The sequence below is a fragment of the Homalodisca vitripennis genome, chromosome X (assembly GCF_021130785.1).
Source record: "Homalodisca vitripennis isolate AUS2020 chromosome X, UT_GWSS_2.1, whole genome shotgun sequence".
NCBI classification, from domain to species: Eukaryota; Metazoa; Arthropoda; class Insecta; order Hemiptera; family Cicadellidae; genus Homalodisca; species Homalodisca vitripennis.
Genome location: NC_060215.1, coordinates 111,957,384 through 112,029,472, shown reverse-complemented (window position 1 = coordinate 112,029,472; position 72,089 = coordinate 111,957,384). Strand labels below are relative to the sequence as shown.

Genomic DNA, 72,089 nt, shown 5'->3' with positions numbered 1-72,089 from the left:
ATAAGGATTTGTTGGTTTACGCACTAAAACTTCACTGAAATAAGAGAGCACTTTATGGTGAGAGTTAATTTTCCTTTTCATCTGAATCTTTGAAATATGTAGCACCCAAGTAATAGAATCTTGTCCCTATTTCTACAATGGGAGTTTGGAAATAAACTACAAAGAGCGCTATACTGAATGCTACCCGAAAATAGTTGTACATTACACATTCCACATCCACAAAAATACTTGTAATTTTTGTATAGCTTATTACTAAAAGAACTCTTCAAAAACTGACAGGTAGATGAATTTAAATTACAGCAATGATTATAAGCAAATAAAACATTTATTCATAGTGCATGACTGTGTTTCAACATTCACAACAAATTTCATTTATATGAATACTCTTCATGCAGTGCAAAACATGCATGAAGAAGACTTATTACATAATAACACTTCAAACATTTTGAGATTTGAAACAGTCCTCACTCATACGCCTCTTCTGTGAGTGTGGGGAACAAGATAGTATGGAGGATTATTGCAGTAATCTATCCATAACCTATATCCACGGATCCTCTCCCCGTGACATAAATATAAGATAAAGTCTGCAGTAGTTTTGCTTTCACAAAATATATATGCAGACTGAGTTCTGTGGTGGTCTATGTAAAGGTCTGTGGTGAGGATGGCATGAGGTCCAACAAACGTAACTAGAAACTTTTGTAGTTCTATGTACGTCAAATCTTCTGGCAAGTTTGAGACTTGAAGAATGAATTCCATTGTTTTGTTTTTATGCTGGAACAAAAATATATCTGTAAAATATTTGTATTCAGAACTTATTGTTACTTACCTCCTGTATTTATATATTTTTCTTATTTCAAATTTAACTATAATAGACATTGCCTATTCATGAGATAGATATATTAGAATCATATCTAGCCTGAAACTACAGGATAGTACTGGTTTATAATGAACAACTGCCAAATGCCATGACAAATGGCATTTTATAGTTTAAGGATTTGGGATAAGTAAACAAAATCATGAAGATTGCTCTGGAAATCGCTTTATTCATGTTAGTTGCAATATCTATGAAACTTGAAAAGACTAGTTTTCAAACAGTATGCAAAAGAGGGAGTCGTGATTTGAAATTAAGTAATAATAATAATATTTATTCAATTAGTATAAATCTAATCAAACATATTTAGTTTTTTATGTACTAATAATAAATAGACTAGGAACCAAGAACAACACTTTGATAATTAGGGTTACTAGGGTAACTAGAGCAGAAGAATGACTAGAAACTGACTGAGATTTGGCTGTGGTGATGTGTTAGGAGTAAATATTAGCAAATATATAATTTTTAACATGATGAAAACATTATTCAATTCTCAATACACACAAGAAATATACCGATAATGAAACCTGTGGTACTCCTTTCTTTAGAATATTTTGAAATGATTGAAATGTTGGGAAAATGTAATAAATGTAACATACATTTTTTTAAATTGCAGGTGCATGAGTGGAACAATGTGAAAACTGAGGAAGTTTTTCTTGTATTCCATTTTTATGTTCATTCCAAACAATGAACAATTCTGTGGATATAATTCAATACAATTAGTAAATATTTAAGATGTATACCATTGATTTGAAAGAATTCTAATTTTTTCGTAGTAAAATAGTTTAGATGACTTTCTGTTCTGGCGTTGATTTTTTCACTAGATTTTTAGGTAAAAAGGGAGACACCGTTCCTGATTTAGCCTTACTCTGCCTGTTTTCAATTGACTAAATATGTATAAGGAACTCAATTCACTGAGTAAAGGGGAAGTACAAAACATATTTAACATTAGAATAAGTTGAATGTTCTTCAATCAAAGTAGAATTAGAAAATAATCTTATCCAAACTCCAAGTATGAGTGGTTAAATCTGACCGAATTTTACCTGGCTTTTTCATTACAGAAGTGAAGGAAATATTCCAGAAGAGAGTATGAATGAGATTATGAACACATCTCTTAATACTCTCACGAATGTTATTAACCTCATGCAATGTGAGCACGGATTAGTGGTACTTGTGTATCAAGTGTTCATCTCATAGGTATCTCATATAAAAGTGCAAATTTTGTCTCATTATCAAATCATGCATCAATCAAATGAGTAGACACAATACTATTAGTAGGAGGTCCTCTGCATGACAGAGAAATTAATGAAGGTATACTTCAACATAACATGTACATTTTGAATTTTATTTTGTAAAACTAAATTATGTTTACGGTTATTTCCAATTGTATTATATCTTTATTTCTTATGTCTTACCTAATACAATTAAATTCAATTTTAGCAATTTGAAAAAATTATTTAATTGAGAAATTGCCTTTGTTATTTAACTTGTTCATCTTTTGGAATTTGTAATGAATATTACAGTTTTTTATAGCTCTTTTATACTTAACTAAATATTACAAAATAGGCTCTACCTTAAAAGAATTAGTTATCAAATATTATAAAAGGTGTTTTAAATGACAAATAAAACAGTGGAAAGTCTGAGCCCAACACACTACTTCATTCTTAAATTTTGTATCCAAACCTTGTTTGTACATTAACCCGTAACCTGGATTATAGTCTTCTTAAGAGGTTCTATAATAGAGACAAAATGGGCCTGGGAGACCTCTTTGTACTTTACTTGCAATTTTGATTCTATACTGGGATAAAGATAGTTAGAATTTAATATATGAAGCATGTTATAGTAAAATTATATTGTTTAATATACTATAACTGTAATCCCTTGGGTGAAAGAAAAAATTCAATATAAATTAAAAATTATAACATGTTATTTATTTACAGAAACATGTACATTCTTAGATTAAACTTAACAGAAACTAATATTGAAGAAATAAAAATTAATAAATACAGACTGAAAAGAATATCAGAGAATTTATAAATAATTTGTATAACAAATTCTTAATAATGGAATATCATATTTGTATAGTTTATTATTTACTCCATATAAATGAAACTACAAAAATATAGAATTACAGTGGAGTCCCGCTAATCCGAACACGTGTAATCCGAACGTCGGTTAATCCGAACAGGTCCAGGAGGAATTATTTATAACGATAATGAACAGTTATAGGAACTAATTACTTAAAAAATGAAAATGGGTGCATTATTTCGTACATAAACAAAGAAAACTTTAATTAAATAGACATACAGTATTTTATTAAGACACATTGTGTACGGTACAGTACATAAATAACGAAGTTAAATACAGTACCAAATTGAAACTTATAGGTTAAGTATGAGTTAAATGACTGTATTAAGAAGTGAAATCAAACAAAAACTGGACGTACAGTACTGATATTATTATTGAGTACAATATTAATTGTTAAAAGACATAAGTTCAGTTATTGTCTTCTGTCGCATTGAAGAGAGTTTATTGGATGACTCACATTGCTTAACAATAGAACTCTCACATTAAATACGGTAAATGTGCTTAGTATTCGCAAACACGTTTATTTGTCAAGAAATACAATGCAACAGTCAGAAAACATATTTTAATAAACAATGTTGATAATTCTATAACAAAATAGACCCATTCTCAAGTTTAAAACCGTATTTTTCTGTAATTCTGGCTAATCCGAACAATCACATAATCCAAATAGGGCTCGGTCCCAATTAGGTCGGATTAACGGGACTTTACTGTAATTACTATTTTATGATAGATAAACTTTCCTTTTAAAATAAATAGTTGAAAAATCCTTTAACATAGAACTATTTGGGCATAACAAATTTATGCAAATAAAGAAATAATAAATAGGAAATTTTTACAGTTCATGAGAGGGTGAAATACAAAACAATTTATCCTAATAATATTATAAATGTGATAGTGAGTTTATTGTTTTTTTACACTTTCAAGCATAAACTATTCAACTAACTGAACTGAAATTTAAAAAAAATCAATGTTCTTTGTATGAATATAGGCCTAATCTTATTTCGAAGATTTATCCGGGCTACGCTTCAACATTATTATATTATAGTGCAACCATATGTTCAATGAATTTTTCCAATACTTTTAATTTGTTTACATTTATATTCTTTAAAGCAAAGAGAAAGATTTTGTAATACAACACTACTTATTTCAACCTTGTCTGCAAACATTTCACTTTTGAGGGCAGTTAGAAATATCCAGATAAGACAATTAAAAGTGTCAACTTAAAGTAAAGTTAACTGTAAAGTTTAAAGTGAGAGTAGTGCCTGTGATGCTGTTGGAGGAACAGTTAAGAGATTGGCTGCCAGAGGCTTTATGAAAATTATACAACAAATCATTTCAACTGTACGAGTGGTCAGAGCAAAATATTTTTGTGGCAAATTTTGTTTGTAACACAACAAGAGTACATTGATACAGGGAAACACTTGAAAATCGGTTGAAAGACAATAGAAGATACAAAGAAACTTCACTCCCGTTCCATCTACCAATGGTGAAATTAAAGTAAAAACCATTTCAGAATCCGCTGAGTTTCAAGTAGAAAATTTTGCAATGATTCAGGACCATTAAGTTTAGCAGAAGTCAGTTGTTATATAATCATTGTATATTACAAACCCTGGTGGCTGGCCTGTGCTTGAAAAAGAAGAAACCAATGATGAAGTTAAAGGTCCAGCACCTAGCTTTTCTTTCCTTAGAAGACAATAAATTCTTTGGATTCCTGTGACACATGTTCTATGTAAAGTAAAACCAGTAACTCCAACCGGACGAACTTATAAATTATCAAACTAAGAACAACAAAAAACTATACAAGCTTTCAGAGACTTTAGTCAAACCTTCTGAAGAGCCTCTAAAAAAGACTACTAGTTAAAAATTATGTAACTTAAGTGTATTATTTCTTTGATGGAAGACATGTATAAAATATGAATTTGAAATTTTGCTTGTTATTAATCTTAACAGCGTTTCCAGATGTGTATTATTCAAATAAGGAAGTGTTTAAACTGTAGCCCACTTATAACACATTACACTTTTTATCATAACTCATGTGTAAACTATTTTACAATTTCACCTACCTAAAATGATTAATACAAGGGTCCTTTTCTGATTAATGATATACCTGAAACTTAAACAAAGTAAATTAGGCTTACACAAATAGTTGTAAAAGTTAAGATATCTTAGATCAAGTTATAGAGATATCTCTATTGTTAGTCCATTGTATAAATTTTACCTAACCTTCCTTTCATTTTAAGATTAATGTAAATCCATCTGAACCAATGAGTCATAGAGGAAATTCTCATGTAACTGCATTTTTAATTAAAGGCATTTTTCTGTAAGAACCAATTATGGTCCCACTATAAAACTTATACTATCAATTACAAACATATAAGAACTGTTTCAGAATTTTTCGAAATTTTGAAAGGAAAGCATTTTCAAAATTAAATTTTTATACTTTGAAATTGTTTAACGTAATGTTATCAAAACCAAAGTAGTGCTATACATTTTTGGATAGGGCTTGGAAAATGCTCTGGAATGATAACCCTCCCACCTTTCTACTGTGATTTTAAGAGACGCTATGACAGTTTATAGTTTCATATATGGGTCTATAAAAATGCTGGTGAGAAAAGAAACATGGACTTGAAGATTTATTTAGTTAGGCTCATTATTATTATTATTTTGGAATGCATTTTAATAAATAAACAATTATAGGCATAAACAGAATTTTAGCACGATTAAAATTAAAATTTGAGAAAACGACCTGTGACCAAGTAAATTGGAGATAGCCTATTAGGTGAGTAAATTATAGTCGAATAGATACACTTCCGTATTGGAAGGGTGTGGAGGGGCAGCGAGCAGTGGGAAGACTGTTGCCGCGGTGTTGCCGCGTTGGAGCGGGCACTGCCGTGAGCGGTCACTTTCTCACCGAACACTGAGAAGAGAACATCAGACGGTGCGCGCCAGCGTACTTACCAACAAACAACGCGTCAGTGTGTGTTGTCTTTTGATTGCTTACACTAGTAATCAGAAACGAGATTTCTCTAATTTAACACAAATATGTGCGATATTAATATGTTACCATTATACTGTATAATAATCTACAACTACTAAATAGTTCGGATATCGTGAAGGACAAATAACGGTAGTAACTTTTTGAAGTCCTTCTTCGGTTAACCTCCTAACTTCAGTCATGTTAAATGTTTTATTGTTCCGGGCAACGTGTCCCTTAACTTGTGCCCAAACCATCTATATTGCATTGAAATGGCAATGGTAAGGTGGGAGTCTGACAATTTTATGTCCTTGGGCTTTAGCCATCTCATCTATAATATACTTGGGGACCGGTTCATTCATTTCACGTATTTTTAACAACTCGGCTTTTGTAAAATCTTCTGCAAATTGTATGTTATGCTCGCGAAGCCATGCCTGAATTTCCGCTTTTTTGTTACCTTGCGTTGGGGTCTTATCTAAAATCTTGGAGTTGTATGGGGCGTTGTCCATAACAATAACCGATGGAGCCGAAGTGATTCTCTGAACCATTTTGAAAAAGTGTCATGGTTAATTTCTTCATAGAAGTCTGTGGTTTGTTTTGAAGCAAATAGCAAGCAACAATTAGGAACAAACCCTCCAGATGTACTAGCGTGCAGTAAAATCAGTCTACCACCTTTGCCAATAGGAGCGGCTAATGTTCCTTCAGTCGTGACATCAGTTCATTCTCGAGAGACAGTGTGGCCGGTATTTACCCATTGTTTCGTCTAACCACACTATGTTATCAAAATTTAAGTCTTTCACTTCCCGCAGAAATCGGCAACGCCAAGCAACAATGTCAGTTCATGGTGATGGTCTCACAGTGGGCGGCCTCTTTTATTAGCACTGGTTCCAAAACACACACACACTCACACCCTGATATTCGCAACGAACAGCAAAAACACCGAACACAGGCAACAAATTTAGCAGTAAACTCGAAGTAGTCACTCTAGTAGCACTTGACTGCGCAGAGAAACGGTCGCCGCGGTGCGATGTGGCAACAGTGCCTGTTGCTATGGCAACCGCGTCAGACGCTCCTCACTCCTATTGGTCAGGTAGCCAACCAGGCAGTTCTCCCTCTCACTCCAACGTCAGAACGCCCCAGCACGCCGATACGGAAGTTGTATCTATTCGACTATATATACCAGGTTTTTCAGTTTTCACACAGTGCTAAGTAAACACAAAGGACAAATTATTTAAATTTGGAGCTACTTACGACCTACAAGGCAATTAAAGATTATACAAAAAAGCAAGCCTTTAATATATTATTTGTGTTCATAAATCGATACACAATTTAAAATTTCATTATTTATGTATAAATTTCATTGTAGTTAATCAACTGAAATAGAATTATATTTATTGTCTTGTAATTGGTTCTTGTGGTATAGAGATAGACAAAGTCATAATCAGAATTATTCATTAATTCCTTTCCTACCATAACTATTTTATTTCTCAAAAGCTGCATCACCTTCATTTACTATTCTTACAAAATATTATGAGTGCAGATAGATAAGATTATAATTTTGAACATACCGTGATAAGCCTTGTTTAGTAAACATTTAATGTTACCTCATAAATGTGGAAACGAGTCAATGACATATCAATAGGCCTAGTTTAATAATAATAGAGTAATGTTATAAATTTATATATAAATTCACACATGCACACATTATAACAGTTAATCTACTGGTAACTGCAAACAAATTCAGTATTTTTAATTTAGTCAATTGTCATCTCCAATGGTATTCTGTATCATCCAAAGAACTAATAGTTAAAATGTGCTTGTCAAGCCATTTTGGAACTAGTGAACAAGTGATTCACTTATTGCAATTATAATAAGCCTACGTATAAGTAAATTTTTTAAACAATTATTTAAACATTCACCAAATCCATTCTGATAATTTAAAACGTGTTTTCATTACTACTTACCTAACTACTACTACTTATTAATTTCAATTTAACTTAAACAATGGAGTAGAATAGACCACAAGCAAAGCGGAAGTAAACAAATCTTGAAACAATCAAGTGTTTTGAGTCCAATCAACGGCCTCATAAATAACGTGATATTATTATTCGAAATGAATTAAAGAATATATATACAAAAGTTAAAGTTATATGCAGACTACATTTGTGATAGTGAACTAAAAAATTTACTGGGCTATATATTATATTATATTTTTATTGTTTAATTTACATTTTATGAAAGAAGTATCAAGAGTAATGCATTATAAAATCTTAAATGTGTATTTGGGAGCGAAAAATCATTTCTTTTTGTTTCAAAATGCACAAAAACCCTGAACATTAATATAAATTTACCCAAATTTTAAATACAAGTTGTTAAAAATAATAATAATGATTGAATTGGTGTAAACAAAAAGCTTCAAGCCAGTTATATTACAGTTTTGAGTTAGAGTCAATGACGAATGTTTTAGTTTACAGTGCTGGCAGCTCAACCTGCTGTTACAGTAAACAGCGTTTGTTGTATTCTTGAGGCTATTGCTGCACTTTTCTTACTTTTCTGAATGTTAGTATTGAAGAAAATAATTACTCTGGAAGAAAGACTAAAAATGAAGAAATGTGGAAGAGGAATGTTACGAAGACTTCAAGTGTGAAAGGAGAAAACCGTGAATTATAAGGGGAGAGAAATACCTGCTGTTGCAAATGTATTTGCCTATGGGTAAGTAAAATTACTAGTACTTAACTTTTGAAACCACCTTTAGTCTTGTAGTTCTGTAATAGTTAATATTTTTCAGTTTTAACTTTCGTTTACAAAGTTAAATAGGGGTTTGTTTTATGATTTCTTAGTTATCATGCAAATTAATCAACATAGCCTACAAAACCTAGCCTCGTATTTTTAGGAGATTAGGTTAGGTTATAGAAATATGTGATAGTAAAGCTATGTTGATATAATTACCTATCATACGTATGTCTCATCGTCAACCAAAAACACATAAAACCTACTTCCCTTAACCCTATATTATGTTCCTCGTTTAGATTACCACGAGGTATCTATCACTCTAATAAAAATGTATCTTTTCAGGTGGAAAGAAAGGTTTACGGAGCGACTTTCGCAAGATTCCGATGAGATCTTTGTCAGGTTTCGAAGCATTAACCCTAGAAGTGTGTCCATGTTACCAAAGATAAAACGTCAGTCCATTTTTGACGTGTTGCAAGGGTTTTTTTAAAAAATTCGTAAAAAATACTTAATATCAAGAAAACATATATTGTTATATATCGTTTTTCTTCTCAGAAGTTTTACTATTTGAAATAGGAATAAATCTTTTGATATTCTTTGGTTTAGTATATATTTTCATGAAAATAATGAGAAATTGCAAAAAGTTTTATATGAAAATTTCAAGTTTGGACCTCCGTAAGGTATTGAAATATTACAGTAAGGTCAAAATGTTAAATGTATAAAATGTAGAGAATTCTATGCCAAATTAGAAAATATATTAAAAATTTCTATTAAACAAAAATTGTAATTTTGCCATTTGTTTTTTACATAAGCGAAAATGTACAAAAATGTACAAGGGTTTGGGCTTTTCATTTTTGTTACCTCCAAATGTGACTATATATTTATATGAAACACAGTTTTCTATTGTAAATTATACATGCTATTTGAAAACACTAAAAGTAAACAACAACAAAATAAACTATTATTTTATTATAAGCTTATAAGCTTACAAAAAAAAATCTTGAAAAATGAAAATATTTTGTAACAAAATTCAGAAACAAGCTAAAAATGTTCACTTATACTTTATGTTTATGTAATTTTTGAATATACCCTTAGTACGTATGTTTGTTTAGCTAAAATAAAATATAAGATATGTTCAAATACTTTGAGAAGGAACTGAGTTATGACATTTTTTGTTAACAGTCGCACGTTGAAGAATTTACTCATAAAAAATAATCTGGTTTGCAATGTAAAAAAAATATGAAAACCTTTTTTAAATTTTTTTACTTGTTATATTATGTTAGCACATAATGTTTGAAAGAAATATACTCAATAATTTTTGAAATTGAGTAAAAAATAATTGTTGTGTGTCAAATATTGTAAAACCTTGCATTGTAAAATTTTTGACAATATATAAACAATAGATATTATAGTTCAAAATAACATTGTTTTATAATGTTTTTGTCATTTCATATGCATTTATGCAGTTGAGTATTTCAACCTGAAAAAATAGAGACCTAAATTATGAAAATCGGTAAAAAAATAAGCTCGTGGTGAAATAAAATGGTCAACAATGGCCGACAGGGATGGGTTGGGTTGGTCTTGATGCGACGCCGTGATTCGTGATTCATCTTTTTCGTTACGCACTGCCGGAAACCTACTGAACTAAATTTACCGTTGAAAGATTGTACCGGTAGATCGTTTCTTTCACTTTACTCTGTTTTTTTTTATTTTCTTTATTGACAATAAATAACTGTGTGAATGTTATTATACTAACCAGCATAAAATATGTTGGTTTACAACTTTAGAATTGTCCCTTTTTAGAATATTCATAGTAAATCAACTATTCGTTCTAATGACTTTCTGTTTGTACTGGAAGAAAGAATATTTCATTCCGCGTCTATTGACATATGGCAGCACTGTTTGCAGGCATTACGTAACTTGCTGTGATTGGTTTAAAATGACGTATTTCTTTGACCCGGCCACCCGTGAAATTCAACTCAAATGATGACTTCTTCAGAAAACATTTCACCACGACCGTAATATTGAAGTTAGAAAATAAAAGTTTATATGAAAATTGTAGAGTGGAATCTCACAATTTCAATGATACCAAAAACATGGTGATTGTTTGAAGATAAATAATTATTTTTAATGAAAAACTGAACCGACATACAATATGCTGGTTCCGCACAACACACATAAATTACAACCGACATAAAATATGCTGGTTCCACACTTCTAGGGTTAAAACAAGATATGTGCAGGATATATTTCTAAAGTCTCTGATTACCAGTGCTATGGTAAAAACTCATCGTCCTCATCAACACCAAATGGGTTGACCGACACTTCCAGGGTTAAGGTATAGAAATTGGCTACAAACTAATTTTACAATATTGGGTAAATATTAAGATCAGCGACTACCCAATATTAAAATTATTATTTTCTAGGCCTAGATCAAACTACTGATGTAAGTAAAAGGTTACAGTAAAAACTTTACAGTAAGTAAAGGTTGTTTGAGTCAAAACTGAATTAAAATGTATTGTAAACACTGTACCGCCGAAAACGGGTTTTTATATGTTAGCGACAATCGGGACTATTTTTTTCGGTGAAATTACGTTAACCAGTGTTAGTATGCAAAAAATTACGGCGATCGGAGCGGTAGTCGCTGATCTTAATATTTACCAGTCAACCTTGATGTGTGACAAAATTAAACTCAGTATGTGTGAATAATTATTGTTAATAATTTGGGTAATCTAATTATATACTATTAACCCTGGAAGTGTCTATCAGAATTTCAGAAATGTCGGCACTTTTCATGCAATTTGTAGGCTCTCACGGTAAAATTCATAAAAAATGTTTTTTTTATTTAAGTATAAAGTGTTATACATCAATGTTTTAGTTATAAAACAGAGAATAAAACTAAATAAGTTTTAATAGGAAATTAAAAAAAAATTAAAACATTATGCCATGTATCTGACTATAATTTTATGTGTGAAAAAATTATGTTACATAAAACTATCCTCATATTACAAAAGTTTAAGATGAATAGAACATGTAGGATAGCCAAATTGCAGAAAATGTAGTTATAAACACAAAAATACATAGTTTTATTGATTAAAAAATAAAAAAATGATAACAATTATGTTTATACAGAAAAGTGCAAATTTGCCATTTTTCAGTTGCTGGACAACACAATGAAATAAGTACTATCAAATAAATATTCAATGTGTTTCTTGCCTTTTTTATGTTTGATGATATAGAGCAATATATAAAACAGTTTTAAACATTTTAGAATTGAAGAAAAAAAAAATATTTTTTTACTAGGTTTTTGGTTTTCTCACTATGAGTCACTTGCTTCTTCTAGCAGTACATCAGATTCCATGAGAATATTATAAATATCACTAGATCCACATGGATCAGCCATTACTAGTTTTAAAACGAACTAATTATATTAAAACTGGACACAAATCACGTATACGCACTCCCGAACAAGAAATGATTTGTTTACAACTGGCAATCTCCGCTACACAGATACGATCGAGCCCAATGACAGCTGATAAAGTTAAGATGGTTGCCACCTAGATACAGCACAAAAGATAATCAAAGACCACTAAACATTAAAAGCAACTCATAAGCAATAGATTGATATATAATTTAAAGGTCTGTGACCGGTAATATTCATTTTATCAGTATATTACGAATCAACCCCGTTCGTGTCGATTGCACTTTAGAAGTGACCTCATCAACACCAAATGGGTTGACCGACACTTCCAGGGTTAAGGTATAGAAATTGGCTACAAACTAATTTTACAATATTGGGTAAATATTAAGATCAGCGACTACCCAATATTAAAATTATTATTTTCTAGGCCTAGATCAAACTACTGAGGTAAGTAAAAGGTTACAATAAAAACTTTACAGTAAGTAAAGGTTGTTTGCGTCAAAAATGAATTAAAATGTATTGTAAACATTGGGTATTTATTTACAATATCGTGACCATGGAAAATGGACTTTTTTCATGGGTTGGGCATTTATAGCCTAGTATTATTATAACAGGTGCATATAAACTGGGGGGAAAGAATATTATTGTATTATATTGATGTCTTTCGGGCACTATTGCGTTAAGGAGCAGGGGCATCACGTGATCTGGGATTCGACTTTTGCAAGCTCGAGTTAATTTTTTTTTTCTTAAAGAGCAAGCAGTGCGCAGCACTGCGCAGCGGGCAGGCATCGTTGACAGGATTAACGTACTAGTCACTATCATTTCAGTAACTTATCACTTACTTTAATGTTCAGGTGGGTACAGTTTTGCAGCCGCAACCCAGAAATTGTGGATCCGCTCATTGAGGTTTGGGTATTTCGCCTTAAAAAAGTATTCACCTAAATACCCCACAAAATGAGTTTTTATCCTGCCGTAACGCGGAATTTTATCTTTAACACTTCTCCACGTCCGCTCGATGGTATTTGTGTGGGCGTGAGTGCGTGGGTCCACAAACTCCTTTGAGTGGTTGACTGTCTCATGCTGTCAAATAAGGAGGTTAAGAATAGACACGGAGGAACAAAATAGTTCAAAATGGCATCCATTCTTTATTTGAGAGAGCCGCGGAGTAATACCAAACTGTCAAATATGGATAGTGTTGCCAGAGATACTGTCAAAAACAGAGTTTTCAGAGAATTTCAAAAAATCGTAACTCCTTTAATTTTCGTTGCCGACGAATTTTTTTTCACTATTGTTTTCAGGAAAAATTGTAGTTTTCAGGAAGAAAATGAACATACCTTTCCATGGTCACGATATTGTAAATTGATACCAAACATTGTACTGCCGAAAACGGGTTTTTATATGTTAGCGACAATCGGGACTATTTTTTTCGGTGAAATTACGTTAACCTCTGTTAGTATGCAAAAGATTACGGTGATCGGAGTGGTAGTCGCTGATCCTAATATTTACCTTGTTATCTTATGAATTTTTGGAATTGAGACTACTAGAAGATATGCAGATTAGCAGATAGAAGACAACACAATTCTTATGATGTAAATATTTATTATTTTTAATTCAGTTTTGACGCAAATAACCTTTACTTACTGTAAAGTTTTTACTGTAACCTTTTACTTACCTCAATAGTTTGACCTAGGCCTAGAAAATAATAATTTCAATATCGTAAAATTAGTTTGTAGCCAATTTCTATACCTTAATAGTATATAATTAGATTACCCAAATTATTAACAATAATTATTCACATATATTTAGTTAAATTTTGCCACAAAACAAGGTTGGCTACTAATTCTATGAGACTTACCTCTAATGGGTTCACGTTCAACTGGATATAGAACTGAAATCAGGCCGAGATCTTTGTCAAAACATGGTGGCTTACGTAACGGGGTTCACAAACCGGAAATGGAGGGAGACCGGCAGCTTTTTAGCCTCCAACCCTTAACAGATACGTTTGACTTAAATGACAAACACTCTTCTTTTATTTGTTTTCTGTTTCCGCTTACCGAAACGTTCAAATTTAAATTTAGCCAATATTGATCTGTTATACAACCCCCAAATATAGATTGATCACATAATTTGTTATCAACTTATATTTCTTCTCCAAATCAATTAATTTCACATTTTGAATTTTGATGTTCACAAAATAAAAATTAGAATTTTATAGTGAAGAAAATGAATTTGGGATGCCACAACATACAATAAACATATAGAAATAAAATTACAACATATTTTAACACAATATAATATAAAAATAGAAATTCAAAAATACATTTTAAAACACTACACTCAAGTAATTATAAGATAACTAATGATATTATGACTCACACAAGAAATATTGTCTGCTGTTTTATTTATAATTTGCGTATTTACTTGCTTGCTTTGAACTTCTTTAATAAATGTTTATTAATAACAATTGAATACAATAATTACAGTGAAAATTACAACATTCACTGACAAAGTACAAAAATAAAGTTGTCAGTCAAATTAATGGTAACTCAAAGCGCAAGTATAACAATAGACTCATTTCAAATGAAATACAAATAAATTTGCTCATTTAACATAAATTTCATACACGAGGGCTTTTTATGGAATTCATTCCACAAATAATCACAATCAATAAATCATATAAATCTACTATATCCAGCAGGTTACGTTACTGTATATTTTCATATTTAGTGTGAAACAAATTTACATATTAAACGTAGCAACAAATATTCAATTAAATATACGAATACGATCACATGTTTTAATTCCAAAAAGCTAACAAATACAAACGAATAACTTGACCATTTATAAAGTATCACATATTCAATAAGGAGTCTCATATTTTGCATTTAATTGTTTGAGCAAACAATTAGCAAACAATTGCATTCCTCTACAGCAATTAATTGTTTTACTAAATGGTATGATTCTGTCAGATTCCTTATGAATATAGTTTCAATTTTTATAATCGATCCATCCAGGGTTGAAGCTCTCGAATGAGACGGAAGGTCCAGCGACCGTCCGATCCTTCTGTCCACCTCCGCTGCCAAACCTTGATTTTCACCTGTTGTCAGTGCCAATAATTCTATGAATTAAGCTTGCTTCAGGTCTGGTGGTTATTGATATTGTTTATTCGCTCTCACTACTCTCTCATTGAAGACAGGTATGAAAAAAAATTGAAACATCAGCAACATTTATAAATATCACACAGTATTGAAGAAAAGCCTTCTATATAAATTCTACAAAATGCTTCCATGCCCTTTCCTTCTATTGCCCTTGGATTCTATGAAAAGCAATAGATTAATTAAAGTTCGGTTGGGTTACAAGGAAAGCAATTTCAGACATTTAAATGAGTCTTTCTCATGGCTCGGTATCGGCTCCTCTACTGCTCAACGTAAATACTGCAGCCATTTTTGATGCTGTATCCAGAAAATGTATTTATGCAAATAATATTGCTTTAGTTTTTAAAAAAGAAGATTGATTGGTGGAAATATCACTTACGGGTGGTTTAAATGTCTTTAAAGACTATTTCATAACTTGGAAGTTGAGTCCAAACCCTGTGAAGAGATACGTGACATTTTTTTTGTAACAGAGGGCCAGGTTTCCTAGGCCTGGTAGTTGCCTCTCAGCCATCCGGCTTATTATGCACTCTCTCCCGAGTTCAAGCTGTATCAAATCCCAGGCCTTTACAAAACCATGAGAATTTTTGAACAATGCTTTCCTGTTCCAACCCCTCTTCCGTATGCATAAGAACACCTAGAGATCTTGAGCGTTTGCTCTGTAATGCCGGACATTCAAATATGACGTGCTTGGCCGTTTCGTCAGCCTCGCCACATTTCCTGCACAGTGTTTCCTGAGCTGGAATACCTATTCTGTTCAGGTGGCTTCGGAATATCCAGTGACCTGTAATAAAACCAGTCACCATTCGGATCTCCGTTCTACTCATTCTAAGGGCATCTGCTGCAATGTTCCTTGATGGTCCCTTGAGCATCCGCTTTGCTTGTAAATTCCCCTCAATATTTCTCCAATGTTGTAGGTGTTTGTTAACCATCTACTTGGTAACTGATCTACGTGCTAAGTTATATGAGACCCCACAAGTTAGTTCAGGACCGGTAAGAGGACAGTTGGCTCCCAAGTTAGCGCAACTGTTTGCCCCTTCATTACCTGTGATTCCTTTATGTCCAGGCACCCAAGTTAGAACAACTTTATTGGTTTTCGCCAGCAATTTCATTACCTTATGGCATTCCCAGACTGTCTTCGAATTACAGTCATGGTTGGCCAAGGCCTGCAGAGCAGCCCTGCTGTCCGAGTTAATGTAGATGGTTTTGCCTTTGTAGCCCCTTTCCACATTAACTCTTGCACATTCTGCAAGGGCTGTAACTTCAGCCTGAAAGACAGTTGCCAGTTTACCTAGGCTAAAGCTTAAGTTAACCCTAGGTCTGGCTCCCCAGACCCCTGCCCCAGTACCCTTCAGAGTCTTTGACCCGTCCGTGTACCAGGTTAGAGCCTTCTTCATGTAGTCAGGCTCACCTTTTGACCATTCCTTCCTTTCAACAATGTTGACTTGAAATGGTTTTTCCCAGTCCGTAACCTTTGCCATTCTGTCAGACATCATTTCTAGAATATCCAGTTTGAGAATGTCAACGATCTTGGAGTGCTTACTAGCATGGTGATGATGCCAGTTCCCATTGCACTTCAGTCTGTAGGCAGCCATCCTAGCCTCTCCTTTGACGAATATGTCTAGGGGTGGGAGGTTTAGCACTACTTCCATAGCAGCGGTTGGTGTTCCTCTCATGGCGCCCATTGTCCCCAAGCATGCCAACCGCTGTACCTTAGACAGGTTTTTTGCGGCAGTCACCTGTTGGACTTTTGGCCACCATACCACTGAGCCATACACCATCATTGGTCTGATGACTCTGGTGTACAGCCAATGTGACATGTCGGGTCTAAGCCCCCATGTGCATCCTACCGCACGTCTCAACATCATCAATGTAGTCTGAGATCGGCTGATTATGTATTCCAGATGACTATTCCAAGTGAGTTTATCATCTAGTTTGACTCCTAGATATTTGAACTCCCTGCTTATCTGTATCTGGCTCCCACATAGGACTGGCTGTGTGATTTCCAGATTCCTCCTACTTGTAAATGGTATCATGACGGTCTTCGAAGGATTCACTGCAAGTCCTTCTTCGTCACACCATCGCTCCACAATGGCCAGTGCTCTCTGCATCATTTCCAGACACTTAACCATATGCTTGCTTCTTATAAGTATGACAACATCATCTGCATAGCGTTGAGCATACATACCCTGTTCATTCAGAGTCCAGAGTAAGTCATCCACAACTATGTTCCACAGGCTTGGTGATAATACACCTCCTTGTGGACATCCTCGCTTCGTTTTGACCTCTCCTGTGACTCCGCACAGAGATGCCTGTGCTATTCTGCTCTTAAGCATGTTATTTATCCATCTAACAACAGTTTTCTCCGCACCCCTGGATGTAAGCTTAGACACTATAGAGTGAGTACTCGTATTATCAAAAGCTCCTTCTATATCCAGGAATACTGCTAAAGCTATTTGCTTTTGTTCAATAGCTTGCTCAATCTTGCCAACCAGACAGTGTAGGGCTGTTTCACAAGATTCGCCTTTCTGATAGGCATGTTGATTTGGATGTAAGGGACGGTTGATGAGGACTGTGTCCCTTAAATGCCTATCCAGAACCTTCTCCATGGTCTTGACGAAGAAGGATGTTAGGCTTATTGGTCTATAAGCCTTTGCAACCTCATAGGAGGGTTTACCTGGCTTCGGGATAAATATAACCCTAGAGGTCCTCCAGGATGAAGGTATGACTCCTGTCGCTAGACTAGTTCTAAACAGTCGTAGAAGCAGAGGTATCAAGTCCCCACTTTCCTGCAGTAAAGCAGGAAAAATGCCATCGGTACCTGGTGATTTTAACGGCTTAAAAGACTCCAGGGCCCTTTTTATCCCTAAGTAGTTGATAACAGTCTTTTCACAGTTCCAGTCCTCCTTAGACGAGCTATCTCTAGGTTCTCACCGCCATTCACTGATAACTGTTTCACTGGTTCGAAAAGATCCTGGGAAGTGTGTATTCAGTAAACACTGAAGAGTCTCCTCAGGATCCTTGGTGTGAGTCCCATCTTCCCTAAGTATAGTACCCACCACATTTATGGGGCTTTGAGTTAGGACTTTTTGGAGTTTTGCACAGTCAGGTACCTTATCAATACTCTGACAGAATTCTCTCCACGAGTTTCTCTTAGCTCTTCTAACCTCTTTATTGTACTCTGTTAGGGCAGCAGAGTACCTATCCCAGTTCCCTGCACGTTTGCATGTATTATATGCTCTGCGTAGGTTTTTCCTCAAGGTTTCCAGCCCCTGGTTCCACCAACATGCTTTTTTCCTTGAGTTTTTTCTATCACGGGGCAGGCTTTGTCGTATGATTCTTTCATGGCGTTTTGCAAAGAGTTCGCCATGTCCTCGACCCTTTGCCTCTGATACCCATTTTCCCTTACTAGATTGCTTTTTAGCTCTGCATTGAAAGCTACCCAATCTGTTTTCTTTGGGTTTCTATAGGTCTCATTTATTTTGTACGACCTAATGTCAAAGGAGATATACCTATGATCTGAAGCAGATGGTTCATCTAGCACACTCCAGTTTAAAACTTTAGTTGCAATATAGTTGCTAGTCAGAGTTATATCTAAGACCTCTTCTCTTACCCCTGTACTTCTTCTTTGTACAAAAGTTGGTTTACGGCCTTGATTCATAATAACTAAGTTAGATTCTACTATAAAATTCAAGAGGCACTCACCCCGATTGTTGATGTTGCTACTCCCCCAAGCGGTGTGGTGGGCATTCGCATCACAACCGACAATCAGGTGCCTCCGCGTAAGGGTTCCGAATTCCACAATCCGCCTCATCTCCGCAGTTGGCGGTGGTTCTGGAGAATAGTATGGGAGGTAAACCGCTGCAAACAGGATTGTGATGTTGCCATCACCTGTCTGCAAGTGAACCTCTGTCACGGCTGTGTCTCTAGAACACATTTGTGCCATTTTTAGTGATTTAATTTTGTTACTGACATATATACATGCCCTAGGGTTGTTACTGCCAGAATCGTATATCAAATTACCTTTAGCGGTGCTTATCCCCATCACACGACTGCCAACGGTCCATGGTTCTTGGATCAGGACCACGCCTATGTCGTCAGCCAGGATCTTCTGGCAGAGTGTTGCCGTAGCTGCTCTGCCGTGGTGTAGGTTTATCTGGAGCACCGCTGTCATCCTCTATTGGTTGTTACCTTCCTGCAGCTTGAAGGTGATTCCGTCGCTGCCCAAAAATGGGCGCATCGTCAGAGTCTTCAGCTTCTTCAGGGAGTCTTCGTCCACATGAAGGACCAGGAATTCGCCGTTGATGCTAGACTTCCCTCCAACAGCAGTCCATTGGTCCTTGTCTGGTCATTTTGGTTTTTGAGCGCTTCGAACTGCTCTTGCTTGCTGTCCAGCTCGATGTCCTTAGGGATGAAAGTTGAAACTTTAAAAATCTTTACCAGGCTTTTAGCTGGGCCCATTTTCAGCTGAACTCCTTTCTGGACCTGCTTCTCCAGCCACTCCGTAGTTTCTGTGTTTACACAGCTGACCACTATCGCTCCACCCTCATGACAGCTGGACATCCTAACATTTTTGACCTTAAAGGCGCGTTTGCCCAGCACTTTCTTCAGGTTGTTGGCTTCTTCCATCAATAGTTTTACTTCTGGGTGTTCGAGCCGGACGATAGCCAGCTTCTCCACAGAGATCTTTTCGGCATATGTTTCGGGTGTCTTCTTAGTGACACCTCCATCATGCCCCTTCCTTCTTTTCTCCCCTCCCTTTGCTTGTTCTTCAGGTGTCAGCTGCGATCGCAGCCTCTTCACACCTGCATAGCTTGGGGTTTGTTGTTTTTGGGCTGATGCAGAATGAGTTTTCCCTTGCTCTGGGGCCCCGACAACAACCAAGTTCCCTTTTGAGGAACCGGCTTCGTTGTGTGGTTTTATCAGAGCTCGGTTTTTCTCTTCCCACCTCTTCTGCCTTTCTTTCCGGGGGATTATCGACTCACCTCTAGCGACAGCCTCTTCAATCCTCCGCTTTTGTAGTTCGCCTCTCGAGAGCCGCTTCTTTTTTGGCTCTTCCGGCCGAACTTCGCCTTCTGACAAGAGAAGTCTGTCTTCCTCCATTGGGGTCATCTCAGACACTCTTAATTGCTCAATCGGTAGCTCTTCTGGTTGAGTTTCGCTTACCTCTTGAGTTTAAGTTTTGTTTTTATTTACTTTTTCCTTCTCCATTCTGTTCCCACGAGAACCGGGTGTTTGCAGTCCATCTTCCCAGTGACCCGATTAGGAAGATAAGGGTAATTACGACTGGGTGTCCCCTGGTTCCCAGAAGGCTCCGTTGAAGACACTGAATATACCCCCAGTGCCACGAGACTCTCAGCACGGGTCGCATAACACCTTAGTCTGGGGTTGTTGGTAAAGTAGGGGTAGGAACATCAGGAAAGGAAGGGATAGGTAACTACTCTCAATTTCAGGGCCAAACCAAGAGGGGGGAAAGGTTTTCTGGAATAATGACAAGGGAAGTTGGCTTCCTCCCCTTGCCCTGCCACTCCCTTAGAAGTTGCAGCACAAGACGAGGATGGTACATCACCCACGATCCCATCTGGGACAGTGGCTGATGCAGATGAGGATGCCAGTCCCCCACGGGCAAAACCTCTTAGTTGATAATGTTTTCCAGAGACAAATTTCCAAAATTTCTAATGCCAACGCTTATTAGGTTCTCTATAAACCTGAACTAACGCCAAAGTCACCTATAAACAAGTGGAAAGTTTTGACAGTACCAGAACTGAAGGTTTTCTGGCAATAATGTTTCACACTGGTACTATTTGCCTAAATAGATTACAAGATTACTGGAAAACAGAGAGTCTCTTCATCCTAAAATGGTTTAGCTACGATATTACTAGGGGCAGAAATAGAATAATTAGGAAAACATGCAGAATGTTGTGGACTAATGGCAAGGACAAAAACACCTTACTTCTATGACACATGTCCAGATTAACCTGGTTTGTGCATTGGCCAATGTTTTGTAGGTTCATTTCGGTTTGTAGGTAAACATCCGTAACTTGGTAAGACGCTACTTCCTGCAGACAATAAGAATAACCATCATGCTTCTTCTAATACATAGTGAATGCCTTATAATGTTACTGTACAATTTTTACAAAATCGATCAATTCTAAATTGGAGATGCTGAACCTATTTGGTTCTTGATACAAAGGAAATAATGGGTTATGTCTAAGTTTCGTCTGAATAATCTGAATGGATGAGTTACGAGTTATTAAAATTCCAATTGAAATACAGAATTAACTGTAGTTAAAATAAGACAACAAAAACAGTACCTAACATGAAATAGTAGGATCAACAATGTTTAAAATACAGAAAATAACTATAAAATATAAGTAAATACTATAAAATACAGAAAATACTCTAAAATATAGAAAATACTGGTAAGAAGACAGCTGTTATACTCAGTGGCGTAGCTACCTTGGGTGGCACCCGGTGGTGTCACCCCATCAAAAGTAAAAAGCAATATATTTTGTATGATAAAGGTCATGGATCATTTATAATATTGAAGAAATGGCAAAACAATAATAACTAAGACAGAAAATGGATTGTTATACAATAACAATTTCTTCTTTCTAGCTTTGACAGCTGCCAACTCAGCAATAACTTCATCGAAATTTATATTTTGTATTGCCTCGTGTTCGATGGCTAATATACCAAGATTGCTAAGCCGCGATTGGGTCATTGTTGCCCGCAAATAGTTTTTTATTAATTTTAATTTAGTGAAACTCCTCTCACATGAAGCTATGGACACGCAAACTGTCATGAACAATTTCAGTGCAATCATAAGATTTTGAAGAGATTCTGTAAAATCCCATTCTAGAATAAACTTTAAAAATCTAGAGACACCCAATCAGTAACTGTAACATTAGTGGCTTTTAAGTGTCTTCACAGTCTTGGTATCTCCAAAAGTAATCCGGTTTCTGAGACCTCATCATAAAAATCAGTAAGTTTAGATGTAACTAATTTCAGTTCTTCAGTATTCGCCAAAAGCAAAGCATTAATTTGTACGATCTCGAACAATGAAGCTACATCTTGAAGAGACTCCAATCTTGTTTGGAATTCAACTCCGAATCGGTCAAGACATTCCGACATATCTTTTTGAAGTTCCTCTTTCAGTGTGAGTCCTGCATCGCTGGCCATCTCACCAACCATCCGTTTTTTACGCTGAAGTCCTTTTATCATACCAAAAGAAAAGATAACATAAAAAAGTGTAATTGCACACAGCAGGCATGAAGTTTTGTGCAGCCCCTCTGGTGTCTACATTTTCTTGTCCATCACACAACTCTTCAATTGCGTTTACAAGTCCTTCAAAATTCTCTGTTAGTGCTTTTACTGCACAGTAATGAACAATCCAATGCGTTGTTGAGAATCTTTTAACAGATAATTTGCTGTGTTTATTTGTTTGTACATTGTTCTTAAAGTTGAGATACCGGGTGGGTGTCACCCCAAAAATGGAGACACCCGGTACGGCCCACCCCCCCTTTGCTAATCCACTGGTCATACTTCATCCAATATATCCTTAACCCCTTCAAGGAGTGCTTGTAAACTCTACATAATGAGTAAGGACGTCATATGACATATACTCTTGTAGTGGCCCAAAGGAGTACGGAGGTCATATGACATTATGAAGGGGTAGAGGGAAAAAAGGGGCCAAGTCACTACTTTTCACAATTGTATTTGTTGTTGGATTGTGGTAGCCATGGCTGAGTACTTCACATTAATATAAAGTTTTGTGAGAAAAACGGGTCTAGTCACTAATAAATAATAGATCGAAAATACAGCCCTAGCGGGAAGAAGGGGTCAAGTGTCGAGCGTCCTGGGGAAGAAGGAGTCAAGTCAGTGACTAAACGCACGCTTACTTCCATACAACACGAAGTAAAAACTCGTTGTAAGGCTACAGAGTCTTCTTAAAATACAATATAATTATTACTTAACATTATTTAACATTCGTAAATTTATTTTACTGATTTCAATAATTATGTTTACTGGTGTTTTGTATAACCACAGTAGCTGTTATGACAATGCTGTAGGCCTACGTTTGACATGAGTGTCAGTGTTTTGTTTGTTTGGTAGAGAGGTTAGTTAAGGCTATACGTGTTAACTGTTTAAAGTGTAAATTGAGTTAGTGTTGCCTTATAATATTATTACTGTACTTCTAATTAAAAATGAATGACTGTGATACAGAAGAAAGTGACAGTGGTGGAGTTTTTGTTCAAAGTTTGTCGAAAAAAAGAAAAGGATTCGGAAGAATGCGAGATGTAGCTAAGAAAATCAGGGTACAGAGTCACGAACAAGGATCCGATTGCAAATGCAAGAAAAAATGCTTTGTTAAAATACCTTTCGAGGTGAGAGATAGTATAATCAACAGATTTAACTTGTTAGAAAACACAAATGAGCAGAATTCTTACTTATGTGGCCTGATATCTATCTTACCAGTCCAAAAGCGCAGGCCTAGGGTAGGTATTGAAAACGCCAAGTTAAAAGATGTGTCATGTAAATATAAAGTTAGAGGTGTATTGGAAGGAGTGACTACCGAATTTGATGTTTGCAGAAAAGCTTTTTCTGCAATTTATGGGGTTTCAAAGAAAAAAGTTGAGTACTTGATTAACTCATTAAAAATGAGTGGCATGTCTCCTAAAGACCAGCGAGGCAAACACTTGAACAGAAACCATAAGCTATCTGAAGAAAAAATTCGGCTCATAAAAGAACATATAGAATCATTCAATGGCCGTGGAGCTCATTATTGTATTAAGGACTCTAAAAAAAATATTTGCCAGAAGACCTCAATGTATCAAAAATGTTCAAGCTTTTTAAAGTGGCTAACCCAAATGTTGGGCTTTCTATTGACTCATACAGAAAGATTTTCAATACATGTTACAATATTTCCTTCGGCTATCCTAGAGCAGACACCTGCAGTTTCTGTGATCAAATGTATGTTAAAAAACAATCGTTGGAAAATGACTTAAAAAATTCTGCGACTGAAGATGAAAAGAAAGAAGTTTAAATCAAAATAAGGGCAGCAGATACTGAGTTAAAACTGCACAAGTTGAAAGCGGAAAAGTTTTATGACTTAAAGCGTAAAGCAAGACTAGCTGCCAAAAAGACCGATTCTTTTGAAGCAATATGTATAGATTTTGGGAAAAATTTATGTGTACCCAATGTGACAACCAATGATATCTACTACAAAAGACAGTTATCAGTGTTCTGTTTTAACATGCACACTTTAAGTAACAGTAAAAGTGTGTTTTACCTATACCCTGAATCAGAGGGTAAAAAGGGCAGTGATGATGTTACCCAGATGTTATTCCACTTTTTAAATACTCACTTACCACAAAGTGTTGAAAACCTGCACATCTTCGCCGACTCGTGCGGAGGACAAAATAAAAATACAACAGTATTTCGTTTTCTTCATTACATGGTGCATGTGCAAAAGAGGTTTAAGTCAGTACAGGTAACTTTCCCCATCAGGGGACACTCGTATATGGAAAATGATAAAAACATGGCTCTAATAAAGCCAAATTTTAGAGCTGAACTGCCTTATGAGTGGGCCCCGCACATACGAGATTGCAGACAAAGACCATCTCCATTCATCGTTGAAGAAATAGATCACAGATTTTGGCGGAAGTGGAGTGCACATCTTAACCTGACCTATGCAAAGAAGCTTACCATCAAAATAAGACCATTGAGAGAAATTAAATTTACACAAGCAACAGAAAGGCTTATGTACTACAGAAATACTTTTTGTGGAGCTTGGAAAAAAAACTGTCATTACTTTACCAGAGAGAAGAAGATTTACAGTCGAACCTAATTCTCTCCCTGATTCATCTTATGAAGGTAAGCTTCGATTTAACATTATTGGTGGAGGAACTAAAATTTTTAATATTATTTTAGTAAACGCTGTAATTTATTCTTTATCCTTTATCCTTTATCCTTTAGGAAATACTTTTAGTCTATCTAACAATAAGTTTAGGGCTTATTATATTAATTTCAAAGTTCTGAACTAATCTTTTTAAACAATTGAACCAGCTGCAATTACTTTTCTTTTTTTCTTTTAGAACCACTGCCTTATCAAACGAAAAATATAAGGATCTAGGAGAACTGGTAAAATACTGCTCCAACATTGTTGCTGAAAGATTTTTCTGTAACCTTAAGCACAGTGATGATCTCAAAACAAAGAAGAAGTAACTTCAACCATTGGAAAGAATCTTTCGAAATGTACCATTAATACTCCATTCTACTGTGAAGAATAATTATTGTAATTAGATGTTATAACATTCATATTCAAATATTAACTTAAACAAAATTGTGCTTTTAATATTGTCTTTTTCCAAACTCATCATAGAAAACTATGCCTAAATGTCATGTAAAAAGACCCCTTTTTCCCTCTTTTTTTTGGTAGTAACTAAAGAAAATGTTTTTTAACTTGGGAAAGAGAGGGGGAAAATGGGTTTTTTTAATATATTTTGGTTTATAATTAACTAATGCATATTTCTAATTACTGTAACAATTAAAAAAAAAAAATGTAATATTGCGGTGTATAAGAAATTAACTATAAAAGTGCTCTCCTGAAAAGTTTCTGAATACTGACTTGGCCCCTTTTTCCCTCTACCCCTTCATTTAGCCTCTGTATTTTTGTATTATCGTAAATGCATTGCTATTACTGGATTGCCTTTTAATAGATTAGTGTGTAAAGTGGTTCCATCTATTTGCAACATACTTAACTTCCATTTTTTGTGCTCGGATTCACTTGTAATCAGATTTTACCACGAGATCGTAGTAGCCACCTGGTAGAAGCCACTGACTCAAGGTTGTGTGGTGTGTGCATCACTTTGCTGTCAGAATATGCCGCCACATTATACTAGCCATTCCTTGTATACTGTGTACTGTGGCCATATTTATCTTGTGAGAGTGACTTATATTTGTTGAACAACCATCTAGTTTGTTACTGTTGTCCAAATGGCATACAATATTGAATGGAGTCTGCCATAGTGAGGAAATAAGACATTTGATTTAGAAAAAGTACTGAAATATTGACTTGTAGTACACTTAGCCCTTTTTTTATTAAGCTTTCAAATGTAAATAAACATTTTTTAAGAGATTTTAAAGACTTTAATTTTTTACTCCCTTTGGTAATTTTTTGGATTTCATCCATTACTCATTTTAGCCTATCAAAAGAAGACGTCATATGACGTCCATACTCCTTAAAGGGTTAAAGTTTTCGTTACAAATATGGCTGATGGGGTTCTCTAAAGATATCATTGTTGTTAACTATCACAAAAACACACAATTAAAGCAAATTAAAGATTAAACCCTTCATAACATTAAATGAAGGTTATACACCTCTATATTGGAGCCTGTCATTTGAGAAAGTTACAATTAACTCCACAGTTTGAATTGCTAGAGAAATAAAATATTCAATGCTCTCTGCTCAATAATTATCATTACATTTATGTATAGATTCATAACTTGAAGTTTTGTATAGTTATAGTTCTTCCCTATCCATCCAAACATAACAATAATACTTGATTTAGTTTGAAAAATATCCACTAAAAATGTATTAAACATTTGGCTCATACTTCTTCTGTTTACATAAATAAATGACACGTATTTACAACCTATTAGAGGAGAGAAAAAACCATTTTCTAATAAACTATACATTTACTTTGATTCACCAGCCTATGTATTTAGAAAAGAAAATATCCCATCCGGCTCAGTCAGAAATGAGGCAGATTTCACATGGAATTTTCATCTCGAAATATCAAATTGAACATGTACCATTAGTAGATATTTATAACTGGTAACTGATGCAACAATAACCTTCAATATTGGCAAACACTTTCAAACATTTAGAAAGTCCATTATCTTCAAACTCTAGTAGACAAAGAATTAAGTATATAAATAGACTTGCAAATATATCAACTCTTTTGTAAGAACGTGGCCTTGATTTAGTTACAATTAATCAGAAATTATGTTTCTACTCATGTTAACTTTTAATCAGGGGCGCACCGACGGGGGGACGAAGGGGGCCGCCATCCCCCCAAGAGTATTTTATTTAATAATAATCTCTTAATAATAGTTTTCAGCTAAAAAGAACTATTATGTCGGAAGTTTTGAATCAATCAAAATAAAATATATATATATAAACTTAAAATATATTTTTATTTGTTAATTACACGGTATTACACATATAATAATTAAATTTTGTTAAAACGCTAAATATTTTAATTTTACTGTCATCCAGTGGCTGTGAAAGTGAGGTTAGTTGTTAATATCTCATGTGGCTACTACCTGTACCTAGTACTTTCAGTACCTATCCGAGTACAAAATGTACTCGTACTGATTTAGAATCGTATCTTATAGAGTTCTCCTAATACTTTACAGTTACATGTTCCAGCTACTGTAACTGCTACAGGAGTCCGATTACTTTATACCAGGAATGGCAGTAAATGTGTGAAGTATCTGTATCGTAATAGAACCTTTATCAGTAACCTTTACCTGTGTTTTGGACACTCCCTAGAGATGATTTCTGAGTGCGCCACTGCTTTTGATGGTTCAATTGTGTACTACTATAACTTTAAAAAACCACAATCTTGAAACCTAAAAGTCGTGAAAAATATAGATGAAACAATTTTGCTTAGAGTTACTTGACAATTTTATGAAAATTGTCAATTTTGATTTATGTTGTAAAACCTGAGATAACATTTTTGTTCAAATGCGAATGACCGCCATCTTAAAATGGTTTATTGGTTAAGACTGGTTATTGATTAATCCCAACTATGAATACTATCTCTGCACGAAATGTAGTTTGTTTCAATTAAGAACTGTGGTTGTTATCATGTTCACAATTGTTCTCGCAATGTTGTAGCCTATACTTTGTAAAATTTTGTTTAACGACTATCTGGAAACCATATATTAAATAACAAAAAACACGATGAAACAGACATTATTGTAAATGATCTGAAAATTCTAAAATCCTTTTTGTTTTGAGCTAAAATTCATAATATTAACTAATATTATCAATCCTTTCCCAAACTTTGAACGGCCTCCATCTTTAAACCTTAAGAGATATAAAAAAGTGAAGAAATAAAATTTTTTTTAAATCTATATTTGTAACGAATTAATGGTTTTGGGTCTATGTTTGGATTTAGTTGAGTTAAGATTTAGGCCGCCATCTCAAAGTTTTCATTCTTTAAGATTGACTAACCAACTGGTTCAAGCTAAATGCAAACTCTCACCACCAACAGTGAATCTCACACCTTTGGCACTAAGGCCCTCCACCACATTTGTTGCAGCAAGATATAGCACAGTGCACTTGCCCAAATTGAGTTGCTGTGGTTCGTTATCTTCACCTCATTGTGATCCGCAACACTAGTTGCATCAATGATGCTGGTTCTCTTGACCTCAGCAGACCTGTCCACTATAATATGGTCTAACAAGGTGGTGGAGGTAGCTGCTTATTTGAACTGTACTGTCTCTTAATAGTGTAGTGTCTAAATTATTCTTATTCTAAGTTGATAATAAGTCAATATTTGTTCTTTACTTTCATAGCCAAAAGAGAGTGAAACAAAAGAGATAAAGAGGTATACCTCACATGAGAAGATCTATACAAGTTCCATCCCATGACCTTCAAAGTGGCAGCAAGACACTCAATACTAGGGGGCTCTTTGGAAAGGCTGTATTCTTCTTGAACAATCCCTTAAGTAAAGCGCCACAACGCCACCAGTTGTGCCCATTGTTTGACCTTGTACTTTTTCTTTGCGGTCCATGTATAGCAAAGTGTTTCCAGTATATTGTAGCTGTTCGAAGGGGTGCCAGGACGAAGGGAGGTTTCAGATACTCCAAAAATATAAAAATCTCACTTCAATGTGTCATAGTATCAAACCTAGTTAAGATCTCATGTTGAAATGCGTAACTTTTAAGCGCCCATGATTATCAGTCACCAGTCAACAGTGTGATGGCTGAGAACCATCAAAGCTGCCATCTGAGCCATGACTACTGTTGAGGAACTTCTCAGCTCTGGGACCCCGACCAGCACCTGATGTGACGCAGAAATAGCCCCTCAAACAGTGACCCTAAATGAGAGACAGCCCTTCCATTAAAGTGCACCCTTTCCCAGGAGAGGTTTCTTTTAATGACACAAATGTTTGCTACACAAATTCAATTCCAAAGTTCCTAGTAATAACACATGAGTTATAATTGACCGTTGAGTGTTTTGTAGCCAATATCTTGTCTAATTAAAATACTGCCCAAGATTTAACTAGTACATAAGCCTTGGTGTGTTCTGCCAAGAGGCTTTCGTCAAACGAGGTCTGCCACCATCTCACTTGTGACTCCTTTCGTCTCAACTGCACAGATATATTTGATGTCCACTTCTAGCAACTCTATCGTCGCCATGAGGTGCTGGTGCTCCGTTGTCTGGGCACAATTCTTCCCTGCCTCTCAAGCAGGAAGCTCTGTTGGTGTTCACTTCCTCACCCCTGTTAATCCTTTGCTGCAGTCTCTCGTTTTCCTCCCTGAGCCTAGCCAGCTGTGAGCTGAGTCTGCAGATCTCAGGATCGCTCTGCTTCTCCAATTTGTCGCATCAGCAACATTACCCTTGTAGCCGTTGTTGAGGAACAATCAGCAATGTCAGCAGATTTTGGCTTGTCATGTAGCTGCTCAACCTCTTCAGTGAGCTCACTGTTTGATTTGGCCAAGTATTTTAAATTGGTCATCACAACAGTATGGGGCACTTGTCTTTCAATGACCCTCTACCAAAATGTACATTCCGCAATATTATGAAGTTTATTAAAACTAATCAAGAGTCTGTTATAGTGAGATATGTTATAAAAGATGTTTGTTGTATTGTTACAAAACAAATTACAAATATTAACTATAAAATATGCATTATAAGTAGTAATTTTAAATAGAATTTACCTGCATGACTGTAGAGAAAGGTTTATATAAAACTGCATCTGAGAAAGTTAGCTTAGCTAAACATTCTAAAAGCTAAAATTCCCAGTACTAAAATACTCTCTGTCTGATTACTTGGAGGCTTTGCACTAATGGGTTAATCTACCATTTATATCTATATTTATTTGCGAACACAATTCATTTTTAATCTAATAAAGGAATATACTTAAATACAATTAATCACACATTAAAAAGTACAAAATTAAATCAGTGATAATATACCGCACCATAGCGGGTCACGCCGAGTATTGGAAGGTGTGCGCAGCTCATGTTTAATTCATCTCAAGCCGCATTCTTTCAGTGTTAAACTGTACAATCTTTTAAATACAAGGAAAGATCGTAAAATGTGCAGATTATAAACAATTATACAGGAGAAAATACTAAAAATGAACTTCTAATCACAAAAAATACTAAAAATGAACTTCTAAACACAAATATGGTAACGTTTTGGAAATTTTATAAGAAAAATAAATGTAAAAAGAACGTACTTATACAATTAATATTTACAAAGAGATGTGATGTAAACTAACAATTTGTAATTATGACCTATAAGGAGGAATGGAGGGGGAATTAAGAGGGGTAGGGGATGGGGAATTTGGTCAGACACTTATGTATATAGCAGTAGTGGGTAGGAAAAAGATTAGTTAGAACCACACATTTACTGGTGGTCTTGACACAGGTGATAGACTAGCAGTATGCCAAAACCACGTTGAAGAAGTTTAATTTTCATTGATTATGATTGAACGATAACTTCATATTCACTGGAATACTTCAATGAAATGTATCCACCACTTATATTTATAATTCATAGCAAAATAACTATCGCTTGTTTAGCATTTTTATGTAATGTATTGATTTCTCCAGAAAAAAACTATAAAGTTCAAAGAGTATGTTTACCAACTGCACTAAATTCAGAAGAAAGTTTATTTGGTAAGTATGTTTTAACACACAACAGCTTCTCCAAAATTGTGAGTGTCCAGCTTGTAGAACATAGGCCTTACAGCACTTGAAATGCTGATACATCAGCAAGGCAGATCAGGATCTGGAAGACAGTGAAGGCAGATATTGAGATTAATTATTTCACTGAAGTTGCTGAATCTGAGCACTGTGATTAGCACATTGGCCGTCAACATTAGGGAACATGGATAATACATTAACATATCATACCAACATGTTCATTGTATTGTCGTGGGAAATTAATTATATTTCAAGTCTTATCAAGCTCTTGTATAATATAATATAATTAAGCTCTCCACTTAATTTGTATTTAGCTCTTGTAAAACCTTAATGACATCCAAAACTAAGAAAATAAAAAAAGAATTAACTAATGAAAAATTTTAATGTATTCCTTCCTAATTTGATGCTTGTGAATAGTTTAATTTGGTTATATTATTAAAAAAATAAACATAACGTGACACATTATAGCATTAATACAGAACAATATTATTATATTTCTAAATCTTATCCATTTGAAATACATTAAAAGTGCATTAAAGATTTTCCATTTTATAAAATCTTAAAGGTTGTAGCTAGTGTTTATGTTTGGTTTTGCTTACCAAGATCCATGTTTAAAATCTTACTTAAAAATACAATCGAAATGTTGTCAGTTCCTCACTAAAGTTTTGGACAAGTTTGACTATTGAATGGACATACACAATGCAACACCAGAGTGGTGGTGGAGCACCCATGATTTATAATGTAAAACATATCATAGCCCTCCTGAACATAGGCCGTGTTCTGTCATGGTATTTTATGTGTCTAAGTTCATCATTTTTGATAATACAAGCATTACAAATGTGATGATTCTTTTTGGAACACCTGAGACTTATAAAAGTATAATTATAACAAGACTAGGTCATGTAAACGATATAAATTACTTTAAAAGAAAGTATAATGAGTCATTTAGTTATAAGAAACTGTTAACTGGTATTTGTTAAAATGATGAGTAACTCCTGAGTGTCCAGTCCAGTGCTTTAGGCTACTTTAACAGACAAAGCCAAATCAAGAGACATGCTTATTAGAGCAGCATTAAAATGTGTTAAACTCACACAAATTAAGTCTCATTCAGTTGACGTTAACATTTATAATATTATAAAACAAATTTAAACATTGTTTATATTCAATTATATTACAACAATAAATCTAGAATTGTTGTATTGTGGTATTAAATTAATGAATCCCATTATATTATTAAAAAAAATATGCTTAACCTTGCTGTGGCATGGCCAGGAATCATCTGTGTCCATCATACATTTGAAGAATGGGAATACCACAGGATATGGACATTATCAAACAAGAAAAATATTACACAACCCCAAATATCCTTCCTCTTGGTACAACTATATGATAGTGTTTAGGTATATGTAATCAATTTGAACATTTTAAGTAAATAAATATAAAGACATTTAACATGTTTTAAAAATAAATTTATTATTCTACAGTTAATTACATTATTGAACTATGAGGTAGTAAATATCATATACACTTAATTATTATTAACTAGTAATTCACAGAGAGGAAATAAACTTAAATCGAATCAACTGTTAGAATGTAATAAAGTATTAAAATTACAGTTGTTTTTTATCAAAATAAACCTTCAAATTCTCTTTATACCTATACAAAACAAATGAATGAATACAAGTATAACAAACTTTCTAATCTAAATCATAAACATTTCATCAAGAATATTGATTGGTTTCTATTAAAATGAACAGATTTTAATACAGTATTTAAATCAATATTTGCAAGTGTCCTTGCAACGTTTAAGTATAGAAACCTTCAACATTAAAACATGGCACTTTGAACCCAGTAGCTGTTACCCGATAAAGTCTAGTTGTGAATTCTAGAGTCTCTTGCGGAAAGTCTAGGACTACCTGAAAACAAAAGTAAAAAATATATTTAAAAAAATTATAACAAATTACAAAGTATAATAATATAATATTGGGTGGAAAAACACACACATATTATACCATAAAAAGAGGAGACTTCTTTTGGTAGTTGGTACAAGTAGCAAGGGAATAGGTGTTGGTGGAGTGACAGAGATTGGCGTTATCTGATGATGCTCAAAGCAGTTAATGGGGAGGGACTGTAAGATGGTACAACTAGCAAGGGGAGAGGTATTGGTGGAGTGACAGAGATTGGCGTTATCTGATGATGCTCAAAGCAGTTAATGGGGAGGGACTGTAAGATGGTACAACTAGCAAGGGGAGAGGTATTGGTGGAGTGACAGAGATTGGCGTTATCTGATGATGCTCAAAGCAGTTAATGGGGAGGGACTGTAAGATGGTACAACTAGCAAGGGGAGAGGTGTTGGTGGAGTGACAGAGATTGGCGTTATCTGATGATGCTCAAAGCAGTTAATGGGGAGGGACTGTAAGATGGTACAACTAGCAAGGGGAGAGGTATTGGTGGAATGACAGAAATTGGTGTTTTTGATGTTGCTGTGATGCTTCAAGCAGTGAACGGGGTGAGACTGTAAGATGGTACAACTATCACGGAGAGAGTGTTGGTGATTCAGAGATTGAAGCTATCTGATGATGCTGACACCCATAGCAGTGTGTGGAGCGAGACTGAAAGATGGTACAACTAGCAATGAGAGAGGTTTCGAAGAAGTGATGGAGATTGGAGTTATCTGATGATGCTCTGACACCCATAGCAGTGTGTGGAGCGAGACTGAAAGATGGTAGAACTAGCAATGAGAGAGGTTTCGAAGAAGTGATAGAGATTGGAGTTATCTGATGATGCTGTGATGCCTCAAGTAGTGAGTGGGGTGAGACTGTAACATGGTACAACTAGCAATGGGAGAGTGTTGGTGGAGTGACAGAGATTGTAGTTACCTGTTGATGCTGTGATGCTTCAAGCAGTGAGTGGGGTGAGACTGTAACATGGTACAACTAGCAAGGGGAGAGTGTTGGTGGAGTGACAGAGATTGTAGTTATCTGTTGATGCTGTGATGCTTCAAGCAGTGAATGGGGTGAGACTGTAAGTTGATACAACTATCAAGTGGAGAGTGTTGGTGGAGTGGCAGAGATTGGAGCTGTCTGATGATCCTCTGACACCCATAGCAGTGTGTGGAGCGAGACTGTAAGATGGTGTAACTAGCAATAAGAGATTTTTCGATGGAGTGACAGAGATTGGAGTTATCTGTTGATGCTGTGATGCCTCAGAATACAGAAATCTTTATTCGTATACATGGAGTACAGAATTGTGTCAATATAATTTAGTTGTACAATCAGGTATTTAAAAATTCTTCTAGGGTGTAATATGGTTTCTGCAGCAGCCAGGCCTTGAGTGCTGTCTTGAGGTACTTCTCATCTCTGCGTCTCTTGAGGTCCTCTGGAAGATGATTGAAAAGTTTTCTCCCCATGTATGTAGGTTTCTTTTCAAATAGGGTCAGGTGGTGTGTGGGGAGGGCAGTCACAGGCGTTTCTGGTGTCATAGCTGTGTGTGTCACCTAGCTGGTCAGGTTTCTGAGCTATTGTGAAGCAGATGGTCTCGCAGATGTAGAGTGAGACAGCTGTCAAGATCGCTAGTTCTCCAAATGCCTGACGGCATGAGTCTTGAGGAGTCAGTCCCGCAAGAATTCAAATTGCTTTCTTTTGTAGAACCAGAACCCGCTCCCTGTTTCTTACTGAGGAGTTGCCCCACACGAGTAGTCCGTACCTCAGATGAGATTCAAAAAGAGAGAAGTATGCTATCCTGGTAGTATCATTGTTACAAGTACTTTTTATTCTTTTAAGAGCATAGATACTAGAGTTGAGCTTGCTGCAAAGACCATCAATGTGTGAGTTCCAAGAGAGATTGTCATCTATTGTTATGCCGAGATACTTGGCTTCATTATCTTGGATTATTTTGGGTAAGCCATAGTAATCATTGGTTCTTCGGCCTTTCCATATTAATTGTTGTGTTTTGCTCTCATTAAGAACTAGGTCATTATGTTGGCAGTATTGCTTTGTCATATTCAGGGCTATAAATGAATTTATTTCAAGAGATTCTGTGTCTTTTTTGCAATAAGAAGAGCGGTGTCATCTGCATATAACATAGCTTGGGCCCAGTCAAGAAGATAGCTTGGTAGGTCATTTGTCAGCAATATGAAGAGCACTGGTCCAAGTATAGATCCCTGAGGTACACCTCTAGTGATTGGGGCCTCAAGTAGTGAGTGGAGTGAGACTGTAACATGGTACAACTAGCAAGGGGAGAGTGTTGGTGGAGTGACAGAGATTGTAGTTATCTGTTGATGCTGTGATGCTTCAAGCAGTGAATGGGGTGAGACTGTAAGATGGTACAACTATCATGTGGAGAGTGTTGGTGGAGTGACATAGATTGGAGCTGTCTGATGATCCTCTGACACCCATAGCAGTGTGTGGAGCGAGACTGTAAGATGGTACAACTATCACGTGTAGAGTGTTGGTGGAGTGACATAGATTGGAGTTATCTGATGATCCTCTGACACCCATAGCAGTGTATGGAGCGAGACTGTAAGATGGTGTAACTAGCAATGAGAGATATTTCGATAGAATGACAGAGATTGGAGTTATCTGATGATGCTCTGATGCTTACCGTATTTACTCTTAATAGTTTAATTTGTTTTACTAAGTTAGTTTGTGTAATATTTGTGTTTACTAACTCATATTCACATTACAGTATTAGGGATTAATTTAAAGACTTAAATTGGATTCACTTCTACTTTCTACATTAATCAAATTGACCACATAATGTATTATTGTCCTCATATCCTCATATATAACAATAATACTGAGAGGACAAACTTTGAACCTAAACTGCTGCTGATTATAGTACAGTTTAGTCAACAGGTACTGTGTTAGTTACATCAGTGTTTTAGGTCTATTGCTTTAATTTTTTGTAACATACTGATTTAATATTCCTAATGCCCCATTTTTCTGTACATAGTCTTCTCTCATATTAACACTGCTTATCCGCATAATTACAAAGTACTCAGCAGAAGGATGGACTTGAAGTAAAAGTAAAACTTGTTCACTTAGGTGATCTTTGTAAGTGTAGTAAGATATTAGCTCTTTTATATGACTGTTGTGTAAATTGAGTTAAAGCTGGAGTTTGAAATATCTAGTTATTGAGAGGTAGTAGACTGTAAGTTGTAGGCGTTTCAACTTTTAATTTGAAACTTTTTTTATCTCAATAATATCTGAATATATATAAACATTTGGACTGTTAATTATTTGTTTTCAAAGAGAATGTTTACATATCTTGTGAAAATGCCTGAAAATTAACATATAAACCAAAACATATGCAAAGCAGACTACTTGGTATTAAATTTAATCTTTATGTCACCTGGTATAACTTTTAATCTTAGCTGAAAATTTTATATGGCCACTAAGCCTAAGTTTGTAGAGAATTAAGTAGAAAATAAGAATTAACAAACCTTGGTTTTAGTGACAGTGTTATGTATAACAATTTCTTCCTTCTCAGAATCTATTACTGTTCGCATCAGAGCTTCTTCAGTATTGAGATTTGTTGTCAAGACCAGTTCAGAGCCTTTGATAATTAGGCTATTTCCTTCTTTCTCAATTCTGAAAATAAAATGTTGTATTCAAAACAACAGTTTTACATGTTCACATATGCTTCCAATACAAACCTTTATAGACAAAAAATTTATGTTACTTACTTACTTACTTTAATGTTACTTTTGACATGTAATCAAGGAAAATCTTTTAATGCAAGTAATTATTCATAATAATGCAATGCTACCACCCTCATTTCAACAAATTGTGATATGTTTAGAGAAATCAGAATGTAATACTTTGTAGATTCTGGCAGGAAATCCACAAACCTGCTACAAATTGGCAACCTACAACTATTTTGATTGGCCTTAAACTTATAGGTGCTAATTTGATATAGCATTTTAGTTTAGTCAAGTAGTCAATAGTCAAGTATTTATTGAGAAGATAAAAAGTACATTTGTATAGTAAACGTCAAGTATCTAATAATTTTGACACACATGCTACATCGAACTTTCATTCATACATACATTTTGACACACTCTGCTCCATTCATCACCAATTATTACCCACCTCAATTCAAGAGTGTTTTCTGATTGTGGGGTCTCCCAGTTTTACACTATAAACTCGTTCACACTATAAAAAGCGTTGGATACTAAACAGCGTTTCAAACGAGTTTTAAATGCTTTATGCGTAGGCCAATTTTAAATTTCATTTGGCAAGCTGTTGATGAGATGAACTCCTGCCTGTGAGGGCAAACGATCATGAACTACCGTCCTGTGTCTCCTGGTTCAGTAGTTTTTTCTGCCTATTGTCTCGTACGAGTAAACATCCCATCCATTGGTCAAGGTGCATTTAAGCCTACAATATGACATTGATTCTAAAATGTAGAGACCTGGCAGAGTCAACAGTTGCAATCTTTTGAAAACTGGCCTGCACGACTCTCTTAATTTTAATTTTGCAATGATGCATATCACTCGTTTTTGAAGCTTGAACGCTCTTAAAAATTGGTTACTTGCACATGCACCCCACAGCACTAGTCCATAGGTGAGATGTGGATAGATCAAGCCATAATAAGCAGTCAGCATAACCTGAATAGGGCAGTATTTAGCTAGAGACCTCAACAAATAAATGCCTGAGGCTAATTTTGAGGAACAGACCTCTTCTAATATGGCCTCATCCAACACGATGGCCGGGGCATATTCACAGTCTGTCAAGAGCAAAGAAAAATTTAGAACATTGGATTTTGAAGAATTTGTTTTTAGATTGAGGCCGTGAAAATGTTGCACACAACTGTTTACTGCAACAAAGGTCTTTTGTTCTAAAATTGATTTTATTGTTTCATTAACCCATGGCTTATACATATTTTTACTATCAGCTCAACTGGAGTTATCCTATTAAAAATGCTAAAAATTTAAGAGTTTTGTTATATGTTTATAAAAAATGTATTTTTCAAGTTATGTGGTTATGTTTTATATCTTTTTGGATTAACATGAAATGGGCTTTAATAATAAATAGATAGTGATATATTTCACTACTATTTCACTCACAACTGCGTCTATCATTGATTTGCCCTTTCTGTATCCAAATTGTTCATTTGAGAGCTGATTGTATTTGGTAAGAAACTGAAGCATTCGTAATAAAAAAAGCTTTTTGAATATTTTGCTTATTACAGGCAAAATCGAGACAGGCTGATAACTATCGATGAGTGTGGAGTCGTCTTTTTTGAAAATTGGGATTACTTTTGAGATTTTTAGAGTGAGGGGAAAACTTCTATGTGAAATGACGGACTGACTAATACAGTCAAATGTTTCACAATATGCTTAGAGCAATGCTTGATGAGCCACATTGGCATTAAATTAGTATCATTGGACCTTTTCGATGGAAGCTGCTGAATGATTCTATCCACCTCTTCCTCAACGACAGGTGTCAGGACCATTGAGGTTACTGGACTTTGTATTAGAATGGGTTTTACTTGATGTGATGACGAACGAGGGCCCTGCTCATAGGCTACATTTGCAAAAAACTTGTTACATTCACTTGCCACCTCAATGTCATCATCCACAATTTGATCCCCAATTTCAATTTGAACTTTTTTCGAATCTTTGACTTTATTGTTAATAAAATGCCCCAAATGGTTTTTGAAATATTTTTGGAAGACTTTATTGAATTTAATGTGTCATATGATTTTGCAGCTTGAATAAATTTTCTGAAAATCTTAAAAATTATTGTATTTTGTGTTTTTGTTAATTTCGGACAAATATTTAAGTTTTTCTCTTGAACTCAGGATGCCTTTGGTAATCCATTTATTTTTACAAACTTTGACAGTTTCTATAGGGCAGTAGAAATTAGGATGAAAATTAAGACAATTTGAACAGCTGCTCTATAGATTGAGAAGAATTTAAAAAGTCTCACTTTTCTTTCGCAAGTGAAGCATTGAGGATGGAGATATTTTCTAGTGTTTCTAATGCAGTTCTATTTTCACAATATGACTATATATCTTAATTTTGTATTATTTGTTCAGTGAAGCTAAAATACTATTAAGAATTTGAGATGCAGTAATCTATACGAATTTTGTTTTAAAAAACAGTCTTCAGTTGGGGTAGTAACGATGTATTTCATAGTATTTAGGATGAAAACCGAACAATTTTTAACTAATTTTATTTATGCAAGATATGTTAAAAAAATATGTTCTGTTTGTGGCATTTGCTGTTGAAACACTGTGAGTGCAGTTCGGTACATGTGTATTACACACTAACACTTAAATTATTACAAAGAAGCTGATACGACTTTGAGTGTATTTCTTACTGTTTGGAATTCTTCATGCTTTTTTTTATTAGCTAAGTTGATTGAAAACTCCACCAATTGTGAAATTGGATCTGTAATTTGTCTTCTACCAAGGAACCAAGGAATGTTAAACCAGTAGAATAAATTATCAGTGAGGTGTATGGACAAAACATGACGAAATATTCATGGTAAGGAAATATGCCAGACAGTTTAATAATAATGAATATGAAAATGTTAAGATCAAATGAACCATGCCAACTCTTTTCCTCAAGCTTTCAACGACAGTCCCGACTTTGCTTATAGTGGCAACTTTCTTTTTCTGCAACTGACATAAGATCTAGCTGGTGAGAGGATCAATGATTATTATAAACCTAAATGGTTTAAATCACAAACAACTGTGTAAGATGAATCAATACAAAAGCCTGTTCCACACTATGACAAGTTTTTTACAAACTTATGAGACTACTATAGAAAAAAGGTTGTTATTCATTATTCAAACAGGACAATTGTGTGAAATTTGTGCACTTAAAAATCTTGTTTGTTTCAATATTATTTTTATAAGAATTACCACTTTTAAAATTGTTGGTATTGTTTGCCTTACATTCTCTTATTAAGACAAAATGAAATATAGAATCAAGAGCATCGTCAGGAAAATCTGTTGAAGGCTATAACAATGTCCATTTTTTTATAGCTAACTGCAACATAACAGAATTTAAGGGAAGAAATTTAAAAATTATGAAACTTGTATATTTTTTAAAATTATTCTATGACATCTCTTGATACTTTTGGTTAAAAAAGATGATTAGACTCCAACAGCAGGAACTATCAAAAAGTAATCAGAACATATTGATTCCACAATTCATTTTCTAGACTTTTGCAACTATAATAACAAAATTAATCATATATGCACTGCATTCAATAAGCTGGTGTGCTTTTATGTCAGCTGTTGGTACAGTAAATTCTATTTTAAATAACTTGGTACACTTTATTAGATGAAGAAATACTTTCATGGTAGTAAACCACAGGATCCGAATGAGTCTGTGAATCAAATAATTGGGAATCGTTTGCCATAAACTGTTTCAATATAGGAAATGCAGCTAAATGTATGATTTTAAAAAGGTGAGAAAGATTGTTGGGTAGAACTTTTGAAATGCCATGAGAAACCCAGACTTAGGCAAACTGAAAAAAATGTAGGGCCTCCCAATGTTGCAAAAAGAACTTGCCAAGCTTATGACCTGGAGGATCCAGATGTTCCAGTTACTTGTTGTTTCTATTACTAAAACTATCCTGTGATCTAATGTAAGTGCCAAGAGGAAGGTGAGTGAAAAACCTGGATGATCACGATGTTCCAGTTATCTGTTAATTCTATTACAAAAAACATCGTCAAGCCTATGTAAATGCCAAGAGGAAGGTGGAAGATGAGTGGGATGACCTGGAGGATCCCGATGTTCCAGTTATCTGTTATTTTTACTACTTACTATTACAAAAAAAGTTTACTATCGACGTAAATGAAACTGATTTTAAATTAATTATTTCCTTTAATTAATCTAACACTGCTTAACAACGCTTTTTTATTATTCATAGCACAGCAGTTTGTAACAGCTGATATGTGTTTTAAAAAAGTAACTTTGTACTGACTTAGTTATAAATCTTGATATTTACATTAAGGTTTACCTTGTATGTCCTCCAACAAGGCTGAATTTAATGCCATGCAAATTTTATTTTCATTTCCTTGTAAGCTTTAGGAATTATGACAACAATGGAATCTCACAGCCTTTTACAACCATAACGATTGATCTAACAATGAAACAAAAACAAACCCAACTAACCTTGTGTTTAGCAGCTGACCTATGTAAAACTTCGACGAAACGTTCTAGCAAACAAGTGATCAATTCAGTGCTGCCAGTAACAAAACAAAATTAAATGTTTTATCTTCTTAGTAAAGGAACCAGTAAAGACCATGACAAAGATATCTGTCACATATTTTCAGAAGTAGAACGGGCAATAACAATAAAGAGTGGTTACTTGGAGACTAAGTAACTAGCACGTAGCTTTGCATTCAATCCAAGACGGAACGAGCATGCATGTGTTTCCCAATAGCTTTATATGATTTTGAACATTACACCCAACGAAATACTCCTTTACCATTTATTCTCATTTTTGCTCCTAATTTACTTAATATGAGTTTTAAATTACACCCAAGGAAATTCCCTTTTTTCATTCCTCTCTACCCTCTTAATGCGCTTAATATGACTGGAATTTACAACAAAGGAAATAAATCTTATCATATATTCCTACATTAATATTGAAAATATACATTTATCAATTATCCCTATATTATCATGTGTAATATATTATTAAAAATTGCACCCATTATTGTTACTACTACACTGACACAATACACAAATAAATGTTACACAGTATTCTTGAAAACCACTATAAACATGATTATTTGTTTGACGATATCATAAGTTATAAATGTCAGATACTCAACTGACCTTACTTCTCCTGTACTGGAGTTGAAGATCATATTGGTATTGTGACCCAACCGCCAATGTTCTTGTGTAGAAGACTTTTTCAACATTATCAGGGTGCCTAGAGAAATGGCATCTTCGATTTCATTGCTTTTACAAAATACTTCACCAATCATTTTTGGTATATTTATTGAAGTTGTTTTTACCAACCCAGCATTGCTGAGTCTGAATACGTTTTCTGAAACATATTCATTACCATCTTCTTCTTTATAGGAACCAAAAAGTATCTTTTCTGCCATTATCTTTATGAACCTGTGAAAACAAAACAATATGTATTACAAGAGACAAGCAAAAATAATTATAAGGACCCTCATCATAAAACTTTAAATTAAACAAATTTATTTGCATAATGGTTAATTTTCAGTACATAGTTGTAAATTAGTAAGTCCTTAAATACACATACAGAAAAATCAAACGTGTTTGGTTTACTGAGTCAGTTTTCTTACTTGACCCTCTCCCGCTCATAAGACTTGAATCAATTTGTGTGATTGCATGTCAAAATACTCAGATCAATTTGCTGTACTTCACTGACTTGAACTAATATATACTGGTAATATATAGTAGTATCTTTTTAAAATACTATAGATGATTTGGTAGTAAGAGAACATTGTCTTGTCTCTTATGTTATTTAAAATCTGTATTTTAATGTAAAATTAAAAACAGAAATACCGTAGTGGTTTGATTGTGACATCATTATAGAGCTAAGTGGAGGTTGAGATGTATATAGTGACATCTTAAATCATAATTACTTTAATAACACATTTTAACAACTCCAATATAGTAATCCTGATAACAACCTGCATTGCACAATATAATATTGCTCAGCTGTCCATATATCCCCTGCATGGTCTCGTAAATAAATAAAAATTATTTTTTTATAAAAGGTTGTTAGAAGTTTGTTTTTGATGATAGAAGGATTGTGAGGAAAACAAAATTTTTCCAGACATCCCTTATGTGCCGGGATTATTGGAAAAAATTAGAAGAGTAAGTAGAAAGTATAAACTATTAGAATTATGTTTTAAACACACAACACTATTAGACAAAGACTCGTAAAAACGAAATGAAAAAGTGACACACAGGATCCCAACAAATGTGTTTACACTATAAAATGTAATTTCTTAAGGGGATATGTAGACAAAACAAAAAGACCATTGAACGTATACAAAATAAAGAAAACACAAGAAAGGGACTAATAGAAAAGTAGAAAATTGCAAATCATTGTTGGTCCGAAGACTATCATGTGATTTGGGATGAATGTAACATAAAACATTGGAGAAGCTCACTTTTGTTTAAAAGGAGCTTCATACATTAAATTAGCAGATTAACCAATCAGTAAACCATCAGTCGAAATTAAGCGGATTTGGTGGCCAATTCTGAAAAATTAGCTAACAAGAAAACCTAAAGTGGCTAACAGATTAAACATTTGTTATAAACCAATGCAGAGTCACAGTATAGTTTTGGGATGTTCATCTAGAATGAACTAATGATAAGAAAGTCCAGTCCAGTTTTGGCTGCAATCTTGTTTCTGCTGTGACAATCACCATTTTCTGTTGTTTCTGGTCACTTCTCTGTGGTTCACAATTCAGAGCAGACTTATGATGTGACCTGTATTATTTCGTTCAGTTTTCATGATAAATCTTTTGAGTTTATTAACCACTTCCCGCTCTACTTTATTTGCCCAAGTTGGTCATATTTAGATCCACTTTTTTTACCATCGGAAATAGTAGTTTTTTACAAGCGAAAACTATTTATATTGATTAAAAACTGTTTTCATGCATATTTCATATCTTTTTTTAATTTTAAAAACTATATACAAGATTAATCCGAGTATACTTGGACGTATGTATATCGTACGTACATATATTATAAATAAAATGAATGTTTTGCACACGCAAACATACTCAAATTTTATTATAAATTGTATCTCAAATATTATGTTGTTATATTCACGATATATCTAATGAACTATACAAAAGGAATATAATGAAATTCTGATAGAGAATAAATGAATGTGTTGAATATAAAAATATAAAAAAATAAAAACTCCCATCTGATTGTCCAAAATCACTAACAAGTTCTTCATCGCTCATGGTCTAATACACCTCTCAAATTTACTTGAAAATAAACACAGGAAATATTGTGAAACACAGCTAAAATGGCAGCGCAATGAATGAGGAAGGACGACGCTAGCGCGACCTACCGATTCCTCTACAAACTATTACAGCGCACGTAAAGTGCTGCTGTAGGCAGGGAACTCGTCAAATAACTACTGAGCAAGTTAATATGGCCCAGTCGAAATTAGATCGGACATTTATTTGTTGCACGAGTTTACTCGGGTTAGTCCGTTTATGAACATTTGTAAAAAACGGGTTAGCTTGGGATAATCCGGGAAGCGGTTAAGTGCATGTTTTGGAGATGTGTATATATGAAGCTGACACAACGACATGGTTTTTTTTATTCCCAAATTATGCGTGTCACAACACTGGTGTGATTTGTAAATGATAATCTAGAGAATTATTAATAATGGGAAAGAAAAGTTTTTTTAATTTGCTGATGTTTTACCATAGAGAGGATGTGATTTTGGTTGATTGACATCTTTGACAACACATACTTAATACTTAATGTAGTGAGTAAGTTGACCGACATTGTACTGAAAAATGTAATATTCACTATAAACTCCACTCCCTGTTTCATCCATGAAGAAAAGCTAATGGATATCATTGTTATATGGCTTTCGTGTTTTAGAGGTTCCTCTGTAATAGCTCTTAAACCATTAATGAAGCGTTCATTGTATGACAGTTTCTAGTTTTTCTTTTCAGAGACTTTTGTCACAGAAATAAATTGAGAGTTTGTTAAGAATAAAATAATTAGATTATCTAACAGTATCAATCAGAAGAACTTACTGTGACTGAGCAGGAAGTGTAATATTTGTAGCGGATAAGATTTTAGCTTGAATGTGTACCAGATTGTGTAGAATACTGAATGTTGTCCATGTTACATCCAATGTAATAGTCATCTTCTGAAAGAATCCATACAAACAAATCAATTCATCAACCAAAATGTTATTCTTCATGTACTCCTTTTAAGGTTACATAACATTGATGCCTCTAATATTATAAATACTATAAATCTTAAGGTCACTTACGTACCATACTAATGTAACCCATCAGACTGGGTGCAGTTTAAGAAATAACTGGTCACTGACACATAACTCACAATAACTTAAATACTCCCAACCCTGTATCACTGACGTTAAACACCTGTCTTTACCCATATCTTGTAAAAATACCATATATTACTGAGACACAAACTTCCTCACAATATTGAGATACACATAAATCTCTGATTTAACAAGCGTACTCATTGAAACAGTTCCTACCAGTCATTCGATAGATGTTTACTCATACACACAAACCCTAACCCTACCATTCATAAACAAGTTCTTTATTCAGTTTAAACGGTCTTTAGAGTGTTTAACAAAACATTATAAATAACGCTATAACAACATAATGAACACAAGCATCAACACAGAAATCAAAGTAAAGCATTAATGATGTAGAACTGTTAATATATGGTTTGATTTTATAAATTGAATAATAAATTGTTGAGAAAGTCATCTAAGTTCAATCTACTTTGAAATGTTAATTTTGTGATGAGCTGATGGGCATATTTAGGTTGTTTGTACCTAATGTTCACAATATGTTTTCTATCAGTTTCACTGAATCCATGTGGCGCTACAGGTTGCTCTGTTTATATGCATACCTGTGTACCATCATCCCTGTTCTTTGAGAATTTATTGATGAGTCAATGTGATCTTTAGGGCATATATTGCATTGAATTTGATTAATTATGTTTTTTTTATTCGTAGGAAAAGTCTTTAGATAAATATCCAGTAGGATTTTTATAACTACTTGTAAATATTTTTGTAATGTAGCACATGTTGTGTACTAAACATCTGGGATTATTGCAAGGGTGAGATTCGACTGTTATGTTTTATTTATTCCAACAGCCAGTGCCATTTACAACTTATTTTATATGAACAAAGGTTACAAAAAATATTAAAATAATTATAAATATTCTAATTCAGCTATAAGATTAGCAGCAAAAGTTTGCACAAGCAACTAACAGAAATAAATTAACAGCCACAATAAATTACAAAATAAAATAAATTATATAAATGTTCATAATATAAATTTTGCAACCAACATTACAAGTCATAAACTAATTTCATGTACTAATAAAATTTCCAGTTTGATTACTAACAGATATCAGTATAAGCTTTTCTGTAAAAGCAGATTTCAAAAATACAATAGATTCAAGAAAAAAAAACACTCATATATTTACAACCAAACATATGCTACAACTACGTTTTGTATCTATGCGCTTATTGTGTTCAGGTAATTTTGGATGTACTAAACTATTGATTTTCTAAAATGTGCCTGAAAATATTATTATTTGTCAAATTTAGTCTTTTTCTTGCAACAAACATTGATTAAGCGTTCAGTTTGTTGTTTAGAAGTTTGTGAGGATAACACCTGTTAGAAAACACAGAATTTAAACAAAATATTATAAATAGGGCTATAAGAACACATACATTTATTTATGCGCGTGTGCACACACACACACATTGAAAGTTTCAAAAAGAATTACATGCACATCGTTTTAAAAATTAAAACTATGAATTGGTTCAAATCCAGGAACAAAAATTTTCCTACACATTTCATCATGGACTATTGAAGAAAGTATAAATAACACTAAAGATCAGTGGCGCACCCAGAAACCTTCTCTGGGGGGATGTCGGGAAGATAGGTGAGTCGGGGTGATGGAAAACACTGCAGATCAGTGTAGGGGATCAATCCGTATTTTGAAATATTAGGTCCTAAAACCTTTATTTTGTAGTACTTATGAACCAATACAAGAGGCCAAAGATCAGGTCAGAATGTGTAAAGTTTACAGTAGACCTACTCTACCACTTCTCACCAGAAACCTTATAAAGGAATAATTAACATTTTTCTGCAACAAATACAGTTCATAAGAAATGTATGTAACTAAAACCAAATGCAATCACAACAACAAAATATGGAACAATATAGTTGAGTTTATTTCACAAATCAAGACCATAGCTAAATCGTGATGTATACTCTTACAATAAAAGGCATAGATATCTGAGTTTGAAAGTTGACCATAAACTAACTTATAGACTTAATTATTTCTGTGTTTAGAAATATAAAACTGTTACTAACAATAACTTCCAGTTAACAACAACAAAAAATACAGGGTTTGGCGCTTTTCAACCAAATTTCAAATTTGAACATTCATAAATTGGAAACTTGTGATCCGATTAAGACCAAATAATTATGCAAGATATATACTACAGCTGTACTATAATTTTGTAAGTAGTGAAGTGATTATTAAATTACCATCTTAAATTATATTCTTAACCGGATGGTCCACATAATTTTGCATTGATTATGTTATAGAGATCTTAGATTATCTCAAGTGAGTAGTTTTGTAAACTACTATTTAAAATTTTTAACACAGATTAAATTGAGCAGATTTAAAAAAATTTACCATAATTGCAAACTGTTTGTTTAAATGCACAAATCTCCAGACTGCCCAGGGCGGTGTTAACTGTTGCCTAGTGACAACGAATTACAACAAACTAAAACACAGTGCAGAATTGCTCAAAGCTCGGCAACTGAGTCACTTCTGTAACAACTGAACACGTAGGGACTACTGTATTGTCACCTGGTGTTTGTTCCGAAAGTACACGTTACCGCAGCAAACCGAAAGTACCCGATACAGATTACCTAACGATGTGTCCTTGCTAAAGATAGCACACATATAATTTGAAAATAAAGAATAGATGCACTAAATACAACCTGATGGAATGTGCAAGACACTTAGAAATCTGTAGAGTGTCACAGTATAAAATGTAGGTAAAATACAGTCTTGTGATACTGGGGCTTAAAAAGATAGACATGTGTAGAAATATGTTAATTATTGAGCAACTTACATCCCACAATACTTGAAGCTGGCCCTTGGTGTTGATTCTCACAGATATACTGGGCTTCTCTCCTCTCAGCCTCAGCACTACTGCTGATTCTGAATCGACATATATCCTGAGATGTAAAGGATTTTCAAAATCTATTAATTGTAGGTCCTCTTTTGTAAATGGTTGTATCCATTGGGGTTCATTTTGTTCCTGCAAAAATTGTTATTGTATTGATGAATCTCATCTTAACATAAAATTTAGGTTGAAATTAGGTTTTTAATTCATTATTATATTTCATCTATGTGTAATGTAAGAATGTAATCATAATATTATATTTATTTAATATTATATATAAGTGTTTACATTTTGAGAATTAGTCACATCACTATCAGAAATTGCATATAAATGTACAATACATGATAAAAATTAACAACTAAAAATAAATTTGATAGTATTGAATTAGGTAAAACTAATTTTAATGTAAAATTTACAATGTAATGTTTAGATGAAGAATAATCTTAAATACACATCACAAAGTTTTGCTACCTTAAAATTCTTATAAAAAATATATATGTCATTTTGATAGCACAAATTTCCATGACGTTTATGAGATTTCTGGTATTAAGGTTCCCTTACATTTGTTATATTATTAGTCCATCTATGTATATAGTACAGTGTGAAAGAGTTTTCTTTCCATTTCTTTACTTGTTCATATTTAGTATTTACCTAAAGTAATTACTTTTGCTATGGGGAAGGGCAGCACTGATTACAACTCAATCAATCCAACATGATGTTATTGAAAAAAAGTATGAGGTGTGTTTGGAAAGTAACTAATTGTTTTCTATTACACAAGAAAACTACTTAAGTGGCATAAAAGCACATACTGGCATACAGATGCAGTCAACTATAAAGAGCAAGCACAGCGGTCATGTGACCTTGATCTAAACATTGTGTTAGTCAGCTGCAGGCCCGTTAATCATCAAATTCCGTACTGAGTGTTCAAGACATTTGGGTTTTGTACTAAAATGTTGGTGACTTTCAAGTTGAGACTATTATAAAAAGATGATAAGCTTTAGGAGAATAAGCTTTGAGTGTGATAAATATAAAATAGTGATATGACAAGTTCAAAGATGGCCGCACTTCATTCCAGTAGATCTCGTACTGGAAGTTTAGCAACAAGTACAAATGATGAACGAGTTTGCGTTTCAGTGATGGAAAATCAACTTATATTACTGTCCATGAACTAGCTAAAAGTATGTATCAATAGTGGTTCAACTTATTCGATTGTAACTGAAAACCTGGACATGAGCTGAATTGCTGCAAATTCTTTTTCAAAGAACTTGTCAACAGAACAAAAGAAGTTACGTGTTAAGTTTGTTCAGGACATGTAAGAATGCACTCATAATTATTCTAATTTTCTCAAAACTGTCATAACAGGCGATAAATCGTGGGTGTATGGTATGACACAGAAACCAGTGTGCAGTCTTTTCCATGTAAAAACATGCAACATCTCACTTTCGGAAAAAGCACATCTAAATCAAGGTCATACTGAATGTTTTTGTATAAATAATGGAATAGTTTATCAACTATAGATAAATTTGTCTCTAAAGAATAGTTCTTAGAATTTCTATATCATGTGTGCAGTGTGGCATAAACTGATCTGTAGACCACAAACCCTTGACAGCTTCATCAAGACAAGGATTAAAGTTTGATTTCAGACCAGAAATGACGAAATACAAAACAATGGCTCAACTGAAGTGTATTCCAAAAAAAAACATTCAATACTTGCCTCTAAAAGTGACAGGAGTGCTGGAATAAATGTTTGGAACATCCATTTTGAAGGAGGTCATTTTATAAAACATTTATGTAGATGAATAAATTTAACATGCCTTTTCTTTATAAAGGATGGATAATTTTTGAATACGTATCTTATGCCTTTTGTTATCATATTTCACTTTATTCATAAAAGAAAAACAAAATATAAGAGCAAATTACAACTTAATTTAACATTAAATTTGTAAATATACATAACACAGTTGCACAACTTAAACATAAACAGTAAATGACTTAAATTAATAAAAATAACAAAACTTAAACCCTTTAAATTCTTGCAGCACATGGAACCAGTTACTACGAGTATTCTCTCGTTCTTCATGGGAAAAATAAATTAATCACTCAGAAATATGAAAAATCATTTAAAAATATATGAAAATAACCTATATTAGATAGATAAATAAGTAAAAAAAGCTGTTAAAAGCTCCTTAGTTTTAACATATCAAAGTAATAAACTGGTATAGGGATTATGTGATCAATTAATTAGTTTGGATATGCAATATTTAAGATAAATTCACAAAATGTTGTGATTGTTGTAACATAAAAATAAAGGAAAATCCAATATTAAAATTGCGGGAACTTCTTAGGCAACTGAACATGAAAAAAGTTTACATTTTTCTATAACTTTTCCTCCATAAAAATCATCATTAAATTTTTTGTCAGCAAGTAACTTCTATTAAATGAGCCTAAAGTGCTGCAACTGTTTATAAATGCTTTCTTACCTCTGGTACACTTAGAGGAGGTTCTTTTACCAGCTCTTTTTTGACTTGATAGATGAATTTCACTTTAGGTTCTTCCTGTAACAAAGAATTAACTTGTACTGTTAATTGGTCAACTTACATAAACAAGTGAATAAAATACTGATTATAGCAAAGCTGTACTGTATATATTATGTGTGTTTTGCACTTTTGAATTGATAAATTAATCTGTGCAGAGTCTTACTAAGTGACTTCTTTAGGAACTTCAAACTGAAGCCCACAAATCTAACTAGACAACTAGATTTCATTAAAATTCAGATTTGATGGCTATTGAGGTTAGTGCTTGTTGGCTTGATTTTGGAGTGGATTCCGAAGTCTTCTCAGCAAAGCTACAACAATTCTTTACTGCTCCTCTAATGGAATCTGGTTTTAACACGTTCAATACGGGTGTGGTAGATCTACTGCACGGCTGCCTCGCGCCAGGCGCGCATGACGTAGATCTACTGCACAGCGCCATTGTTTAGTAACCCAGTCAGTGTGCTCTCAGCACTCGTTGTGTATGGTTGTCCGTTTTGCCGCTCGTGGGGACATACTTTTCCCGCGTTTTTGTGGTTGCCGCTCTCAGTTAGCGTTTTGTGGTTAGTTTTTAGACTACTTCAAATTTTACTGTTTTTGTTGTGTTTTTAGTGTTATTATTATAATACAATAGACATGGATTTGTCTCCTGGAACTAGTGGAATCCAGAATAGACGTCAGTTTGTGGCTAATAGTGATTCTGATTATGAAGACGACCCTGGTATCCCTGGTTATGCTCTGGACCTCGACGATGAACAATACGAGACTGATGAGTCAGAGGTAGAAGACCCAAACTATGACTTAAGACCACCACAATGGAGTCCTCAAACTATAGGTATGAAAGTTGTACCATTTACAAAAGAGGAAAAGTTTTTAGTCCCTTTGCCTAATGAGATTACTCCAGTTAATTATTTCTTGTTGCTGATGGATGTGATTTTTTTGAAGGGCATTGTGGCTACTACGAATAGATACGCATTGGAATTATTCTGTGGACCTACTATAACCCAGGCTCACGAATCCATAAATGGAAAGACATTACCATAGAGGATCTCAAATGTTTTATTGGCCTATTGCTGCACATGGGAATATTGCAAATACCCCGAATACAAGACTATTGGAAAACTTGTAAGCTGTTTTCAACGTGCTTCCCCAAATTCATGGCCAGGGACAAATTCATGCTTATATTGCGATGCATTAATTTTGAAAGGTACCCTAACCCAAACAACAGAGCTTCTAAAGTACAATTTCTAATTGACTACTTCAACAATAAAATGGACTCAATTTATTATCCTCAAAAAAAGTTGTGCATTGACGAGGGAATGGTTTTATGGAGGGGATGGTTGTACTTTAGGCAATATATAAAAGGGAAATGCCATAAGTACGGCATCAAACTGTACAGTTTGTGTGACCCCCATGGCCTAATACTTAGTTTTTTTATGTATTGCGGAGTTTTAGATGATTACGGTGGTAAGAGACATGCAGCCAACGTTGTATTTAAGCTGATGCAAGGGAAACTCAATTGTGGCCACAGTTTATTTATGGATAACTATTATAATAGTTTTACTCTTGTCTCAAGCCTGCTCCATAGGAATACATATTGCACTGGAACTCTTCGACTGGACAGAAAATACATATCTCCTGAAGTCAAATCGGCAACCCTGAAAAAGGGTGAAACCATCGCCCGCTACGCCGAAAGTGTTGTCACCAAATAGAAAGACAAACGCGTTGTCTCTAACATTTCCACTGAGTTTGAAAATGACATGGTGAATTCAATTAATCGAGGTGGTTTGGAGAGACTAAAACCACTACCAATTGTTCAATACAACCATTTTATGAAAGGCGTGGACCGCAGTGACCAAATGATGTTATATTATCCTTATGAAAGGAAAACACTGCGGTGGTACAAGAAGATTTTTGTCCACGTAATTCAGATGATGTTAGTGAATGCACACTAACATCATCTCTATAACGAAGTTCGCACATCAAGTGGAGAAAACAAAATGCCATTGTATGACTTCCGTCTGGAGGTTATTGACAAGCTACTCTCTGACGTTCCCGAGCCTCCTTGACCTCTCAAGCGCCGCAGCGTCCCCCATGTACCCTCACGGATTACTGGATTACAGCCTGGGTTGTGTGTCCCACATTGCTTTGACCAATTCCATGACTAATGAAGTGTACCTTGGGGAGGATGGTTGGGTTGTAAATAGTAGTTTTTAGAGTCTTTTATCAATATATTTTTAGTTATACTAAGTGATTTGTTCCCAGTATTATTATAAACAATCGTTAGTGGTCTGTTTTTTTATAATACACCATTTAGTTTTACCAACCATTTACCAACAAGTTAGCACCATTCTGGGCTTCTTGAAAATAGCGAATTTGAGTTAGTAAATACATTTTAATTTTGTTTCTATAATTTCGTAGGCTGTTAAAGCTATTTTAATTTTTTCATCCCTGTCTCCATTTCATATTTACAATATTTGTATAGTATTTACATGTGTATTGTTTTCATTGTTTCACCATTATATGCAGATATGTTAATATGGCATTTTGTGCAATTCTGTGTAGTTAAGTTTTGTATTTATTTCAATTAAATAGCAGGAGATTGCCGAGCTTGTTATGTTACCTTTGTTTAGAACTCATTCAGGTATTTTAACTTTATTTAAAAAAGGATACTGAACTCATGTAGGTCATATATTGTTAACTGCCCAACATTTTTTTTCTAATTTTATAAGTGTATAAGTAAAATGATTGAAAATAAATTCTTACAGCTACTACAGTACATATTCTTTCATCATTAGGCTTAACAACAATTGACGAGACAGAAGCATCCAATCACTAAAGAACTACACATCTTCAGGCATTTATGAAGTATCTTCCAAGATCCTGAAAACAAGTGCAGATGAAAATAGCCAAGTTTTTTCCAAACACAAACAAGGGAATCCACAAAACATTTCTAACTACATACCTGTCTTACTGCTTTCATCAGTCTCCAAACTTATTGAAATAATTATAAAAATAAAACTCCAGGAACATCTTAGTGAAAACCAATCATTGACAATCAGCCAATATGGGTTTGTTACTGGGAAATCAACAACAACTACATGAATGGACCTTGTTGAGTACGCTGTTGAGAATATACAAGCTGGCAACACAAACCTGTACATAGTCTTAAGTAAGGCTTTTGACTGTCTTGAAACACGATTTTATTCTAGATAAACTTCAAAATTTAGTAATCTAACAGACAGCACTGAAATGGTTCACAAGTAATTTAAAAAGACGAAGCCAAATGGTAAAAATAAAACATACAACAAAAGGATTTACAAACATTGCTAGATTAGAAGTGCTACTGGCTAACAGAGGAGTTCCCCAAGGCTCCCAAGGGCGAATTCCGTTTGTGCTGTTCATTGACTTTTCTGGACAAATAGAAGACTATTCGCATAATGATAATGTATGCAGATGACAATGTGCTGCTTACTTTAAACAAAAGCGGAGAACAACTAGAAGTAAAAAACATGTGAAAAATGTCGTACTTATCAATGAAAGTAAAACTAAGAAAATGTTGTCTGGAAATAAAAAGCCTACAGTATCAGGAATACCAATCTTACAGCAGCAGACAAAATCAAACGTGTGGGTGTCATACTTGATGAAAATCCATCCTGGAACAGTCAAGTAGACAATCTCTGTCTAAAACTGGGGCAGCCCAGAATGTTATAAACTAAAACAACTATTTCCCTTGTAGGAATCAGGAACTACTGCACATTTATTGAAAGCCATGTACGCTATGGCATTTCTGTCTGGGAAGGGTCTACTAAAAGCAGTCTCCTCCGTGTCCTGGTAATGCAAAAAATGACAATTAAAATCATAGCAGGCTTAAGCTCATGACAGAGATGCAGATGTGTCTTCAAAAACTTAAAAAGCCTGACGGTTACTTCAATCTAAATCTTGTATATGTATTGTATTGTGTGCCCAGATACCCCTCTAAACAAAGTTATATGCATGAATGTAATCCCAGACATACAGAAAACTATGTGCTGTTATGTCTCAGAACAGCCATATATGAAATAAAAGCGTTGCATGCAGCAGTAATGTTCAAAAAGCTACCGGACCACTTGAAAGTGAGAGGCCCTGCGCTGATGAAGAGGATAATAAAGAGATGGCTGCTAGACAAGGCTTTTTATATTCTAAATAAAGTTTTCAGTGGAAAGACCATACAGAACTATGAAGATCGAATTTCTATTTCATTGTGCATATTTTATATCAATGTAATGTAAATTTGACGTTGTGACATTTCTTTATGAAATTATAATAAAGGATAGTATATATTGTCAATGAAGAATTAATATACAGTTAGTAGACTAACAAATAGCTTTATTCCTATTAGAAACAAAACTTGTAAGGGGAAAATTACCCTCTTCCACTGACTTAACTACTTGATCTGTATCATCTGGTCTGGTATATTCAACATTTACTAAGTAAGTAAATATTTACACTCTGGTCCCTTGTTTCTGTATATTCCCTTGCTTTCATGGATAAATACATTGGTGTCAATTTATTCTAAAGCAGTGTATAATTCACCATCAATTGCAAGTTAAAGTTCCCGGTATGTCAGTCATCTGCCCAGCCTTCTATTCAAGTCTTGTCCTGTGAGTCTTCTAATGGTTTTCAGAAGGTGATTGTGAAGCTTGCAGCTAATGTAGAGTGGTTGTTTATCAAACAGTGTAAATCCTCTTGTTAAATGTAGTCCTCTTGTATTGGTGTTGTCTTGTTGTTGTTTAGACTGATCACTGTCTTAATCTTTATTATAAACAGATAATTATACCTCAGAGGACTAATCTTGCTTAGGAAAACTAACACATTTCTAAGCTACTAACTCAATGAAGCTTAACTTATTACAGCTAAAAGAAAACAAATCATATACAGTGACGTCACAGGAATTGCCAACACTCAATTGGTTTGGAACACGTCACCTGATCCAAACACACATTCAACTTCCACATTGCAAAGTGTTGACACACAGCTGCCTGGCCACCTGTAACTAGAGCACTGACCCAGACACTGTGTCAGCACTGTCAGCGCTGACCTACAGCAATTCAGCCAGCTGCTGTACTAGACAATCCATAAGCGGTGCTGATCCACCACAACACCTCTCAACTGACTGCAGAATAATACTCTAAGAATTATCGTATTGTACTGCTGATTTCATAGATTTGACATTGTTATATAGGATCATTAATATATAAGCCTCTTATACAGTATTATTTGCATAGAGGTGTAGCTTTATTACCATCTGTCATACTCAACATTTCATTAACTGCTACTTACAATACCGTTCCATATTGCATATTTACAGTATAGCATAACAAGTTGCAGAACTGATTAACAGCAAACTTTAAAACCATAACCCTTACTACTATTGTTTTTTTTGAATCTGTGTCTGTTGTAACCATGTCCAAATACCCCTGTGGAATTTGTTCTATAGGAGTCAAACATCTTGGTATATACTGTAATGGGCAGTGTAAATCCTGGTATCACTCCAGATGTCTAAACTGGCCAGACAGCAGGCTCAAGAAAATGGAAAAATCTGAGGTTGACTTGTGGAGGTGTAACAGTTGTTTAAACAAAACTGACGTCAGCAATGATATCATTGACCTAGAGAAAAAAATTCATGACTTAAAAGTAGTAGATAGCCTGGATCATGAAACGTCACTCACTCTGGCTGCTGAGGTAGGTAATGCTTTATTGAATGAAAATATGCTTTTAAAACAAGAATTACATGAACTTAAGGCAAAAGCAGGTGAAGGCATATTGGAGATTGAAGACAGACTAAAAGCAGCTGAAGATATTATTCATGAATTAACTGAGAAAAATCATAATCTGCAACAAGACATAATTTATTTAAACAAAAAACTTGACAAAGAACTCTCTATCAATCAGGACTTGCTAGAACAAGCTGAAAGTGAAAAAAATCATTACTTCATTACTATTACTGACTTAAATTCCAAAAAGGCCAAACTTGAAGACAAAATTAAGCGGTTAACCACAAAATTAGATGAGCTTAGTCAGAAAGCTACCTGTGACGAGGTTGAAAGAAATGGTCTAAGGACAAGGATTGTTGACTTGGTTGCTAGAGAGGAAAGCTTAAGCTTGCAGGTCAATGAGAAAGGCAAAATGATTGGCTTGATGAAGACTGAATCTGAAGAACTTGTAATGAAGATCTCTGATCTGGAAGGTGCAGCAAGGGCTTACCTAAGATCTTTTCTTGGTAACATAAAGTCAAAAATTAAGCTAAACATTTGTCAAAACATCGAACATGACATGCCACAGGAGCAGTACAGTCCAAAAACATTTGTAACACCTTCAATTCTTTGTCCCCCTTCAAATAACCTGCTTTCATCTCCAATTTCTTCTACCTTCGAGACACTAACTGTACCTGGATTAGACAGTCAAACCTCATCAAAGGAACTGACCCAAGCTGAAACAGGAGGAGACAGACAAACCTCAGCTAAAAAACTGATTCAATCCATAACAGGAGGAGACAGACAAACCTCACCGAAAAAACTGATTCAATCCATAACAGAAAAAGACAGACCAACATCGTCAACAAGACTGACCCAGGTCGAAACAGGAGGAGACAGACAAACCTCGCCTAAAAAACTGAACTGGGACAAAAACTCTTCACAAGAACAAGGGACCAATCTTGGACAAAAGATGCCTTTACCTCCTTACACAGCAAAGAAGTTAGCATCTGGGGAGACGTTAGAGGAGTTCTTTCTGAAAAATATTGAGGATGCTTTATCGTTCAGAAATGATTCCTCTCTTATACCTACGAAGAGATTTTCCTGGGCTATCAATTCAAACATGGAAAATGTGTCAACTACAAGAAATCTCAGCCTCAAGGATCAAGAAAACAAAATCTCTGTTTGCCAACGGTCCAATGACTCTGAACTCAGGCAAGATATTCCACGATCTGAAGAAACTTCCACCCAAACCCTAGTCACACCACCCCTTATAAAACCAATCGAGTCCCACAACATTCAGCATTTTTTAGACCCCACTCAGAGAAAAAAAACTCGAGACGAAACATTTGTAAACTCAACTTGGGCCACAACAATCTTTCATCACGGCAGAATACTGTAGTCTTTCATCAAAATGTTGACAGACTTGGTAATAAAATTGACAGATTGAACCATCTCTTAGACGTGGATAAACCCGACTTTGTTGTACTCACAGAACATGGACTGAATCTGACTACTCTGGAAAACGTGTGCCTGCTAAATTACATTTTGGTTGCTGCATACTGCAGAGAAAATCACCTGAAAGGGGGTGTGGCCATATACAAAAGCAAAAATATGGCTAATGAGGCAGAATTTTTCGACTTAAGCAGCCATTGTGAAGAGCTCCGTTGCGAAATGTGTGCGGTAAAGGTAACTTTGGATAGGAGAAGACATCTTTACATACTTGGAATTTACCGTCCCCCGAATGCTTCTCTTGACATCTCATTGTTGCACTTAGCTGATGCACTAGAGAAAATACCCACAAACAACAGTAGGATCTGCATTTTGGGAGACTTCAACATCAACAACTTAACAAGTTCAAGAGAGAATATGGCTCTATGTGAAATGCTTGCTTCTCTGAATATCTCAAGATTACCACTACCCCCTACCAGAATAACTAGTACCTCTGCCACCTCCATCGATCTTGTATGCACCAACCTAAAGCCTCATGAAGTAAGAGTTCAAGTAACAAATACAGGCATTTCTGATCATACTGGACAGCTGTGTTTCTTGGAAGTTCCATCTCGCCTTAAAAAGCCTTCAACCTCAACTAGAAGGCACTTAAATGAAGACAATCGTTCACATCTGAAAAGCCTGCTTGCACTGCAATCATGGGAAAGAGTCTACCAAGAAAACAGTGCAGAACGTGCCTACTCTAACTTTATAGCCACATTTTCAGCTGCTCTGGACATTGCCTGTCCTCTTAAGACGTCTCGAAGAAAACTAACCGGAGCCAAGCCTCAAGTAACCTACCATCCAGATGCTATAGAGCTCAGGAAAAGCTTCATTGAGGCTCAAGAAAGCTTTATGTCAAGCGGAAGAGAAGAGGATAAAGTAATTGCCTTTCAAAGGAAGAAGGATTACGACCTGAAATTGAGGACTTTAAGACAAGAGGCAAATGAGACCTTCATCACTAGATCCGACAACAAATCAAAAGCCATCTGGAGCATCATCAACCACGAGAGATCATCCTCTACAGAAACCCCAGTGACCACTTGGCGGCTGGAAATTTCAGGAGAGGTGGACAGTGATCTTGACAAAGTAACTGAACACTTCAATACATTTTTTGCCACTGCAGCTGAGAATTTGTTACACAATACTAACACTCGAAGATCACATGTTGCTCAGTTGAATAACTCTTTTCAAGGAGAAACACTTGCCAACTGGCCGCTTGCGTCACATGAGGAGGTCTTAAATATTGTTTCTTCGCTGAAATCAACATCGTCTGCGGGGGTTGATGGTATTAACTCTAAGATGATAAAGTTTTGTATTAATGAGATTAGCAAGCCTCTTACCAACATCATTAATAAGTCTCTGTCTCAGGGTGAATTTCCTACAAAATTAAAAACATCTAAAGTGTATCCTCTCCATAAAAATGGAAGCAAACAGGAGGTTCAAAATTACAGACCCATATGTCTTGTTCCAACTATTTCTAAAATTATTGAAAAAATAGTATTGGTAAGGCTCTTGGATCACTTAAATATCAACAACCTTCTACCTGAAAGACAACACGGTTTCATATCCGGAAAATCAACCACAAGTGCACTAATTGACCTAGTAGAACAAATTATAGACAACCTTGAGAAAGGAATCACTGTTACAAGTGTTTTTCTTGACCTCAGCAAAGCGTTTGACTCCCTAGACCACAGATTAATAATTCAAAAGATCGAATCTCTGGGCTTTGAGGGAAGCACACTGAGGTGGTTTCAAAGTTATCTCAGCGAGAGATGCCAGATAGTCGAGATAAAACAAGTGCAGTGTGGATTTGAGAGAACTGTAAGGTCCAAACCACAAATGGTCAAACGAGGTGTCCCTCAAGGTTCGGTTTTGGGCCCGGTCTTGTTTGTACTTTTCACTTCAGATTTGCCAAAATACCTCGAAAATCAATGTTATCCAATCATGTTTGCTGATGACACTGTCCTGTTGACTGGCAGTAACTCTTCTGAGCTCTTAGATATTAACACCTATATTTCAGTGAGCATGGCACAACAGTACTGTGATAGCAATGATCTTGTTTTTAACTCCTCTAAGACAAAACTCCTAGCACTGGGAAGGCTGAAAGATGAGTTGACTGAGCCTCCAGACTTACAACGGGTTGGGACAACCAAACATTTGGGTGTTATACTGGACGAATGTCTTTCCTGGAAAGATCATGTAGATCAGTTATGCTCTAGACTCAATTCTGCAGTTTTTGCATTGAAGAGAATCAAGGCAGTAGCCACATCAACTGCAACAAAAACTGCATATCATGCCATCTTTGAATCCCACCTTCGTTATGGGATAATCCTCTGGGGAAGCTCTACAATGGACAACCTTGAACGAGTCCTTATTGCGCAGAAGCGTGCTGTTCGGGTCATGGCTGGTCTTCAACCTCGGTATAGCTGTAGAGAAGCCTTCAAGTCTCTTGGAATTCTCACAGTGGTGTCCATTTACATCATCGAGGTCATCAATCACGCAGTCTCACGTGGGAACTTGCCCAGAATGAGTGCTGTCCATGATCATCACACGCGACATGGTAATGACTTCTCCCTACCGATACACAGGACAGCACTTTTCTCCAAGAAACCTTGCTACGCTGGGGCAAAGCTGTTCAACTTACTTCCTCAAGACTTCAAAAATTGTGACACCAAAACCTTAAAAAGAAGACTGCTACATTGGCTCAAAGACAGATCCATCTACACCCTTGACGAGTTCAAGACTTCAATAAACAGTTTTCATTAAAACATGACATGTAATGTAAATTATTTCATATTGTAATACTTTGACACCTATTCTTTTCTTGATGAAATTGAATAAAGTTTTCTGATTTCTGATTTCTGATTTCTTGAGATCTCTAAAGAGTTGCAGTATATTTCCAACAGTTGTGAATTTGCTAGGAACTGTATGGCTCGTATCTGCAAGATCAATAATCTTTCCATGTTGTCGAGTGAATTTACATCTAAAATAATTATACCTACCTTATGTGTGATTCACATTGACCAAAATATGCTGTTCATGTATTATTCATTTTGGCAACTTGTTTATGTCTTCTCATTGCATAAAGACGAGATCAAATATTTTAACTAGGTTTTATCTATGTAATTTATTAAGTTATCTATATGATCTGTCCATGTAAGGTTTGTATATAAGGTAATACCTAACAGTTTAATCTTAACCTCGATGGTTACATGTTCTAATCCTGTTGCACAATTATTTTTCCGTAAAAGATCTGCTTTGTTTTTGTTTTCCAACTAGGTCAATATTTTTTAAAATTTATATGCCTGTTTAGAGTTTTAGAGAAGCGTTCTTTTAAGTTGTTAGTTGTATCTCCATTTATTATTACGCTGGAAATGTCTGCAAATATCAAACTTGTTCTCAGGTCGCCAAGTTGTTGTGGCAAGTCATTGGTAAGAAGAATTAAAAGGACCAGTCCTAAACCTGTGCCCTGATATCTTTCCTTTGTGATCTTCTTCGGAATGGATTTCACACACCACTTAACTGTACTGTTTTATGTGCATTATATTTCAAATACTTGGCTACATCCAATTAATTACAATTGAACGCATGATTCTTTGTTCCTTTTATGCTTAATGCAGTGGTGTAGCGAAGGGGGTCCGGACCCCCCCGAAATTTTTAGACATATTAAAAAATAAAGCATGGAACAGGAGAAAAAAGAAAAGTTATCATTACTCTTGTCTACAAACATTAAATTGATTGATTTAATTGATTAAAGTTACCGTTTTTAAAAATATAATTGTCCTTTCGTTTATGTAAATAATAAAGTATCAAACGATACTTTTGGGCTTGGCCTTTTGGATAGTGTAGTGTAATCACGGTACTTCTATAGGGCGCGGTCACGTGACGTCGCAAAGTAACCTGAACCGTAACACGGCGAACAGTTTAAATTAGTGACCACTTCGTTCAAATTCGTCTTGAGGACGTAAAATGACTGCTTAGAATTAAGTTACGATGTTGATTTTAGGTGTCATTAAACTGTAGACGTGTGGTATATAATTATCGAAAAAAATATAAAAAATCACTTTCGGTCGGAAAATACACTTGAAAAACTCTACTGATTAGAACTTCAACTAATTTGGACTTCAGTGATTGAGGTAAGTGTGGTGTTTTCGATTGAGTTAGGATGACGATTTTTGTTATCATTAAACTGTACTCGACTACCTATATAATTATCGAGAAAAAAAATCACTTCCGGTCGGTAAATACCGAAGAAAAGCTCTCTACAAATTCAAGTTTTTACGATTTTGGATTTTACTGGTGGAGTGGTTGAGGTAAAAGTGGTACTTATAATTATGTTAGGACGTTTATTTTAGGTATTAATTCAACGTCAAGTAATAAATATATAATTATCGAGAAAAAAATCACTTCCGGTCGGAAAATACAGAGAAAAAGCTCCACCTGATTCAGATTTTGACGATTTTGGATTTCACTGGTTGAGGTACAAGTGGTACTTATAGTTATGTTAGGACATTGATTTTAGGTATTAATTCAACACCGACTAATAAATATATAATTATCGAGAAAAAAACAAAAATAATCACTTCCGATCGGAATATACTAAGGAAAATGAAATAATAACTCAGTCAGTGAAATCCAAAGTAGTCAGAACTTCTTATCAGTAGAGTTTTTCCTGTGTATTATCTGACCGGAAGTGATTTTTTTCAATTTTTTCTTCGATGTTGTACCACTTTTATCTCAAAGACTCAACCAGTGAAATCCAAAATCGTCAAAACTTGAATCTGTAGAGAGCTTTTCTTCGGTATTTACCGACCGGAAGTGATTTTTTTCTCGATAATTATATAGGTAATCGAGTACAGTTTAATGATAACAAAAATCGTCGTCCTAACTCAATCAAAAATACCACGTTTACCTCAATAAATGAAATCCAAAGTAGCCGAACTTCTAATCAGTATTGTTTTTCCGGTGCATTTTCCGACCGTTAGTTTGATCTGTACCCGAGCAGCACTCGAAACTTGCCCTCCTTTTCTAAAGGATTTTCGGCCGTCAGTGCCCCAATGTCCCCGAAGAGGAATTTCATTTTCTCCACAGAATATAGTTGTGTCAATTATACGCTTGAGTGAGGCTCGGTTTTGTTCTTTTTCTTTCTTATCCAGTGAATCCAACATCATTTTGGTGCCTTCAGAGAAAATTTGTGGTACTAGAGTTGAATTTGCCTATTACATCTTTCCACTTCCTATAAGGCGTAGTAACTAAAGCTCCATATTTTTGGTATTTACCTTTTACCAGTTAACTCATTGGCAAATAACACACAAAACGTCCCCCAGAGCCCCCGGTTTCGGACCCAAATTTTCGGACCCCCCCGAATGAAATTTCTGGCTACGCTACTGGCTTAATGTATCAAAAAGTATTGTATTCAAAAGTAGCTAGCATATAGTTTGATTAAAAAAAAACACTTATTCAATGGTTTACATTCTTCATTTAGTTCTTAAGTTTGCAAACACAGTAATGATGAAATATAAACTTACACTCTGGTCCAGGTTCTGAGTAGGAGTTTGTTTTCTTGTTTCAATTTTTTCTGCAGTTTCGGTTATCTGTAATATAATTGAATTTTATTAACATTAATAATTTTAATAACTACATCAATTGAAACATTTATTTTCATTTCTGTATTTGTATACAAGATGTTATTTATAAAAAGCACTTGCAAGGGGGAAATAACCCTTATTCAAAGGTTTACATGCTTCATTTAGTTCTGGTGCATGCAATACATTAATGCAGTAATGATGAAATATAAACTTACACTCTGGTCCATGTCCTGAGTAGGAGTTTCTTTTCTTGGTTCAATTTTTTTTGCAGTTTCGGTTACCTGTTACATAATTGAATTTTATTAACATAAATAATTTTAATAACTACATTAATGAAAAATATTTATTTTCATTTGTATGGTTGTTAGACAAGATTTTGTTTATAAAAGCACTCGCAAGGGGAAATAACCCTAGGGTGTTACAGATTTATTTAACTTATATTCACAGCCATACATCTCCATTTTAGAGGCGTTAAACGATCTTGAGGACAAATCCAAAAAGAAATATGCAATTAAACACAGATACAAATATCATGTTATAGTTTTATTTTCAATTTAGTTTTGACCTTGAGTTAAAACATTTTAAATGTGCTGTTTGTTAGGATATTTATTGGTTAATTGTTATACTGCAAGTAGCAATACTTATTTGAATTATTATATTAACTGTTTATTCATTGGTTCTTTTCTTAAACATAATTCTTAAATTTCCATTCTAAATCTAAACATCTGAGTTTACACATTACCACGCATGAACCGGTTATGGCTCATATGAGAATATTTTCATATTTACCTATTGTAAATATGTTTTGCATATATAAATTTATTGGAAATACATTATTTCTGATATGTTATTATGATATAGAAGCATGCTGTTTATGCAGACACACTATGGCCCGTTATTGTTTATGAAAACATCACATGTAAGTGATACACCTATTCAGTGACATAGAACTGTTCTGGTTGTATTGAGCTAATAGGCAAATAAACATCAACTTATCACAGTTGGAATAGATAAACATTGATTGTTAGGACAATTATTACTCAACAGGTTATGGTGTATGGTGGAGATATGACAATCCCCATATTCTCATCTATTTATTATTTTTACATTTTCCATTTACAAACAACACTTACAAGAGGGAATATCACCCTATACTATTGCCATAGATACCTAAGCTGCATCATAAAGTCAATTATGAATAAATAAGTATATACTTACACTCTGTTCTCTTCTTCTTCTAAATATTCTATCACTTCTTTGACAGCAACTTTTAATTTCACTTACCTTTAAAATAAATAAAATTTAATAGACATTAATAATATTAATAGCTATTCGAATGCAAAATTAATGTACAGTTGGTAGACTGATATATACATACATATATATATATATATATATATATATATATATATATATATATATATATAAAATTTTCCTTCTATAAACAAAACTTACAAGGAGAAAATCACACTCTTCCACTGACTTAACTACTTCATCTGTACCATCTGGTGTGGTGTATTCAACATTTAATAAGTATATACTTACACTCTGGACCCCTTTCCGTCTATATGTTATCTCCCTTTGTTGTCAGGAAGTATCAGTTTCAATAATTTGTAAGATAAATCAAGTGTAATAAACACTAATAATATTAATAACAATCAAATGTCTTGGAATTGAAAATTCTCATGAAAACATTTTAAATTACATTCAAATTACTAAACTTGAAAAGAAAAACAAAGCACATCTGAACAGAGTTAGTAAAATTGTAAAATTGCTTGATAAAACTGAACAACAGTTGGGAATGGAGAGGCAATTTAGAAACCAGCTCAGCAAAACTTTTGTAGATAATGAGAAAGAAAAGGAGGAAACTATCTTTAAACTGGAAAAAACAAGAAAAGAGCAGGAAAAACTGATTGAACATCTTAAAAAAGTTCAACACAAGGAGGTACTAAACAATGCCACCAACACCCCATTAAAATGGAATCAGACATCGGAACCCAAACTACACAAAGCCAACTATTGGTAGTAATGCACATATGCTTGTTGAACTTGAACAAATAAAAATGTGGCTTTGATTGGTAGAGAACTCTATTGGGACTTCAGAGAAGTTATTTAACTACACCCCGACAATTAGAAATGAAGATAAAACCTTTGGAGATATACAAACCAGAAGAAAAAAAACTGGCCCATGAACCATTGACCAAAACCCAGACGGTTCAAAACATCAACACCTAGAGACAGTCAAACCAGCAGAATAAATTGATTTACTAAGAATTGACCAAGGCCCAGAGAATTCAAAATAAGGACTTCACTCCTGGAGACACTCGAACAAGCAGAAAAACCTATTTACAAGCCATTGAGCTAGGATCAGACAATTCAAAACATCAACTTACTTCTGGAGATAGTCAAACTAGCTGAAAAAATCTGATTATTCCTATTATTCCACGATTAAAGGGTCACCTGTAAACTCAAAACTCAAGCCCATAGACGGGACATACTATGAATTCTTACATAAAAATATTAACTTCTTTAACCTGTTGACGAGAGCAGCAAAACATACCCAAATGAGTGCACACAGCATTTGCCGTTTTGTCCCATATGAGGGAGCACGGCATTTACCGTTGCAGACTAATGACTGTCAGTTCGTTCTCACTGACACTGAGACATCCAGCGGAGATTTTTGGAACTTTTCAGTTGTTCCTAATAGTGTCACTGTACAGTGTTGCTAGTCCTGTATCGTGGTGGCACCTGGTGATAACCTTTAATACTATTTTATGGAGGCGGGACACAAGACCTGCTTCGCCTCCAAGGTCGCCATTTTATAAAGCCACTCCCCCAGAAGGACACAAAGAAGCGTAAACTACTCAGGCAGTGCTATGTGTACAAACACACCACTCGAACTGGACAAAGAAGAAAAGAAACCAGCTATGAATGTTCAACATGTGAGGTCGCCCTTTGTATATATCCTTGTTTTGAGCAGTATCACACACTAACAAAGTTTTAAAACGAGATTATTGCTTTTAACAGTCTGCAATGTATTTTTATATACATTTAAACTATAATAAACAAGTTTATTAACATTTAAAAGTTTTTTTTTATTTTACTCCCTAAAAGTCTGTCACTGGTCAATGAGGGACTCAGTATGGACTGTCATAGCGGCACGGCAAATGCTGTGCGCACTCGTCAACAGGTTAAGAAACACATGGAAAAACATTATGGACATGTAACAACTTAAACAACATCTCCCCTACCAATACACCTAACCAAATCCAGGTTCAGGCAGGTATCAAACAGTTTTCCCGTCTTGACAGCACCTCACTGAACTCCAGAACAAGACGAAGAACAATTATCTGACTCTTTTGTAAGCCACTTCTGCATGATAAACAGAAAGTTAAGATAAAGCCGCTTAAGTTAAGTTGTTGTAATACGGATACAACATTGTTGGCAGGATACAACATAAGAAGACTAGATCTCACAGCCACAAGAATCTCAGACACCTCAATTTATGTAATGTGATCAAACCTTTACAAAGACAAGATAGATGGAGTAGTCCGTGGCACACGCATCAGACCATACAGGAAAATACTGTACACTGGACTTTCTGAAAATGAAAGTAGAAACAACACGCACATCTAGACTTAATTTTAATCACAATAACCTGTGACTTTAAAAATGAACTATCCATGATAACCTGGGAGAACGTTTTTTGGGAAAATGATGTGGAAGAAGTCTGCTCACATTTTAACCAAAAACATCAGTTTTCACTTGCCTGTGTATGCCCAAAAATATCTTGGGCTACACAAAAAAGGGGTAAGCGCCTGATATGTGATGAAGGAATTATGACACTTAAAAGGAACATTTAAAAGGACAAAACAAAAATTCTTGTCACTGACCATTATGATGACAAGAAAATAGCCACAGGAAGACGAAATCTTATGACCAAAAACTAAAAAAGGTAATTTAGGAAACAAGTGCTGTATACATTGGTCAAGCGGAAAACAAAGCTAAGGTCATCTAGGATACCAACAACAGTGAGAGACAAGGGAGGAAATAAAACAATAACAATTCTGCAATAAATTTAAATGACAATGGAAAAACTTACTGATACTATATATGCAGGAAAAAGTTTTAATTAATAATTTGTAAACATAGCCAAGGAAATATCAAAACAGAATAGCATAAAAAAACATACTACAAACAATTAAAAATCTTACAGCTACTACAGTAGACTACATATTCTTTCATCTTCACGCTCAACAACCTTTGACGAGGCAGAAGCATTCAGTTACTAAAGAACTCCACATCCTCAGGCATTTATGAAATATCTATCAAGTTCCCATAAACATGTGCAGATTAGCTAATAACACTCCTATTGAAGATCGTCAACATGTCTATGGTAGAAGGCACTTTTCCATCCTAACTGAAAATAGCCAAGTTTTTTCCAAACACAAACAAGGGAACCAACAAAACATTTCTAACTACATACCTGTCTTACTGCTTTCATCTGTTTCCAAACTTATTGAAAAAATTATAAAAATAAGACTCGAAGAACATCTTAGTGAAAACCAATCATTGACAAATAGCCAACATAGGTTTGTTACTGGGAATCAACAATAACTACATGAATGGACCTTGTTGAGTGCGCTGCTGAGAATATAGAAGCTGGCAACACAAACCTGTAAAATTTAGGAATCCAACAGACAGCACTAAAATGGTTCACAAGTTGTTTAAAATGACAAAGCCAAATGGTAAAAATATAACATACATCAAAAGGATTATTTACAAACACTGCTAGATTAGAAGTTCTACTGACTAACAGAGGAGTTCCCCAAGGCTCCCAAGGGCGAACTCCGTTTGTGCTGTTCATTAATGACTTTCCTGGAGAAATGAAGAGTATTCGTAAGATGATAATGTATGCAGATAACATTGTGCTGCTTACAACAAACAAAAACTGATAACAACTAGAAGTAAACACTTTTATTACCTTCAATAGGACTCAAGATTACTATATGAAAAATGTCTTATTTCTCAATGAAAGTAAAACTCAGAAAATGTTGTCTGGAAATAAAAAGCTTACAGTATCAGGAATACCAATCTTACAGCAGCAGACAAAATCAAATGTGTGGGTGTCATAATTGATAAAAATCCATCCTGGAACAGTCAAGTAGACAATCTCTGTCTAAAACTGGGGCAACCCTGAATGACGTAAAACGAACTAAGGCAACTATTACCCCTATAGGAACTAGAAAGCATACCGTGCATTTATTGAAAACCATGTATGCAATGGCATTTCTGTTTGGGAAGGGTCTACTGAAAGCAGTCTCCTCCATGTCCTGGTAATGCAGAAAAGGGCAATTAAAATCATAGCAGGCTTAAACCCATGACAGAGATGCAGAGGTGTCTTCAAAAACTTAAAAGCCTGATGATTACTTCCATCTAAATTTTGAGTATGTATTGTATTGTGTGCCCAGATACCCCTCTTAACAAAGTTATATGCATGAATGTAATCCCAGACATGCAGAAAACTATGTGCTGTCATGTGTCAGAAAGGCCATATATGAAATAAAACTGTTGCATGCAGCAGTAATGTACAAAAAGCTACCGGACCACTTGAAAGTGAGAGGCCCTGCGCTGATGAAGAGTATATTACAGAGAAGGCTGCTAGTCAAGTCTTTTTACATTCTAAAAACTGTCTTTCCCTGGAGAGAACAATGATGATTTTATTTCTATATCATTATGCATATTTTATATAAATGTAACATTTAATTTGCTATTGTAACATTTCTAGGTGAAATTATAATAAAGAATAATATCTATTGTACTGTGAGTCTTTTAATGATTTTCAGAAGGTGATTGTAAAGCTTTCAGTTAATGTAAAGTGGTTGTTTATCATATAGGGTAAATCTGTGTTGAGGAGACATGAAGAAGGTAGCATGTTGAGTATTGTAGTTATGTACATTACAGTTATGTGGGCGTTCTTGTTGGTCAGCATACATAACTGCCTCTTGTTAAATATAGTCCTTTTGTATTGTTGATGTTTAGACTGATCACTGTCTCAATCTTGAGATCTCTAAAGAGTTGTAGTATATTTCCAACAGTTGTGAATTTGCTAGGAACTGTATAGCTCGTATCTGCAAGATCAATAATCTTTCCATGTTGTCGAGTGAATTTACATCTAAAATAATTATACCTACCTAATGTGAGATTCACATTGACCAAAATATAAGAGGGAAATAACCCTTATTCAAAGGTTTACATGCTTCATTTAGTTCTGGTGCATGCAATACAGTAATGCAGTAATGATGAAATATAAACTTACACTCTGGTTCATGTCCTGAGTAGGAGTTTGTTTTCTTGGTTCAATTTTTTCTGCAGTTTCGGTTATCTGTAACATAATTGAATTTTATTAACATTAATAATTTTAATAACTACATTAATGAAAAATATTTATTTTCATTTGTATGGTTGTTAGACAAGATTTTGTTTATAAAAGCACTTGCAAGGGGAAATAACCCTAGGGTGTTACAGATTTATTTAACTTATATTCACAGCCATACATCTCCATTTTAGAGGTGTTAAACGATCTTGAGGACAAAGCCAAAAAGAAATATGCAATTAAACACAGATACAAATATCATGTTATAGTTTTATTTTCAATTTAGTTTTGACTTTGAGTTAAAACATTTTAAATGTGCTGTTTGTTAGGATATTTATTGGTTAATTGTTATACTGCAAGTAGCAATACTTATTTGAATTATTATATTAACTGTTTATTCATTGGTTCTTTTCTTAAACATAATTCTTAAATTTCCATTCTAAATCTAAACATCTGAGTTTACACATTACCACGCATGAACCGGTTATGGCTCATATGAGAATATTTTCATATTTACCTATTGTAAATATGTTTTGCATATATAAATTTATTGGAAATACATTATTTCTGATATGTTATTATGATATAGAAGCATGCTGTTTATGCAGACACACTATGGCCCGTTATTTTTTATGAAAACATCACATGTAAGTGATACACCTATTCAGTGACATAGAACTGTTCTGGTTGTATTGAGCTAATAGGCAAATAAACATCAACTTATCACAGTTGGAATAGATAAACATTGATTGTTAGGACAATTATTACTCAACAGGTTATGGTGTATGGTGGAGATATGACAATCCCCATATTCTCATCTATTTATTATTTTTACATTTTCCATTTACAAACAACACTTACAAGAGGGAATATTACCCTATACTATTGCCATAGATACCTAAACTGCATCATAAAGTCAATGATGAATAAATAAGTATATACTTACACTCTGTTCTCTTCTTCTTCTAAATATTCTATCACTTCTTTGACAGCAACTTTTAATTTCACTTACCTTTAAAATAAATAAAATTTAATAGACATTAATAATATTAATAGCTATTCGAATGCAAAATTACTGTACAGTTGGTAGACTGATATATATATATATATATATATAAAATTTTCCTTTTATAAACAAAACTTACAAGGAGAAAATCACACTCTTCCACTGACTTAACTACTTCATCTGTACCATCTGGTGTGGTGTATTCAACATTTAATAAGTATATACTTACACTCTGGACCCCTTTCCGTCTATATGTTATCTCCCTTTGTTGTCAGGAAGTATCAGTTTCAATAATTTGTAAGATAAATCAAGTGTAATAAACACTAATAATATTAATAACAATCAAATGTCTTGGAATTGAAAATTCTCATGAAAACATTTTAAATTACATTCAAATTACTAAACTTGAAAAGAAAAACAAAGCACATCTGAACAGAGTTAGTAAAATTGTAAAATTGCTTGATAAAACTGAACAACAGTTGGGAATGGAGAGGCAATGTAGAAACCAGCTCAGCAAAACTTTTGTAGATAATGAGAAAGAAAAGGAGGAAACTATCTTTAAATTGGAAAAAACAAGAAAAGAGCAGGAAAAACTGATTGGACATATTAAACAAGTTCAACACAAGGAGGTTCTAAACAATGCCACCAAACACACCATTAAAATGGAAACAGACATCGGAACCCAAACTACACAAAGCCAACTATTGGTAGTAATGCACATATGCTTGTTGAACTCGAACAAATAAAAATGAGGCTTTGATTGGTAGAGAACTCTATTGGGACTTCTGAGAGGTTATTTGACTACACCCCGACAATTAGAAATGAAGATAAAACCTTTGGAGATATACAAACCAGAAGAAAAAAAACTGGCCCATGAACCATTGACCAAAACCCAGACGGTTCAAAACATCAACACCTAGAGACAGTCAAACCAGCAGAATAAATTGATTTACTAAGAATTGACCAAGGCCCAGAGAATTCAAAATAAGGACTTCACTCCTGGAGACACTCGAACAAGCAGAAAAACCTATTTACAAGCCATTGAGCTAGGATCAGACAATTCAAAACATCAACTTACTTCTGGAGATAGTCAAACTAGCTGAAAAAATCTGATTATTCCTATTATTCCACGATTAAAGGGTCACCTTAAACTAGAGAGATATACTGCTGGAGATATACAAACCAGCAGATAAAATAGCCAATGTACGTATATCTATATGCTACATGTAGGTTATCTATAACATAATTGAATTGTAGTAACA

The 72,089-nt window shown here is 34.5% G+C and overlaps 1 protein-coding gene across 1 annotated transcript; it reads right to left on the bottom strand.

Moving 5' to 3' along the window:
* Window positions 1-29,827: 29,827 nt before the first annotated feature.
* On the bottom strand, window positions 29,828-52,724 carry LOC124369566. The gene is made up of 7 exons (XM_046827594.1): window positions 52,680-52,724; window positions 50,578-50,652; window positions 48,044-48,232; window positions 44,931-45,046; window positions 41,992-42,279; window positions 36,631-36,778; window positions 29,828-30,028 (listed from the first exon to the last, which is right to left on the bottom strand). The coding sequence occupies exons 1-7, from the start codon at window positions 52,722-52,724 to the stop codon at window positions 29,828-29,830; spliced, it is 1,062 nt and encodes a 353-aa protein (XP_046683550.1).
* Between the last annotated feature and the right edge of the window lie 19,365 nt (window positions 52,725-72,089).

Bases quoted from the DNA above. Each gene is read 5' to 3' on its own strand.
- LOC124369566 (XM_046827594.1), bottom strand. From the start codon at position 52,724: ATGGGGGACGCTGCGGCGCTTGAGAGGTCAAGGAGGCTCGGGAAC. The intron at 36,779-41,991 runs GTCAGTTGAGTA...TTTTATTTTCAG, and splicing joins TCCAGTACAGGAGAAGTAAG to AATTGAGAAAGAAGGAAATA. The intron at 30,029-36,630 runs GTTTGTTAATTC...ACATTTTGGTAG, and splicing joins ACACTGTCACTAAAACCAAG to AGGGTCATTGAAAGACAAGT.